General features: G+C 35.4%; 4 protein-coding genes across 4 annotated transcripts; all 4 read left to right on the top strand.

Annotated features, from left to right (window-relative positions):
- Positions 1 to 18177: 18177 nt before the first annotated feature.
- On the top strand, positions 18178 to 25301 carry LOC128549270 (vitelline membrane outer layer protein 1-like). Its single transcript, XM_053525827.1, has 3 exons — positions 18178 to 18392; positions 23847 to 24056; positions 25041 to 25301. The coding sequence occupies exons 1-3, from the start codon at positions 18198 to 18200 to the stop codon at positions 25299 to 25301; spliced, it is 666 nt and encodes a 221-aa protein (XP_053381802.1). The 5' UTR covers positions 18178 to 18197.
- A 1311-nt stretch (positions 25302 to 26612) lies between these two features.
- On the top strand, positions 26613 to 28709 carry LOC123541175 (vitelline membrane outer layer protein 1-like). The gene is made up of 3 exons (XM_045326579.2): positions 26613 to 26857; positions 27418 to 27627; positions 28429 to 28709. Exons 1-3 carry the CDS (start codon positions 26663 to 26665, stop codon positions 28687 to 28689), a joined length of 666 nt encoding a protein of 221 aa, XP_045182514.2. The 5' UTR covers positions 26613 to 26662; the 3' UTR covers positions 28690 to 28709.
- Positions 28710 to 53967: 25258 nt separating this feature from the next.
- Positions 53968 to 58832, top strand: LOC123540028 (vitelline membrane outer layer protein 1-like). Its single transcript, XM_053525826.1, has 3 exons — positions 53968 to 54180; positions 57386 to 57595; positions 58572 to 58832. The coding sequence occupies exons 1-3, from the start codon at positions 53986 to 53988 to the stop codon at positions 58830 to 58832; spliced, it is 666 nt and encodes a 221-aa protein (XP_053381801.1). The 5' UTR covers positions 53968 to 53985.
- An 877-nt stretch (positions 58833 to 59709) lies between these two features.
- LOC128549838 (vitelline membrane outer layer protein 1-like) lies at positions 59710 to 62871 on the top strand. Its single transcript, XM_053527511.1, has 3 exons — positions 59710 to 59948; positions 61313 to 61522; positions 62591 to 62871. Exons 1-3 carry the CDS (start codon positions 59754 to 59756, stop codon positions 62849 to 62851), a joined length of 666 nt encoding a protein of 221 aa, XP_053383486.1. The 5' UTR covers positions 59710 to 59753; the 3' UTR covers positions 62852 to 62871.
- The last annotated feature ends 9218 nt before the right edge of the window (positions 62872 to 72089 follow it).

Here is a 72089-nt window from a genome sequence, read left to right as displayed (position 1 = left end):
CAGACTCAAGCTGTTGTTCAATATCTTCATTCTTATTGGAGTCATGAAACACTCTAGTGACAGCTCCAGCTTCCTCAGATGTGCCCATTTTCGCTATCCAGCATCTAAATAGTCGAGTGCACTGTCTTCTGTGACAGCTCTTGTTAAACAGCTTGATCTTTGTGGCAGAGTAATTGGAATAGTCAAACCAGTGGTAAAGAACACCAGTCCTGTGAACAGGAACCACCTGAGAACAGTAGCCACCTGTGAACAGTGACCAAGTGTAAATAGTGACCATGTGTGAACAGAGACCACCTGTGAACAGAGAGCATTAGCTTTATTTCAGATTCAAAAACTTCTGCAACTTGTATCTTAACCCGTGAATGTTGGAACACTTGCAAAAAAATAAGATGAACTGACTCTTCAAATGATGGCGTTTTAAGTCTTTTGCATTCACCTTTTAATTAAATATTGGCAAAAATTAGTATTTTTCTTCAGCCCATGGTTATTTTTGATTAAAATAGAAAAATTCAAAAAAACCCCCAATTTTAAATTTTTTAGCCACCAGAACTGGGTCATGGGGGGCAAAAACAAGTCACCCGGTGAAATCAAGGAAAAAGCTTGTGAACACCAAGTTGGCCCAATCTCATGAATTTGGTCAGTGTTGTTGTGATGATTTTAGAAAATTTAACTCAATTTTTATGAAACTTGGGTAAAAATTTTTTCTTGATAATTTTAGGAAGTTTAATTGGTCATTGGGGGCAAAAACTAGGCTTATGGCAAATCAAAGGAAAATTTGTGAACACTTAAAGGAACAGCTTGACTCAATTTTAGAAATTTTGACGAAGTTTTGTCTGGTTATTCTATTTAAAATTCGAAAACTGGTCATGTGGGGCCCCAAAAACTGGGTCTGGGCCAAAATCAATTTGGTGAGCATATAGGGAAATTTACCCCCTTGTTAAATGTTGGGTTAAAAATTTCTGCGGGGTAAACTGTTTAGGAGGCTACCTGAAAAAGATTTGACAGTTTTATTTTGTATTTTCAAAATTGTTTACCAATGGTTGGGTGTTTGTTTTATAAAAATTTAAGGGTTAAATGAATTCCTAAAAACGTTTTGGTATGGCTGTCACTTTAATTTGCTTACTTGCTTTGATAAAAATGCATAAATTATACGAAATTTATATAAAAAAAACGGGACGTAAAAGTTGTTTAAAAAATTGAAACACCGTTAAAAAACATACAATTTTAGAATATACCAAGCAAATTCCCGTTTTACCGACTTTTTTTGGGGAAGATCAGCTATATCACTCACCCCGGCATACGTCCGCCTGGTTAAAATTTTGCATCAGTACATACAGTTTTATTAAAAGGATTAATTTTAAACTATTTTTTTCTTCTTCAGTGTCTTAGCAACCTCCTGGGGAAATTCCGCATGCAAAATTTTCTATCTGCAGAAAAAAATGAGTACTAATTGAAATTCACATGTCCTTAGGGTTTTTAAAAATGTTTATGGATCAAGTCCCCTTTGGGTTTTTTATTTAGCCCCCCTTTTGCTTAAAACTTTTTAAAAATTTTAAAATTTGGATATTATTTTCCTGTTTTTCTTGGACAGTTTTCGAATAGTTGAGCATTGGCTGTCGTCAGACCTTTTAAAACATTACTGTTAGGGGTCAATTCATGTAAACCTACTTGCTACTCCCCCTTTTTGGTATATTCCAAAAAAAGTCACCAAAATGCTCTCCATGCACTTTAACCATTATATTTCATGTTTTGTTTGCGTATTCCCAAAACAGCAGATTTTTTTATTTAAATGAAAAGCTTAACCACAAACCCTTTTTTGTCTGATAATGCTTTACTGTTTGTTTCCCCCGAGACGGATACTTAAAAAATTTTTAAAAAAGTTTTCCCCCCTTTAAATAAAAATGCATTTGTAGAAAAAATGAAAAAAAAAGTTTACCAAGTATGTTAAGTATTAAACATTCGTACAATGTTACAACAATGCGCCATACACTCGCGTAGGCGGTGCCACTGACCTAACCGCCAACCCGCTCTCTTTCACAAACACATGGCGAGCTATCATTCTACCAACAGGCACCAAGCCTTGCGACTGTCCAGAAATCTCGGCCAAAATCACATATACATGCAGATCCTTACTAAGTCAACGCGTATTCAATTTCAATGTAAAATATAATAATAATATAAGTAATCATGACAGTGGGTTTCAGTGTAGAATAATATAATGTTTTTTTCTGGCTGTTAAATTTTCATTATAAACAATTGCTTTCTTTGCCCTATATTTGATGACATTCGAACCTTTCATCTCCGAAACATGGACTTTATACCGTATGCAGACTTTGTATTAATCAAACAAATTATTATAAAAAGCGCACTTATAATATATTAGAATTTCTGAGATAAAAACTGAGGCATCGTGAGTAAAAGAATGTGTTAGAGGAGACGAAATGTGACGAGTATATGTTTGTTGTGTGTGGGCTGTCATTTGCGTTAAACAACTGTTTATCTTCCCGGCGTGAGATTCGCGAGTGGTGGTTGTCCCGGGGTGCGCTCCCACCATTAGAACCCACTTCTAAGTCTGAACGGAACTCACATGCCTATAATGGATGTAATGGTATTTTAGACGATAATAAAAATATAAGGCGATCCCTAATCAAAGAATGATTCAAATATAATCAAATGAAGCATCATTAAAAATTGACAGGGAGGAAGTGCCAAGTTTAAAGAATATAAATGTTACTGCAATTATTCGTCATGTTACTAACATTTAATTAGGGGGGGAGGACGCGCGCAGACTGATACTCCCAAATTTTCTAACAATCTAAAACACACCTCTGCGCCTCTCTTAAGCAGCAAACTCTATTACATCTATATTTTAAGTGAATTCCATTATCCGAAAGCGCGATCCAGAAGTATTTTGGCGCCACATGAATCACAACTCGCCTCACTTCTGATCTAAATAGGTTCCTTGAAAAATATAACACACACACAGAATAACCAAAGTATAAGGAGGGATAAATATTGATCAGCCGCCATCACAGTACTACAAAGATTGCCTAGTAGCCTTCTAATAAGACTGAGCTCTTATTTGAGTGATCGACTCTTGTGTCCAAATATCGTTGTTCGTTCAGTTCGCCACCCCCGCGTCAACAGTTTGAGCTTGTTAACAGCTGGTAAGGTGCACAGATTTGTGCTCCCACAATCATAATAGAAACATTGCTCAGAAATGTTTACCCTAAATAAAATGTGCTTGGTCGAACGAGTCTCGATATTGGCGGTCAATCCCTGCTGCTTAAAAAACAGGTGACGCATCCAAATCAAAGGATAAACTTGTTAACGTCTAAAGTAGAAGGTCACAAGATTAGGACCACAAACTTAATGAAACTTGGTCAGAAATGTTAACCCTCAATAAAATATGGACAAGCCGACATTGGGTCATCTGGGTACAAAACACAAGTCGCCAGGTCAAACCATAGGAAAAGCTTTGTTAACACTGCTAGGATTTCACAGTTTTGCCGCACCTTGACTGAAACTTGTTAGAATGTTTACCTATTTATACCTATAAATAAGTCTTAGATCCGAGATCGATATTTGGTTCTAACATGGGATCAAAAACTAGTCACACTTGGTCAGACATCAAAGGCTAAGAAGCTTGATAACCATACTGTATGAGGTCACATATTAAAAGGGACAGTATCTTCCATGAACTTGGTCAAGTAATGATCATTATCTTGATGATCTTTAGATCCAGTTTGAACTTGGTCATCGAAAACTATTTTTTAGGTCAGAATGTATAACCTTCTAGATCGAATTATCATTAGAGAATACCAGTATTGCAATCTGGGTATGTAGGAAATTAATAAGCTCGGTCCAGCCTAGGAGATCAAATCAAAACGAAAAAGCTAGTAACTAAGTTCACATTTATCGACCAGATCTTAAACCAAGAACAACTCATAAGGGCCACATTTATGACATTACTATTTCATGAAAGCTTAGACAGATACTTAGTCCCAGAACTTAGTGCGTAGCGAATACAAGCGATCCTTCTTGCCCATCTTGTTTTTAGTTGCACTTCTTTTTTATCTTCTTCCGACAGATACAACCTTTGGTCCGTAGGTAACGAGATTGTTAGAGGGGTGGGATGCGGAGGCGCTCTACCCTCAGTCCCATCAATTTTAGCATGGCAGCAACACGGTCCTATCGTCTTAAAGCACTTATTTTGAGACCAGCCCGGCGTAAAATTAACGAGTTCGTGAGGAGTGTTCATGGGTATGTTGTGCGTTGAGGGGCCTCCTAACCCCCACGCCACCGTCCACAATATAAAAATGCATCTAACAGTCTAGCTAACTCGAACAAATGACATAGGTAATGTCGTGAGCAAGACCTAAAAAGAGAAAGGCATTAAATAAAAAGTAATGCGTTAGAAAAAAAAGAGAGCAATTCAATAGCTAGAGTAATAAAATTAAGAATGGTGTAACAAAGAAGAGTAGTGCAGTCCTGATATAAGTCGATAGAACGACTACTAACTAAAGTGGGAACGACTTAGCTGTGTTGTGGGAACGCCTTTCTTTCTCGTACCCACGACAAAGGAAAATCCTCTCACAATACATACAGCTAACTCGTTTACCAAAGACAATAGCTTTCTCGTCCCCAACGAGTTAGAATCAGCCAGTCAAATTGTTTGTTTATATTATAATTATACGACGTAAGTCAGCCAGTTCAATATTGTAATGTTAGTATTATTATATTCGCGCGTGCCTGATGCAACTTCGATGGCTGAGAAACAAACTTGGCACCACTGTTGGTCACCTAGATATTGCTGGTAAGTTTCTCTATCTATATCCTCTGCGGTCAATAACGATGTATAAATTCATCACAGCACCGCCATCTTGAATGCAGTTTGCCTAGGTCCGAAACTTGTACTGAGTATCACGCCTATGCTGGAACTCTTTTATTGACATCTGATCGTTCATATACGAATATCCATAATCATCTACCACCCGGCTTTCTGCCAGATGAATAGAGGGCAAATAACGCTTTCGTTCCATAAGAATCACAAGCGATCGGAGATACTTTGAAAAGAGATGCATTACAGTTATAATCAATGGACTTGGGGAAAACGGCAGGAGGCGCTTCAGGATAGGTGCATGAGTATAAAAGAGAGAGGTCGTTTTTAAATCGTCCGGCTAAAGTTAATCCAAGTTCAGTTTTAGATGTCGTCATTTAACGTGCGTAGTGGTTTGGGGACTCCCTACTGAGTGATGACAAGCACCATTCTGGCGGGGATGCATTTGGCCGCCAAATAGCACTGTAGTGGTCACATATTTCGGCTGGACTTTTGTCGCCTTCGATTTCAATTTGCCCGAACATTACACTGGTAGCGGTTGGAACGCCAGATCGGCTAGTTACTGAACCGATCCCGTAAGGGCTTGCTTTGGTAATCCGACGGCAGACAGGCCACTCCATAAACCCCCTGAACGCTGCATGTAGGCGGCCACATACTCCGGCTGCTTTTGTGTCGTCTTTGATGTCATATCACACTGTACCACAACACAAATCACCTAACGTACATAAAAGCAACCATAAAGAATAGAGATTAGGAGGACGATCTGGAGCTTGAGCCTTCACAGCTGCATATATGGTATACTACTATTCGTACAATGGTCATGAGGAGATAAGTCGTGTAACATTATGAGTGTGGTGTCTGGGCGGAGCGGGGTTAAATGTGATGGCGTAGCTGCTGCGATAGAGCATCAGTGACTGATATGTTTAGGGTTTATAACGGGTCATAAGACTTGTTAGAAGGTATAGACTTACACGGGGGTAAAGGTTAGCCATTTTCGACATCCCGCCGTTCGCTATAACTCGAGGAGTATCTCAGGGAAACGCACTCCTTTCGTCCGATGGATCAAACATTCCCCACCGCTACACAGAGGTGAAAAGAAGAGTAAAATCTAAAAGAGATTTAGCTGGAATACGCGGCCATCAGTACCATAGCGTTAAACGGCATATGGCAGCGTTTCGAGGATGAAACAACAGAAATGTGGCAAATGTTTGATATATATCGTCAAGGATGTAAACTTTAATTAATCCATAATAACGTGCTGGAACATCGAAACGACTATATCATCAAACATGTGATATTTATTATGTGCAGTGAAATAGATCGTAAATAATATAATCATCACTTATCTAGCTGCGTACCCCACGTGATGATAATTCCACTTCGCATACTAAACCAAAACAATGATTTTTATTCAATTTGGGATATATATTATTTCTTAAGAACTTTATTCATGATCTGAGCCGTGCCATGGGAAAACCAACATAGTGTGTTTGCGACCAGCTGGATCCTGACCAGCCTGCGCATCCGCACAGTCTGCTCAGGATCCATGCTGTTTCGCTATGGTTTCTCTAATTTCCATTAGGTTTGAAAGCGAACAGCATGGATCCTGACCAACTGCGCGGATGCGCAGGCTGGTCTGGATCCATCACTATGTTGTTTTCTGATGGCACGGCTCAATAATCATTAAATATTATTTGAATCATACCATAAGTAATTGGTTGCTTTTATCCGAAAGATTCATCTATATCATTTATGCCCCGTTTTATGACATCAGTCATTGAGTTTTAAATAGGATTGTTAGTGGGCAAGTATTGAACCACGGTATCCTTCGGGTCAAGTTTTCAGGATCACTTAAATCCATTAAATACTAGACTGGGAAGTTTACACCGTTAATCGGATCCCATCGATTACAATGTAAAACCGTTTTCAGTTTGCAAAACTGGTAATCGCTCTCAACAATAAACACCACCAGTCGTATTTTATCTCTATAACTTTTCTTTGACCAGCCACATAGATCCACAGTATAATTTCCTACTAAAACACATCAAGAGAAATGTATAATCAATAGTTTCGAATTTGCATGACGTGATATTTAAAATAAAATATACATAAAATGACTAATTACTTGTCACACTGCTTGCAACGATAGTTTCAGAAGTTTTCTCGTAATGAGTCAGCTACTGGAAGTACCTTGAAACGGTCCGGCAGAGTCCAATATGCTCACCGATTAACCGGTTCGATTCGATTTCAAACAAATGATTAACCGGTTCAAAATTTAGAAATCACCTAGCCCTATTAAAATAACAGAGCAGGGGTTAAACATTCGTTTTGATTTATGAGTCTAACGAGAAAAGCTTTTATGAAGATTAAAATTTCGTTTATATCTATAACAATACTCATAGGAAGAGGACAGAACGACGTCAACTGCTTTTCAGAGTGGGACGCCCTACCTTGTGTCAGAATCTATAAGATAATCGAAATTGACTAAAATTCATCAACATTATTTATTCTAGCAATATTAAAAGTGGTGTTCTTGTCATATTTCAGGAGTGCTTTAACGGCGAGAAAAAACGTGTAATGATAGAGGAGATTCTCGCGCTCACTTGCTGTTTAAACACATTTTTTATATGTGCGTATCCGTGCAAAAGCCTAAACGTATTACGGCCCAAAAACGGATGAAATCAACTAGGTATTTCCTAGCATTTCACGGAAATTTAATGACGTTGAGTTACACTGTTTCATTGCATTTTTGAAGTTTCCCGCGACCATGAGAAAGCCAACAAAGTGGCTTTGTCGACCATTAATGGATCCAGACCGACTGTGCACTGCGTATCCAGCAGCCTGGTCATGATTCAATACTGTTCGCTTTCATTAGAGAACTGTTAAGGAACAACATGATCCTGACCAGACTGCGCGGATGCGCAGCTAGTCTGATTAAGAATATCCCTAGCTGGTCGCACAGCTACATGTTGTTTTTTTCATTGGCGGCTACAATTTTTTTTTTCGCGTTTTATGCTAGATTCTAACACTACCTGCAAATAACCTACATACGTGTATGAGCAAAATTTATCTCCGGTTATTCTGCAATATCCCACTCGCGTGCAATGACGTCGTCCGATCAGGTTCGTAGCGCGGTCGTAAAAAGTTAGTTACCATTTTTTACTAACACTGTTTATACTAGTATGTCGTGTTTGAATCGTAATAATAAGTTCCCAAGTGTGATTATTAAAGAATAACCCGAGTTTTTTTCGTTCTTATGCGAAACAATATAATTCTTACGCATAAGAACTCAAAACTACTCAGTATTCTACGATAAACCACGTTGGGAACTTATTATTTCTTAAATAACGAAGCGCGTGTTCATTTCGTGTTATAACATTTTCCATTACCTGTCATAAACGACTTGATATGTCTGCTTACATATTGCTTCCTAAGATCTCTTCGCAGATTTTTTATTGGAAATTAGACAATGATTGACAACAAAAGCGATATCATGCGATCACCTTTAAAAAAAAATAAAAAAAAAATAGGTAATATATGAAAAAGAAATGGAGGGAAAATGAGAATATTTCTGATTTATTCTCGTTTTTCCGTTCGACACAAATCCACATTTCTTAAGTAACGCTGTCAAATTGGCCAGTAAAGGCACTTTTTGGCGACATATTCCAGTTTCTCCAAGGTTTTTAGGCATATCCCTGTTTTAGTTGGAAGCTGACACTAACGAATTAATATAATTTTAAAAGACCTTTAAAGTCTATCCCGTGATATCAATTTTCACGAATGATCTATGACGTACCTTAAGATTTTGACGTATAAAGGCGTCAGACCTAACATATAGCGTAACGAAGTGTTTAGCAAACAAAATGTCCGTTTTTCGCGTATAGCCTTTTAACACGTCGAGAAGTTTGTTTAAAAATTAATCATAAATCGAAAATATTTTTACTTGCGTTTGGATAACAAAAACTTGCGTCCACCGATTTCGATTTTTTCCAGTAAGACCAATTTGATTTCCCCACCCCGAGCTTAACGCAAAGTTATTTGGTGGAATTTTTTTAAAGTTTTGCTGAATGTTTCCGAACGATTTCAGAAAACGATACTACTAAACATGCTGTCGACATTTTATCGAAAAACATACATTATATGAAAAAATAAACTGAAATACAACATTAACATTTTCTAATTCGAAGTATACAAAAAAAGATGTCCCAGGCAATAGTCTTGAGCTGCGAACTTTCGGTATTAATTAAATCATAATTATTACAATTGGTTTCTGTCAAAAAGCGCAGCACAAAAATCTTTCTATTAGCTTTATTTGTAACGATATAATGTGTGATAAAAATGGAATACAACCATTTCAAAAACTATCTAAAGCACAGCGGCGAGACTGTATATACATGTACGATATCAAGTAAAGCATTATAACTGACACCATAATTGTCCAGATTGGTTGCTATATGCATGAAAAGTAAACGCGGAATATCAACAACTTGAACTTTTACACTATCGCGCTTGACCATCGAAGTGCCACCATTGCACTTTCGCACATAACCATCGCAGTGTCAACCAATGCACAGTCGCGCTTCGCCACCGCACTGCCACGCTTCGTTATCGATGATCACGCTTCACCACGAGTGTCACCATCTATCTGTTGCTCGTCGCCACACACTGCCGCGCTTCACAATCGTAGTGTCACCATCGTATTGTTCGCTCCCCATCTTTTCTCTGTTTATCGACTTAATTTAAATTTTGTATTGTGTAGTATTGTCTACTCTTTCATGAATAAAATAATCAGAACGTTTTCTTTCCGGTAACGGGTATTATATATCATGAAACCACCAGAACAGATTGAATTTAAATAAAATCACCCGGCTTCGTTTTTAAACAGATGTCAGCAAGGCACTGATTTAAATAAAATCCGCCTGTATTGTGACCACCTCAAATTTTTTATGAGATTTAAAAATGAATATCAACGAGGGCGTTGTACAAAACAAACATTACTGACCGAGTGGTACATAAAAGCAAATTCAAATAAGTATTCAAAATTATAATAATGCGTATGGCACGCTTCAGCTCTTTCATACTTCAAATGTTCCGAAGTTTACCATCTACCAACTGATAAATATATGACGAATGACTGACTATGCTGTATAGCACATTCTCTAATCAGCCCCCTGTGTCTATTTTTTAAGCACGACCTTATAAAACCCAGGTTATAGTTAAAGGATTCGGACAAACATGAGAGAGAGAGAGAGAGAGTGTGAGGTTCTTTATATAGACTCAATGAATTGTGTGATCCTGTTATATGTTTATACACATTATTTTTTTCTCTTTAAGACTGTAAATGTATTCAGACATGTCCTAGAACTCTGTAGATGAATTACAGAAACTCTTTACTTTGCACCGACGTTATTATTACCATGGCAGTAAAACGTGTTTCACACCAAATTAAAATTATCTTATTCATGTTGAAATATAGATTGACTATACTGAGGGCTAATACATTAGTTATCAGGAATAATAATTCAGAAAACTTAAGCAATTAAATCACACATTGTTCTGTATTATCAATGATGAAAGTAAACACAAAAAAAAATATGACACCGATAGGAAATTAAAACATCTTTATTGAAGCATTTGATTGAAATCTATATCAATAAAAAAGTACATATACATTGTATATCAAATATATGATGTAATCTGTCAATATTGAAACATTTTTCTTTTGTTTTGGGGTAGCAAGAGTGGGGAGGTCATTAACAACTGTTTACTTTGTTAAGAAAATTTATGTTTTGTTTAAACTTAAACTTGATCATATTTGACCAACCAGTTGGACCAATCAGATGTTGTGAGTTCGATCTCGGTGACAATTTGACTATAGAGAATATATCTTAAATAAATTTTGTTTCTCGATCCAGATTTTGTGGGAAGTTGTATTACAGTAAAACATTGCTTCAGTTTAACCCTTTATCTTGCTAAATTTTCTATAATGCCATTGTCCATTTTTCAATTTGACAGTACCCTTTACTGTAAAAAGGGGTGCCTGCCAAAAATGAATTTGCTAAATTAATTTGCAAACAATGCAGATATCTTGAACAATTGAGAGCGATGTGCAGGCTGATCATTATTACACTGTCGCAAAGGCAGAATCTAATCGTGTCCAGCATGAGAAGGGCTAATAGACTCACGATACATAATCTAGGTAGGACTAAAATGATAATAATGCCACATCAAACAATAAAGAAAAAAAGAAAACAAGTAGAATTTGTCAGAACAAATGTTACAAATTTAAATACATAACAGAAATGAAACAATATTTTTTCTGCGTGTTTTACAATCATTCAAGATTATATAAATAATACTGATGATTATCATGTGTAAAACTCTCTTAATTCAGATATAATTCATCAAATTCCTCCTTTATCTTTTGTCATTTTCCGTCCTAAACAAAAACAGTGATTGTTACAAAATACAATCCATTTATTTTAATTAACAAACATCATCTAATAACATCGTGGAAAATAATAGTATAAAATTTGTCCAGCACCAATATTGCTAAGACCATTTTATGAGCATTTTCTTTTTCTAATAAGAATATGGCTAAAAGTCTCATAATTATGTATACATGATCAATTATTACATGTACATTTCATTTATGAGTCAATATTTAAAAAAGATATGAACCAAATGCACCAAATATTCAACCATCTTAGTGCATATGCATTTTAGTGCTTTGAATAGAAACACATTTTGCAACACTGGCCAAGTACATAATTTACTGTGAGATAAGAATGTACAAATGCTACTGTCCGAAAATCTCTGAGCCATAAATGTTTGTTACTAATAATAGGGATGACCGCATAAGTGTGACGTAGTGATACCTGTAATCTGAAAACGTGCTAACATATGCCATGTCTGCTTAATGATGGATATAAAATTACATATAATGTCTGCCTTATGATGGATATGTACATACATATATATTATATATAAGTAATGTCTGCTGAATTCGTATTTTGTAGGTACAAAAAATTAGGCAGACAAAGAATTTTATATATTTTTCGTTTCTCAGTTTTTCAAGACGCGGCTTTTACTATTCAATTTTAAAAGGGTTTTCATTATAAATGTGTAAAACAGACCTCGAAATCTCAAAAAATACAATATATATACAATGTCTGCCTAATGCTGCTTTTTAACCTACGGTCTGCCTAATGAGGAAAGCAGGGTTATATATATATATATATATATATATAATTTTCCAATTAAACAGCATGGTGACGACACAGCAGCCAACTATGTGAAGTTCAAATGTAGAGATTTTGCTGATTTAACCTACTCGAGCGAACTGTCAATTCCACCCGGACATGGCTTGTATGGGTATATGGGAAGCTGGAGCGAAAGTTGTCCTGCCAATTCCGCAATCTGCGGGTTGAGAACTAGGATCGAAAGTCCCCAAGGAAGTGGAGATGATACAGCCCTCAATGATGTCATGTTTTATTGTTGTAAAGAGAATCCAGATGCTGGAAAGTAAAGAAGCAATACATTGACCCGAATTTAGTTCTAATCTACTCCTGTTAAAGCATACGATTTCCATACAATCAGGTCGGGGGTTCAAATCCGGGTCGATACGTATAAGAGTGCAGCTTGATGGTGGAGGAAGACCCCAGATGCCCCTCCGTGCAATATTTCGTCACGAGCGGGCACCTGGGTAGAACCACCGATCTTCCGTACGCCAGCTGGATGGCCTCCTCCCATGAAGAATTCAACGTCCCGAATGGGGCTCGAACCCACATCGGTGAGGGACAGGTAGTTTAAAGTCAGTGACCTAAACCACTCGGTCATAGAGGCCTCCGACCATAATAAGATTTAAACAAATTGAGTTTAACAGAAATTAGCCAGTTTTTTCGAATAGATTAGATAGCTCCTAAACTGAGGTTACTGTAACTCATGCCAATATAGATGTGTTCTTTGTGTTTAGACATATCTTCATTTAGAGTATTTGTCTTCGTGAGACTTAAAAATGAAGAATACGAGCACATTTGTTTTCAATGACATTGCAGTGGAATTTTTCACACACACACACAAAAAAAACATGCCATTTTCTGCATTTTGCCCATAAAAGTATTCAGTATTATGAGACACTGCCCAAACCACCCATAAAGAAATTATGCGCGGATATCACTAGTATATATTCATCATTTCTTCCAACTAATTACTTCTTGAGATGTTCTAATGAAATAAAGGTCACAAATCATGATTAACTCATTATCAATATTTTAAACAAGCCTTAGAGTAACTCCCGTAAAGCATAAAGTTTGATTGTTTTTTATACACTGTTCCATGTTCTAGTGAAACATGTTGCAATTAAAAATAACTTTTTTTGTATTGTTTGGGACTGGGATATAACCCTCTCAGGGGGTCGAACTTGTTTTGGTGCGTTGAAATTTTAAGCGAGAGCAAAAGGTTAGTTAAGACAAAATGGCTGACATCAGTACGTACACAAGATATAAGGTCAGTATTTAAAAAAAAATGTTACTTCAACATCATTGCGGTTATTTAAACTATGCATTGAGTGGACGAATGTTTCAGCTGTGTAGTGTCGTTTCTACAAGGAAGAACTATGTCGTATATTATATAAATATTGCATTCCTGAGAGGGTGATATGAAAAATGTTCACCGCGAGATATATGAATATTGACCGAGGCGCCAGCCGAGGTCTATATTCATATTTCGAGGGGTGAACATTTTTCATATCACCCTCTCAGGAATGCAATATTTATTTTATCATACCGAAAACGTATAGGGGTCAAAGCTTTTACTGGAAAATCAACATAATAATGTATTTAACATTAAAAAATAATTACTAACCAAATAAGGAAGACAGAATTAAAGAGTCTTTACTTGTAAGCACTCATAATTTGTTGCGACTTTGCTTTGTAATAAGACCTTTTTGATAGATTCAGTCGAGACGTTTACATTTCGCTGACTCCTATAATTATTCTAATATTTCAACATTGCGTCAATCAGTAGCATTCGAAAAACGGCGATAACTTTCTGTTTTCTAAATGAAACATTATAAGTGTGAGCACTCATTTTCTTAGCTAGATCATTTCCAAACTTATTGTGGTAGTTTCGATTCAATATTTGATGAAAAATTGTTTTCAAATATTTTGCACGTAGCATAAAAAAGAAAATTCGGCCGTGTTCGCACATGCAAGAGCATCAGAAAAGGGTAATTTAATCCTAACGTATAATTATATAAGTGCCTCGTCTGAAAATTTATCAACTCCGTCTTTTAATCAATGCCAAAGTATCAATCTCTCAACGGGTGATATGAAAAAATAATATCACATGCGCAGAAAAACAAAATAACGCTGTTGAGCATGTGATATGAAAATATGGATCATATCACCTGCGCAGAAATTGAAAATAACGAGTTTGCGCATGTGATATAAAAACACTGGGGAATATGATAAATTATTCAAGTTAAACTAATGGGAAATTTGCATTGGACATTTATGTGAGGTATAATAAAAAAAGTTATTGAGTGTAAACTGACAACTTTCGCTCTCTCGCCAACGAAATGTTTATCAAAACATCCATCAATTTGGATCTGTATTGGTCAGGTTATCTTTGCTTTTTATATAATACTTACCTGGAAGCGTGTGACCTTATTTCATTAGTCATAGATGCATTAAGTAGCCGCATCGCCAAACAAATGTGGTGTAAAAGGCAAAAATGTTGGTTAAACTAAATGTACGCTCAAAATGCTTGGTTTTAGATTAATTGTGTACATATATTTTGCACTACCGGGGTTATTTTACGTACTGAGAATATATATTTGTTGAGACTTAGAGGAATTCAAAACAAATATTGGAAGTTGAATGATGCCACAGTCAATATATATTGCGTCAGCTTCAATTATGTTCCTTTGTTACGTGCATTCAATTCTGTTTTAGTTTTGCCTTTTACTTTATTTGTAATTTATTTTGTATGTGTTTTTTTTCAGTTCTAATATACCACGTTACAAGGAAAAGTCTAGACTCACGCTATACTTAAAATGTCAGCGGAAGCTAAAGGACTTATCATCTTCAACTTCAAAAACTTCTCCATTGAAACCAACAATGCGTCGCATTGAATTTATTAAACTTGTTGAAAAAACTGATAAAATGCACGACAGAGTCTCGCATTTTATCATTTTATTTAACTCTTTAAAAATTCAATATGAAAAGACACTCATGTAATATCCTCTATATAATTAAATGTAAATTAAATGCAGAAATGGTATATTGTTAAAAAAACTGTCACTTTTTAGTGTGAGTGCACACTTTTCCTTTGTTTTGCTATATAGATTTTAGAGTGTCTACTATTTTAGACCTTATTCATAACATCGTTAATACATATAAACTATATAAACACTATGTATTGATTATCCATATTTTCGGATATGTAATTTGAGTCTAGTATACCTTTAAAGGTAGATAATAATATTTCCAAAACCAACTGTCCTTTAAGGAAAAATTTGAACCCAAATACAAATGACAAAGCGATTAAGGCCTTATAATTCTATACGAATTGATAACATTAAATTTACCAACAATTTTTACCATTTGTGTTATCAATTTTAAGATAAGCGAGTAATCATATATATTAAAATTTCAAAATGCACACCACCAAAAAATACCGTTTTAGTTTGAAAAGCCCGCCGAGTGTGTGGACATAAAATATACAGAAGAGATATGATTGCAGTCTGATTAGTATATAATTATATAAATATATGCAACAGTTTGGCGGACTGATAACCTAACCAGTGTTCTTGGATTCCCAATTTCACGAAAAAACTTAAGTAATTACTTAGTTAAGTCTGTTATTTTAAAATTGTGTTATTGCTTAAGTTATTGTCATTTAATGCTGATTTTTTTCTATGACAATGTATTTATTGCTAAATTATACTATGGTTAGTAGTATTTGTTTGCAGTATTTATTTCAGTCACACAAATATGATATTTCTACTTAAGCACGCTATAACGAACTTATGTGTTTGCTTAAGTATATTTCTCATTTCTGTACTTCGTTTTTTTGTGTGTGTAAAATTCAGAGTTATTGTGTTTTGATCTATGAAATAGTCATATAATTATGGTTCTTATATAGATGAAAAGTCAACATTGAAGACGCTTAAAGGGCAAAAACAAGCATTTGAAATAACAGACTTAGCTAAGCAATTACTTAAGTGTTTTCGTGAAATTGGAGCCTGGTACATACTTTTCTCTGCACGTAACTTGTTAACATCTCCGCATGGATCAGAGGTGGAGGACGAATGAGTTCAGACACCATGTCTTTTTTATCATATATATATATAATACATATATAACTAAGCTTTTTCTTGAGAAGTACGGGAGCTAGATATAAAATTTAGTTGGTTTTCTTTTATAAATTCTGCATCAGTATTTAAAACGGTAAACGATATTACCAGATATGTATTGAAATGTAAATTATTTGCTTGTTATTCCTACAGCTTATTCACACTTTATTTGCCTCAACAAACCATATTTTAGACGTACAGTTATGTTATGGAACCAATAAACCTACTTACATGCTTAGTTAAAACTGATGATATTTTGTAGTTACATTCAATATGGTTTGTTGTGTTTCATTTTTGTTTAAAGATTTAAAATACCTTTCACGAATGCTTATAAATACCAGTTATAGGTATAATAGTGGCTATTTGTTAATCGGCAGTCCCTTGACAGTTTACAGAATAAACTATAGAAGTTATCGTTCTCTTTATCATGTTATAAAAAGGGATTTTTTTTACAGAATTTCATTATGTACTTTTCAATAACATTAACATTATACGTTGTGACCTGGTACTACTTCTGACAATGAGACTTACAACATTCTCTCCCAATATTTTCTACAAAAACTTAATATATACCATTAAAAATCTGACACGCGTGCCTCGATGTACATCTTAACTGAAAACGGTCTACCATAACCAAAATGGTTCCCACGCTGGTTCCGTGATAATTAGACCTAAAGCGTCTGGGTATGAAAATGTACGAAATATATTCATACACGGTCAAATTGTGCAGAGCATAAACTGGTGCCAATTGACTTACTGCTGGTAGCGAGAATATGAAATATTAGAGGTCAGAGTAACATGATTCTGCATGAAATACTTCTTTTTATATTCAGTGGACCGAAAACTAGTAAAATGTATTGATATAATTTTGTTTTTGCTTTTTTACCTGAAAGGAAGAAAAAAAACCCCAACATTTGTCAGTTTTAAAGGGACTAACCCACACATTTTAGGCGAGAAACAATTTCTCTCAAAAATCCATATAAAGTGAGTACTTTGAGAGTGACTAGTGGTACAAACTTTGACATAAGATCTCTACGAGATACCCTTATAAATAACCAAAAAATATTGTGCCGTTGAAACGCTTTTGAAATAATGCAGAAAATTTACATTCTTCTTGCATTGTTACCAATATCTTACTTTTCATTTTCACCCACTCTATCATTTTTCAGTATCATATATACATTCTATGCCAAACTTAGTGAAAAAGAAAGTGTTGAAAATTTTCACCCAAACTGAGGGCGAGTAATTTTAAACAGATAATTATTATGCCGTCAAGTGATTATTTCGCAGTCTCTAGGTGCTTATCTATTTAGTTTCACCAAAGGACACAGTGTAGGTATGAAGGTATTAAATGCCTCCGCTACTATTTTCTATATAAAATTAACAACTTATAACATATTTTTATCAAGATTTCTAGCCTTTCACTTCCTGCGAGACTACCCTTGTCTTGAAGGTCTGTCTTTAGGCAATCAAAATATACCCAAAAAATATGGGGTTGACCATAATGCAGTGAAACCATGGTCACGTGACTGAAACACGTGATTAAAACGCTAATATTACGTAGGTAGACGTCAGGAAATACCTACTTTCACTTTCATTTTAGAAGGCAGCTTCAAATCAACTTTTGAAGCATATAACGTAGCTTAAAATCATCTGCGGACATTCTTTTTTACAATCAAGCATCAATAAAGCTTATATCTGGCATGAAAATGGCCTTTACTAGGCGGGAAAATTGCACTATATATTGATATGGACTACATTCGAGTGGACCACGGAGGCATATCCGGCTAATTGCCCCCTTCATGCCTATAAAAGTTTAGTCCGAGAAAAGAATGGTGTCACATATTCGGAAACATAAGGAAATAGTGACTCAACGGTCGGTTCTTTTAGTGTTAGCCTGATAGGTCAAACATGAGATAAGGCCATGTACTAGTAAGTATATAACCATTATACCTATATGTAGAGTTATATCATTGTCAATCACCTTGTCCAGCAAAGATGGACACGTCGACATTTGTGCTCTTGTTTCTTTTTCTGACACAATTATTGCCAGGAAATGCTTTGATTTTAGTGAACAATGCCCCAAGACGTGTAAATAAAGTTCTGAAGGCTTCTAATGGCGCGCCATGGGGCGGCTGGGGTTCGCCCCAGTTTTGTGCGGAAGGAACTTATGCCATAGGATATGCAATCAAGGTATTTGTTTTAGTAATTGTTTCTTTAACCCTTATCTTGCCCATCTTTCAATTTGGATGGTACCATTTACTGTTAAAAGGGATGCTTACCAAACAGGTACTGTCTGAATAGCGAACAGTGCAGATCTTTATCAGACTGCACGGAAATGCAGACTGATCATGATCTACACTGGTCACAAAGGCACAAAAAATCGTGTCCAGTATGCTAAGGATTACTTAAACGCATTTTAGACTTCAGGCGGTTGTTGAATTAATCAATGAATGAAGTAAGAAGGGACTGATGTTTCGTGACATTGGGACTTTATGGAGAAACATCAGTATAAAATATCACCAGTAAAATATTAACAATGGATAGGTGTTATCTATTTATTATCAGTCATAATGATTGTTGTCGGATTAGAATCTAGCTGTTATTATCACTGTTAAAAGGGATGCTTACCAAACAGGTACTGTCTGAATAGCGAACAGTGCAGATCTTTATCAGACTGCACGGAAATGCAGACTGATCATGATCTACACTGGTCACAAAGGCACAAAAAATCGTGTCCAGTATGCTAAGGATTACTTAAACGCATTTTAGACTTCAGGCGGTTGTTGAATTAATCAATGAATGAAGTAAGAAGGGACTGATGTTTCGTGACATTGGGACTTTATGGAGAAACATCAGTATAAAATATCACCAGTAAAATATTAACAATGGATAGGTGTTATCTATTTATTATCAGTCATAATGATTGTTGTCGGATTAGAATCTAGCTGTTATTATCACCTATAGGGTTATTATGACAGAAGGTTTATCTGCAATGTTATATTCGGCTGGAGCGGATTTTGGCAGGCCTTGATCTCACAAGCTATGTTTAAGTTAGATAATACATAAAAGTGTGTTACCGGCTGGTATCATCATGCGCGGGGGAATCTCAGGGACGTAATTTGGGTAGCAAACGAGCCTCGTAGAGGCGAGTTTGCTATCAAATTACGTTCCCTGAGATTCTCCCAAGCATGATGATACTAGCCGGTAACACACGCGTATGTATTGTCTAACTGATTTATTGCATGATTAAAAACAGTAAACTGAACAGATTTTTTAAATATCTTAAATTTAAAATATTTAAAAATATTTCCCCTCTTGAGCCTCCCTTAGAAACATTTCATGGTAAACCCCAACTACCATATAAAAGCCAGAAGATGGCGCTGGGTAGGTTTTTATATAAATTATGCATGCTTCACATCAGGTCCCTTTTTCAAATTTTTTAATAAACTATTGAAAAAAAAGTTATAAAAAAGTGCATAAATACGCATTGAAACATTCTTTAACAATTGGTGTAATTGTTTTTCAAAACAAAAAGTTGTGAAATAGAGTTTCAAAAATAATTTAAACTAACTGCTAAAAATTTGAATTTGCCGCGGGGTTGGGGGGTGGGGGCGCTAACGAGGTCATGAACCCTGGAGAAATAGGGAATGTAAACAAACCCGACGTGGCTAATTTTATCAACAAATGTTTCATGTATCGATGAAATTAATACCTAGAGCATATTGTAAAGCTTTGCCAGAAACGTAATTTGAATTTTTAAACTGAATAGAATATCATAATCATTTTTGCAGTTATATTTTTATGTTATTTAAAAACTCAAGTTTTAAATCAAGATGTAGAGAACTAACCTACAGAAATACAGTAATAAATTATTTCAAATAGCTTATCATTTTCAATACCTTATCACAGCAACACTTGCTAATTTGTGTGTATTGTTCTACATACCAGACAGGGAAAACTGTGAGCGATACCTGTATGCAACGGAATTTAGAGCACGGCTAACCGTGGCGATACCACGCCATGTACCCGGATAATCTTAACTCTGTTCAGCGACCCTAACTCAGTGCCAACATGGCGGATGTAAAGCCGATACAACTTTGTTTTCTGTGTAATTACGATGTATAAAGGAACGTTTCTGTTGTAATATCTATCTCCATTGATCAAGTGTATATTTATTTCAAAATGCACCATGTTAAATATATCAACCCTTGTGTTTTCAGGTGGAAAAACGACGAACAAGGCAACTTTTTCAATGAAAACTTTTACAAAAAATCTTTAAAAATACTTCTATGCTTTTGATGCCTCGAGTATTTTGTTGTTTGAAAGCAAAGATATACTGCCTTATAGGCCCGTTTACACTATGTTGTTAACCCAGTACATGTTGGCACAATACATGTTCAAATGTACTGACAGCGAGAAAAGGGATAAAAACTTTGAGTTGATAAAAACGGAATTCAGTTTACATGAGGAATGGATAAAAACCTAACTTACACAAAATTGCGTGACGGATAAACACCTAACTGACTAGTATTCTATAGAAATGAATAAGTTGACATGTACATAGTGTGATTATTGTAAACATTACTTTATAAGCGGTATTGTCGGTTTAAGTTCCGTGGACAAGTGAAAAATGTAAGGATAAAAATCTTCATTAATTAATTTGTCATTAATTTTACAAGATGTTATATGTATGCCCACTACAATCAAATATTTTTTCATAATTTTAATATTATGCAAATAGCAATGTTTGGAAAAATCTGGATAAACCCTCAAAAATAACTCAGTATAAAAGTCAAAATTATTATATTATTTATATAAGAAATTATTTAATACCACCGATGTTCAAAGTTCTGTGGTCTCTCTCTCTCTCAATCTCTCTCTCTCTCTTTCTCTCTCTCCAGTCCCTCTCTCACACATACACACGCACGCACATGCGCACGCACACACACTAAAACACACACACACTGTTTCAGAAGAATTGTGTTTGTTTCAAATCTTGTATATCGTATAGTGTAAGAGATTTTTATAGAGGTGCTAATGGAATATTTTTGAAATTGTTTAAATGGGATTAGATTTATGATTAATTATTAAATTTGATATTTTTCAGACGGTAAATAGGGAAGAAACGTGTGTGTGTGTGGTGTGGTGTGGTGGGGTGGGGAGTGATGCATGGACTGACGGGGCAGGGGTGTGGGTATCCTTACCTTTGTCACTTGTCCACGGAACTTAAAAATCCACATGTCCATAGTCAAATTTCACTTGCTCTGATTTGTAATATCAAACCTTCATGAAAGCGAAAATAGACTGGAAATCGAGTTCTTTATTTAGGACAATGAAAAGAAAAGCATATCACAGTAACTGTGGTAAAAAAAAATAAGCTGTTGAAATATTTGCCTTTTAACGTTTATAAAAGTCTGAATCGCGTAAGCAGTGTCCGGGATCTTTTGAGGTCATGCCCGAAACACTGCCCACGCAATGGTGCAAAGCCAGGTGAATTCATAGAAAGACTCTTAAAACGTTCCGACTTGTTTTAATCATACTTGCGATCTCTGTGTGCTTTTGATTTTAATTTGGCTGACTACTGGCTCAAATATTACCTTTGACAGTGACTTATTGTCTCAGCAGTTGGGATTCTACTTACAAACTTGTCATAATACTTTTTTTAAAGTTGTTTACGTTTCTGATGTCTTTAAATGTCCCTTTAGTTCTCTGTGTGTAACCCTTGTTTTCCTTTTTTAGTTTTAGTTACAGAATGCTATAATGCTGATGATGCAAATATTTTTCTTCAGCTACTTTAAGTAGTTCTTATGTTCCCTTTAGCATGTATATGATTTCTTCTTTTATGTTTTTTTAAATGCATGTTGTAAAATGTGACTCTTCTTATTTTTTGTGTAGTGTCAGTTAATTTTTCTATGTTGCTTTAAATGTGCTAAATCAGTATGTGGTAAATTACTTTTTCCTTTTATTTGCTAGTACCTATGTGCTATTTTGTTTTAATGCGCTGTATATGATAATTTGTGATTTGTTTCTTATCTACTTAGAGCCAGATGCTTTATTTGCTTTAATGTGCTTTAACATATTTGCACTTTATTATAGCTGATTTACTTAGGTCGAGCTTATTTGCATGTGTTTGCCGGAAAATAGCTTTAAGCTAGTGTTATATGTTTATACTTATCCGACGTTAAATAAATCTTCTTGTATCTAAATCTTCTCTGATATTTTATCATAGTCACCGAGTTACAGTGTGCGCGAGACCTAGTCAAAGAACCCATTATCTTTATCACCTCCATACACTTGAAGCAACACAAAATCTAAATGATATTTTATGTTTTCTCTTTTTATACCTGAAAAAGTATGCTTGTCCGCGGACACACAGAATGAAAAATGCATTTGTCCGCCGGCAAAAAAACAACAACACGAGTCGGATAAATTGGACATAGGAATCCCACATCCCTGCAGGAGTGGGTAGATCAAAGAACTTCGAGCATCAACATTCCATAAAAAAGCACAGACAAACAGCCGTTTTCGTTTGGTTAGATGTTTATCCATTCTAAGTTCGTATTTATCCAGCACTGTTTCCTATACCAGTTAGGAATTATCCGCAAATTTAAACCCACCTCATAATCAATACAATTTTAAGCTATAAAAATCAATTTCAAACTTTGATACTGTTAAACATTGTCAAAGAGATATTTATGGAACTAATACATTTAATAAGTAAGGTCTTACTGCAATTTTTGGTACATTAAAACAGTTAGAAACACAAAACATGTTCATTTTGAAGACTTTTTTGAGTACAGTTTAATGCATTCCAGCCACATAATGTGACATTTCGATTGAAATATTTAGTACACAAACATGTTATCAGTACAGGATATTATAACTATCAAAAGTTTTACGCTAACATTGCATACTCACATAAAAACATGAAAAAAGACAAAGAAATTAACTACATGCATCGTCTTTATGTCAGCCATGTTGGCACTGAGTTTGGGTCGCTGAACAGAGTTAGGATTATCCGTGTACATGGCGTGGCTACCAGAATTTAGAAAACACAAAACTTCAAAGGAAAATGCCGCAGTCATGCAATAATGTTATGATATCCTTTGTACTGTATACATATACATGTACCTTTTTCTAGTGTTGTATCATCCAGAATTTCGTCATTTCTGACGTCATTTTTGAACTAACCACTAAAGCATATATTTTTCCGTATCCGACGGGAGTTGAATACAGGATTTTGTAGTCGTTAGTGAAACACATGCTGTATTTCAGACAGAAAATGCGTAGGTATATCATAAAAATGTGTAGTTTGGATTTACATTAACTCCCATGCTTATGTCTTTGAAATTCCCTTAATCCGTTGCATTATAAGAGACGCGCCATGAGAAAACCAACATAGTGCGTTTGCGACCAGCATGGATCCTGACCAGCCTGCGCATCCGCGCATTCTGGTCAGGATCCATGGATGCTGTTCGCTAACGGTTTTTTTCTAAATGCAAAAGGCTTTGAATGCGAACAGCATGGATCCTGACAAGACTGCGCGGATGCGCAGGCTGGTCTGGATCCATGCTGGTCGCAAACACTGTGTTGGTTTTCTCATGGCGCGGCTCAATTATGTCTTGTCAATCTATTATACCACAGGTAGAACCAGGTCAAGGGAGCGGAGACGATACTGCGTTAAATTCCATTCAACTTGACTGTAAAGGTCTTGATGCGGTACGTTCTGGCGGGAAAATTACTTCTCGAGAAGGACCGTTTGGTCATTGGCATAACGAGGTCACGTGTCCAACTCGAAACGGTGCACCAACATTTCTGACAGAATTTGTTCTACAAGTTGAACCTGACCAAAAGGTACGCACTCAAACGAACATAAATTTATGTGCCCTGCTATTAGTAATGGCGGCGGGGTGGTTGGATTTGGTGCGGGGGTATATAGATTTTCCACTTATCCGCGTGAGCATTTTGCGCGTCAGTGCATATGTATATTTGTGTATCCAGTCGACAATTTTCTCTTGTATATGACTACTTTATATATCATTCTGATAATTTGGCATAAACATTTCCCGTGCAAGAATTAGATCAAATCAAATCAAGATTTCACTGTTATACTTGTTAGGTGGATAATCAGATTTCTGTCAACTAATTGCTTTGTATAAAACTTAATCAACTGATCATTTACACTTATGTTTGTTCACCGAGTTCTTAAAAAACTCCAGATTTTCACTGAAAATATTTTAAAACCTGCTAGCCCAACTAAGATAGCGTCACTTTGGCATAAGTATAAATTAAATCAACCTATTTCGCCTACGGATGATAATATGAATATAATGCACTATTGCATTAAAGTTGTGAAAGATTTGCATTGATAAGTACATATTTTGCCAAAATAAAGTAGAAATGCAAGTTTATAAAATTTTTATTACCTCCCTTTGTCTATCTCGGTTGCACGGCCAAAACAGATTTACGCAGCTAAACTCTATTTTAAAACTTGCCTTTTATTTTAGGTTGTTGAAATATCCCAATATTTATCAAATGCAAATGTAAAAGTAGGCATTGTATTGAAATAAAAAGAAATGTACCACCCTTTTAATACTTTTATATTAATGGGAGGTAATTACAAATTTCACCAAAAGTAATAAGATATACATTTCCGACAGGGATTTCACTCAGTGCAATGTGTTTTTGTTCCTTAAATAAATATCTAACAGAATGCATGAAAACTGAAAAAAATGCTATAAAATGTTGGTAAATTGTGATTGTTATTACCTTGGTATTTTATTTATTTGAAGAGCGTATTTTGAAATCACATTATATATTTTGTTTGATCAAAAACAGAGCGGTGATGACACAGCGGCCAACTACGTGAAATTCCTCTGTAGGGATTTTGCTGCTTTAACTTACCCAAGGGAACTGGCAATTCCACCAGGGCATGGATTATATGGTCGTATGGGAAGTTGGAGCGGTAGTTGTCCCGCCAATTCCGCCATCTGTGGGTTGAGGACTGCAGTTGAAGGGGATCAAGGAAGTGGAGACGATACTGCTCTCAACAACGTCACGTTTTATTGTTGCGAAGAAAACCCTGAAGCCGGAAAATAAACAAATGATTAATTAACTCTCCCTTAAATTTATTTCCTCCATTTTTGCATGACGATTTCATATTTTTGTAAAACGTACTTTAGACGTCAGTCGTAGTACTATCATCCTAATGCTGTGCGCTAAGCGAGGAGACTACTTGTATTAAATCCGAAACATATCTGCATTGTACGTGCAAGTATAAAATTGCACGTGCAGGTACACGTTTATACCTGCAGGTACATTTCGGATTTGTATCTGAAAGAATATTTTTGTACCTGTTGTTAAAAAAATCAGAGATGTATACAGTTTTACACCTTTTTCCAAGCAACTAAATTGTAAATGAATGAAAAATGTTCTGCTTGCTTCGCTCGTACATAATTGATATTTTTTAGTTATGCAACGGGTTACAAAACTGATGTTCTTTTCGCTTCTCCCGCGTGTCTTCATTTTTTATAACGTATACCACAGCGGTGATATTTCGATGAAAGCTTAAAAAAAACATACATAATGTTTTTGCTGCGTAATAACCCTGGCAACAAATGATTATTTCTGTTCACGTTATATTATAACTATTCAGCAGGAGGGATATTCCTACGCAAAATAAGCTAAAAGTATGACAATCTGACTAAAGTACTTGATCTTCTAAACGAAGATCTGAGAACGACCCATTCACATTCGTCTTCTGTATATTTTGGATTTCCAGTATTGCTATTTTTATTTTATCCAATCAGACGACTTGTTCGAATGTCAAAGAGTAAGAAAAATGTGCAGACATCCTAGGGCTCGAACCCGGGACCCCTCGCTTACAAAGCAAGTGGCCTACCAACTGAGCTAGCCGGCTATCTGATATATTACGACATAAGAATTGTAAATATCAAAAGTCAAGGCTACAGGTAGATTTGCAAGATGTTGTAAGTTAGGCTCTGATTGGCTAGCGAAAGGGTCGTCAGAACGAGGCTATGAATAGGTCGTTCTCAGATCATATGCGTAGCGTAATATGAGACGTACTTCAGTCAGATTGAAAGTATGAGATTTTCGTGTAGCTCCGCTCGCTTGGCTGCATTTAGTATTATTCATACTTCAAGGATTGGACAGAGCAAAATAGTCATGTTAACGTCTTTGTATATATAACTTTTAAAGTAGCAAAAAATCACGCTCCATAATGCACATTGAAAGGCTCTTAAATGGCGCAATAATGTTAGAAAGAAATTGCAATGAAAGTGAGGGAAATGCTCAATAGAGCAACTTATATTGATAACAAATTAAGACCACATTTTATTGTGTAATGTATGGAACAGGACAAAAATAGCAAGTACAGGGCATCTTATCTAAAGTGTGATAAGAGTAAATTCTTCTTATGAATAGCCTTTAACGACAACGGAATGTTCAGGCAGAACTTTTGTTTTTTGTTCACATTTCTGTCCTATTTGAGCATAGGATATTCCTTTGTTTTATTGTCCACAGCACCACGACGTGTTGTAAAAGTTTTGAAAGTGTCGAATGGAGCATGGTGGGGACAATGGGGGCCACCTCAATTTTGTGCCGAGGGAACTTACGCAGTCGGATATGCAATGAAGGTAAGTGCACTTTAATGCGAATTAATCGACACAGACAGGTTTACATTTAGGACAAATTAAGGATCAGACATGCGACGGAGCCTATTTAGGTGACATTTTCTTTGATAAATTACCAGATTACGTAGAGAAAACGTTCATTGAGTTTTGATAAGCAGTCCGCTTTTATTTATCAGTTGCTCTTATATAATGTCAAAGAACGTGGTATGGCAAGGTTAATTTTAAATGCCTTTAAATAAAAATAATTGAGCCGTACCATAAGAAAACCAACATAGTGCATTTGCAACCAGCATGGATCCAGACCAACCTGCGCATCCGCGCAGTCTAGTCAGGATCTAACTGTTCACTAACGGTTTCTCTAATTGCAATAGGGTTTGAAAGCGAGAAATATGGATCCTGACCAGACTGCGCGGATGCGCAGGCTTGTCTGGATCCATGCTGGTCGCAAATACACTATGTTGGTTTTCTCATAGTGCGGCTCAAATATTATGTTAGGTACTATCCTTTTTATGGCTGACGGCATATTATGAGTGTTGAATATCGGCGAAAGCTTATTTTTTCAGATTGAAGGAGGTCAAGGACGTGGAGATGATACGTCATTAAATGCAATCTCGCTTTTCTGTATGGGACTTGATGACGTGCGTTTCGGCGGAAAGATCACCTCAATTCAAGGAATATGGGGACATTGGCACAGCAATGTATCATGTCATAAGGTTGAGGGAACACCTACCTTTCTTACAGCATTTGATCTGCAAGTTGAGCGGGATTTAGGTGTACGTACTGAATACTATATTTCAAACTGTGTAAACGTTCTTTAGAAATGACAATTGCATTTTACCTTTTTTTTCTCGGACTTTATATAAAAGCAACAAATTCCTTTTTATTTTTGATGATCTTCGCCTGCCTAGCAAGTCATTATAATAAAGAAACGAGAATAAAGTCTTTTTGATTGTCGTAATTATTGTTTGACAGAAATATGTTATCTTGACTTGAAATTTTATTTGCTAGAAAGAGTCTGAACCTTGAGAAGAAAGATCAATACGCTTCGCATTTGTAAGGACTATTTGTTTACTGCTGAACGTGTATTGCAGAGACATAAGACGAGGAAGACACTTTTTTAACTGTTTTTTCTACACCTACTTTAGCTTTGTATTGTAAGGAACGAAAATATTTGTTCAATACTTATTTTTATAGAACCGATCAAATTCATATTCATCTTATTTTCAAACGTCTGAATTTGCTCTTAAAATAGGGTGGTAATGACACAGGGGCCAATTACGTAAAGTTTAAATGTCTTGATTTTCCTCTCAAAACAGGATGGTGACGACACAGGGGCCAATTACGTAAAGTTTAAATGTCTTGATTTTTCCTCTCAAAACAGGGTGGCGATGACACAGGGGCCAATTACGTAAAGCTTAAATGTCTTGATTTTCCTCTCAAAACAGGGTTGCGATGACACAGGGGCCAATTACGTAAAGCTTATATGTCTTGATTTACCTCTCAAAACAGTATGGTGACGACACAGGGGCCAATTACGTAAAGTTTAAATGTCTTGATTTTTCCTCTCAAAACAGGGTGGTGATGACACAGGGGCAAATTACGTAAAGTTTAAATGCAGGGATTTTGCTGCAGCAACAACACCCTATGAACTCGCAGCGCCACCTGGACATGGATTATATGGTCGTACAGGAAGCTGGAGCGATACTTGTCCACAAAATTCTGCAATCTGTGGCTTGAGGACCAGGGTAGAGAGGCCGTTAGACCACGGTGACGATACTGCCCTCGACAATGTGGAGTTCTATTGTTGTGAAGAGAATATGGAAGCTGGAAAATAAAATCTTACTTTATTAAGTCATTTAGATTGTTTAAGTCCTGCCAATGTAGTTTTACTTGTCTCAGCATAACAAATTTTGAAGAAAGGTCTAGAGAAGACGTGACATCCACATTTAACACTTTGATACACGCAATGTAAGCCATCAACAATAAATATAATGGCAAAGGCCAATGTAAACTATACGCATCTAACATAATGATATAGGGCAATGTAAGTCGTCAACATTTAAGGTATGACCAATGTAATAGTATACCTCCTTTTGAAAAGTATTCAATTCCTACAATAAACCTACTTTGACTTAAAAAAATCAGGGGGCATAGGTTCACTAGGTTCAATCCCCACTGGGACCAAAATTTTTACCTTATAATCCTTTTTCCTAGTAATTTTTTACTTCTTTCAAGACGTATTCACACTGGTTATTCGGATACCTACTCGTGTGAGCGATACCGCCCTCGTGTGATTTATGTACATGTTGGTGAACAGGAAATTCACACCTTTAACAGGTTATTATTCCGTATTTAACTGAAGATTTGAAAAGTTTTAGTATCGAATGTGTAAGATCATACCTTAACTATATCCATGTCAAATATCTATCTAATATAATCTGAATAACTGTGAAAAAATACGTTTTTTACTGCGAAAATGAAGATATTTTAAGGCGATGGTATATATTTTCACGATTGATGGTATTATTTCGGATTATATGAGGAAATTTTTGTTAGGAAAATGAAAAGCAGTCATTCTATGTGTTAGCCGTTACTTTCATTTCACAAAACCTGGATTCACAGTAAAATTAGATCGATTTTTTCGGAGACAGTGTGTAGAAAAAAAGATACCTCTGACGATGTATCATGGTTCCATCCTCGTTGTTTCTGTCAATCGAGCGGATACCGTCCTCGTTTATGAAATGAGCATTACATTGAGGCAGACCCATTTTCTAATTTAGCGATAACATGCAATGACCAGCCAAGATAAAGATAAAACTTTGGTCTTTTATGCCCTCCAGCTACTGGAAGCAGCCCATCCGGAGAAAAACTTCTCACATCGCTTCAAATTCGCTATCAACTTAGTATCAAGATCCATCTACATACACACATTCTTATGTGTATTTTCAATTTAATATTGCTTCCGTACATGTTGTCTTGTTATTTAAGTTGTTGCGGGGTATAAAATGTTCATAGCAAAAACAAAATTAAATTTGTTCAGAAATTCTATGATTTTTGTCAAATATTTATTGCGATCGACCCATGTTTCTAAGCTTCGTTTTGAGGAATAAAGCCATTAATTCGGTCGAAAATGTGCTTCGTCAAGAGTAGTCGAAAGAAGCCAGTAGTAAACAGATTCTTATTTCTCCATGTTTTGTTTTTCGAAAATTCGTATGGAACAAGTGCTTTAATCACACATTTTACTGCAAGAATACATCATGCACTCGTGCACAGGGCCGGATCCAGAAATTTTTGACGGGGTGTGTGGGGTGGGGGGCACCAGTCTTGAACGAAGACATCACTGCCGAGGTGCGACACTGCAAAGTATTGGAGGGGGTGCCTTTGCCCATGTTAGACGTTAGGCAGGGGTTCCGGGGTCAGGGGGCGGGTCAGGGGGACTCCTGGAAATATTTGAAATACAGGCAGAAAATGGTGTCCTCTGGCGTATTTTAGGTCTAAATTTTGTATTGGAGGGGTACGATACTTCCCTCTTGACTGGGGGTCAGGGGGCTCTCCCCTGGAAAATTTTGAAATACAGGTATGAAATGGTGGCCTCTGGTATATTTCTGGGTCTAAATTTTGAGAAATAATTATTCCTTTGCCAAAATAGTGGGGTGCATCTTTGATGAGTATGTCACTTCTCAGCCAACTGGGGAGGCACGGGCCCCCTCTGCCGGGCCCTGGATCCGGGATTGATGCATGAAATGAGATGGTTTATGTTTATAGGCCTACACTCCACACTGCAAGTTTTGCGGATTTTGCCATAACTCCATCCTGAAAATACTAGTCAACAAAGACATGCTAAGTTTCATATTGTTACAAATGTACCAAATAAGAAACTGATGCCTTGCATAGGTAAAATATTTCGGCGAATGTCATCGACGTCTGCATTATGTCAACTTCGTTAAAATGTATTATTATCTTTTCTTCAACTAAAACAGTATTCTGCAAAATGTTTCTTACTCCTTTTAAATTATTTTGCAGTTTGCCATCGTGATCTTGCGCTTAGCGCTTCATGCATCTCTTTCACTGGCGAGCTGTGAAGCCATCGTGATTTCGCGCTGTGAACACTTTGTGTATTGTGAAGCGTGAAGTGCGAAATCACGATGGGGAAGCTAAACGTCACGGTGGTGAAGCGAAAAATTTCGAGAAAAAAAAAAAAAAAAAAAAAAAAAGCACTCCATTTCGTGCTTTGTCATTTTGATCTCGCGCTTCGGGTATCGCCTTCCCATGACACAAAAGCGTGAAAGACGAAGCGCGAGATCAACGGCGAAGTGCGAAACTATAAAAATTTCAGGCGTTAACATTAGCAGTGGGAAGATTTCGTACCAACAATAATGAATCATAAAAGAAGTATTTAAACGTAGCGGGATTGTTGCTATAATATTATCTAAACGACATCTAAAACCAAGTATTACACTGAAATCTTGTTTTGATGATTTTTAAAAATGTTGTTTAAGGTCTTTCGAAATATTATACATATAATTTAGTTACGTAATACGCACTGAAAATATTAAATCACCAATTATATAGAAAGAGCATATTTATCTCACTGTGAACTGGTTGTCAAATACTGTAATATCGTATGACTTGTGCCGGTGTAAATAGCGTAAGATTGAATGGATTTCTATTGAATTTTATTTTCTATGGAATAATAGTTGATAATTTCATACACGTGAAGCTATTATATCTTTTTTTTTATTTATATACCGTTACAATAGTTTCGCGCTCAGCTCAAGATAAAGTAAATATTATGCGAGACAAATTACGTCTGCAGTGTTATACAAAAAGTCATATTCAACAGCTTTTAGCCTTGAAAATGTATTTTTTTCCGATTTCTCAACCAACATTTTATTAATTGTTAACACTGTATTATAATTTTGTTATAGAAATTTCCTCCTAGACAGCGTATGATTGTAATATTTCACATGGTCAGGATTATTACAAAATAAGCAATCAGATAGTAGGATTATGAGATAAATTGCAAAACAGTACCTAAATTGTTATAAAACTACAAAGACAATTGGTGAATTTCAATGCACGTTAAATCAACTAATCATATAAATCAGTTTGCTATACAAATAATGTCTATAAGAAACAGGCTCGCTTTATTTTTATTACAAACTCTGGTTATAACGAAAACGCACTTGCTTGTCCCGATGAGTTCGCTAAAACTGGAGTTTACTGTACTTCAAACACAATATGAAGTAAGCAATGATAGTGTATGAAGCCATCTCCGTTGCATGACACTAGCCAATTAATTGTGTATGGTTGCCAGATTTTCACTACGAAGCTGCGTATTTGCGTAAAGGTAGCTACGCGCTTGATTAAGATAGGTAAAGAGGACATGAAGTTTAGTAGGTTTGCAGGTTTGTCGAACAATTCAAGCATCGAGGAATTTGCTTATCATCAAAATCAGAGCTAAAAGGATGGGAAATGAAAAAAAAAAAAAAAAAAAAAAAAAACGACGAGAAATTTTTGTGAACTGGGTCCACCCTATGCTTGCTCTGGCTAACATTTTGTACATCATTTCAAAGTTATTACAGTTCGTCTGATACTTAAACTTTAACAAAATATCATCTTACCTGTCTTATCGTCTGTCGTTAATTCTGTATTGCAAATGGTGATTATGAATCTAAGGGGAGTAAGTTAAAGTATATACAAACCAATCTGCTCTTATATTGTGCCTTTGTATTGTGCCTTTGTATATTACAAGAAAGCGTTTGATTCTGTCGATCGTATGTGTTTATGGATGGAATTGCTTCAGCATAACATTGATGAATATCTTTGAATGATTTAGTCTCACGTATGCCTATTTTTTTCAGGACTAGTGGAATTATCAAACAATGTAAAGGACCTGCTAAATGATGATATTTCAGAAATGTTTTCAAGTTATTTTTGTTACTTTATGCAGACGATACAGTGTTATTTGCAGAATCTGAAAATGATTTACAAACTGCATTAAATGTTATGTCATAATATTGTTATATTTGGAAACTTACAGTTCATTCCAATAAAACTGAGGTTGTTATTTTTTTTACGTGTAAAAATGTGAAATAAGGCTGCATTTTATGATAATAATGCGGCACTTGAAGTAGTAGATGACTTCAGTTATCTAGGAATTTAATTTAACAACAATGGTTACTTCAATAAAACTAAAATGTATTTGGTTGACCAAGCTAGAAAAAATATGTATGCTCTGTTGAAAAAATGTAGGAAGTTGCAGCTTAGTATTGATTTACAGTTACGTTTATTTGAGTCTGTGGTTCAACCAACATTATTGTATGGCTCAGAGGTATTGGGTTGTGGTGATGTTAGCATTGTTAAAAGTTTTTAACTTAATTTTTTTTTAAAAATGTACTGAAGGTTAAAAAAGTCAACACCTAATGTCTTGGTTTTTTTTTTTGGCGAGCTTGGTGTAGAGATGTTATAATTAGAAATAGAATATTGAACTACTGGTGTACAATTATTAATGGTAAACAAAAAAAGACAAACTGTATACTTTACAGGTTCATGTAGAGACTCCATCAGAAAATGTAAATTATTGTTCTTGGATTTCATATGTAAAAGAACTTTTAGAACAACTTGGATTTGCTGAATACTCGGTATTTTTACCAATATTGTACAACAGAGGTTGAAGGCCAGTTTATTCGATCTTGGAATAAAAAAAAGCTTTGCAAATTTCCAGAAAATGTTTGTGTTACAGAATATTTATAACAACCTTTGAGTTTGAAAATTATTTTAAAGTTTCACCAACAAATCTCGCAATATCCATGTGTCATTTCCGATGTAGGAACAATTTGTTACAAGTTGAAAGAGGGATATTTTTGAATATTGAGCTCAAGAACAGGACTTGTTAGCTGTGTTATAATACATCTTTAGGAGATGAATTTCATTACATTATAGAATGTCCGTACTTAAATTTAGACAGAATAAAATATATACCAAATGACTTTCAACAGTCAAATGTAATGTCATTTCAACGTTTACTTCATAGTAATGATAGTACTCTTCTTTTTAAGTTAGCATTGTTTGTACAGAAAATACTTCAAATTTTTTGGGAGGAATAGGTTTTTGTCACTGGCAGTTATTTGCTGGCCAGTTAAAACACTGGTTAATTCTAAATGTACACCGTCTTTTAACTTTGAGCTTACAAAATATTTGTATCAGATCTATTATGACCGTAAAACTACTGTTTTATTTTATGTAGGCCCTTTAAGTGTTTGTTTTGTTAAATTTGTTGTTATTATAATACTGATGCCCATATGGGTTCAGTTATAAATAAAATCTTGAAATCTCACAGATACCCTCCCTTGACTTAACGTTTACAACCGCTGTGAGGAGTGTGTGAACAAACATTAATTAAAAAGAGATTGGATCTGATAACCAGACTTCCATATCTGCTTCTTTTTCTTCAGTTAGTCACCTGTAAGACACTTATACAGTAGTGTATATTGTATGCACTTGTAAATAAGTCGCATAATTAGCACGAACTTAATGGAGGGTGCACTTATAATTACAAGATACGATAAAAGGCAGATTTATGAAGCCGCAGCCTCTCCCTATACGAATACATGCCCAGAGCATGCAGAGACAGGGTCCGATTTCCCTTTCAGGAAGAAAAAGAAGGTCTTAACATAAGCACTTTTGCACGGTGCGACGACAAGTTTGGTCGCTTTCATAATGAAACTGAAGGAGAAAAAGAAACACTCCAAGTAGGCAAGATGACAAAACGTGTAGAATAGAGGGTGGGGGTGAGGGAAGATTTGATATTGGTGAAATACTGCTAACTCACGTCTTTACATTTTTAAAGTTAACATTCTAATCAAATAGATCTACTAAAGGTCGGGTTTCACATTTCCAGTTCTTATTTCCAGATCCTCAAAGCGATTACCTTTAACTGCATTCATTTAAGTGTACCGTATTGCGGAAGTAATCGCTGCGGGGAGTTTTATAAATGTTCATTGACATAACGAGGACGGTACCCATGTGCAAACGGGTAGGTATCATTGTTTATTTTCATCCATCGTCAGAGGTATCATCAAAAACAACGACAGGATGCATATAATTGAAATTTTATCAACAAAAATAATTTGCAGGTACACGATCCATTCGTTTTGTAGGTGAGTATGCATAGTTTGACCAAGGAGAGTGGCAAATTCAGTTATCTAAACTTCGAACAAAGAAAAATACGTCTCAAAACGTCAAATTACATGAATTTCGTTACATTTCTTTAAATTTTGTAGTCATATCAATATTATTGAGGACTGATATTTTCACCAGTGCGAATTAATGCATTTCCTCGGACGATTCTGTCTTTAAAATGTTCAACATGCTTAAATATGTGCCATACGTTGGCATTGTTTTTATATACCCTATACAACCTACATGTATATAAATCACACGAGGGCGGTATCGCTCACTCGAGTAGGTACCCGAATAACCAGTGTGGTATTATTGATTTATTGTACAAAACTGAAAAGTTTTCATTTGATAAGTGATTTCTTGATGTTCAAAGTGATTTTACTCCTGAAACAGAAGGAGGCACAGTTAGACATCTTTAAAAATACTGAGTTACATGCGGTAAAAGTTCTCTATTTCGCCTTTACTCTAGATTACATATTGTGGAAGAAATGTAGGTAAGTTTTACTTCTGCCCCAAGGTTATTTAAGAAATAATAAGTTCCCAAGTGGGAGAAGGAGACAGAGAAGTATCGCGTTGAAAAGTTGTTCTTCGTCTCAATTTTTAATTAACATCGCCCCGGTAGCCTAGAGGTAGAGCGTCCGCTTTGAGTGCGGTAGGTCGTGGGTTCGATCCCCGGCCGCGTCATACCAAAGACGTAAAAAATGGGACTAGCAGCTTCCTCGCTTGGCGCTCAGCATTAAGTGGATAGTGCTAGGACTGGTCAGCCCGGTATCAGTATAATGTGACTGGGTGGTGTATCATGCCACGTGTCTATGGCGTGATATTCTAGTGAGGCAGCACTATAAAGTTGAGCATTGTGCTCACTGCTACAAGTAGACACCGTCGATTATGACTGAAACCACACACACACACACACACACACACACACACACACACACACACACACCCCACACACACAAAACAACCCACGGAGAAGAACACAACATGGTTCAAAGTATCGAAACAAATTCGAGGGAGTTGTATAACATGCGGTTCTTTGTTCTTCATTTCCTTACAAAAATCGACAGCGAACACAGCAGAGTTTAGATGCTTCGTCGAATATGTACAATACCGGTGTTGGTTGTTCTTTGTCTTTTTTTTCCCAGACTACATCATGTTCTTCTCCGCCGATTGTAAAAAAAAAAGACGAACAACCAACATGGGTATTGTACATCTCCCCATGATGATTTTTCGACGAAGCATCTAATCTCTGCTGTGTTCTCTGTCGGTTTTAGTAAGGAAACGAAGAATAATCAATGTTATACAATTCCCTCGTTTTTATCTTGATACTCTGAACTAAGTTGTGTTCTTCTCCATAGGTTGTAAAATTAAAAATAATACTTTCAACGCGATACTACTTTGTGTCTCCTTCTCACACAATGAATAAGGGAAATAGAAGAACAGACATATACGGTTATATAGAGAAAACTGAATAGTATTCCGGGGGTGAACTACGGCTTTCCATACCCAAGTGTAGTTTATCGTAGAATAACCCGTGTTTTGAGTTCTTATGCGTAAGAATATATCACGAAGGCCGTAGGCCTGAGTGATATATAATGTTTCGCATAAGAACGAAAAACTCCGGTTATTCTACGATAAATCACACTTGGGAACTTATTATATAAAAAGAAGCATGGACAAAGAAATGTCCTGTGTTTCCCTTCTAAAAGAAATGTATATATTAAATAAGTTATGACGAGTTAAAGAAATCGGATACAAACAACAGACACAAATTGCTTGACAGTGTCCAAATTGATCACTGTACTCTATCCGCTTAATATGTATGTATGTATGTATGTATGTATGTGAACACTATCCGCTTAATATGTATGTATGTATGTATGTATGTATGTATGTATGTATGTATGTGAACACGTCTCCAAATAAAAACCAGTACATCGTATACTAAGCCGTTAAATACATACAGCAAAATCTGTAAGATATCAAAAATTTGCTTGACAGCGTCAAAAACGGTCATTGCAGTATTTGTGGTGAAGTTTACAATAACTGTTCCCGAACATCGCCGCAAAATTTTTATACTGCGCCAAACATCGACGTTTTTCGTGCATAATGTTATACTTCAGGGTACTGTGACCTACTTTACTCATTGGGACTTTAAGCTAAACTGTAATTTTATTATAAGGTTTCAGACTACTTTAAGTAATTATTTATCTAGTTTGATCTTGAAACTGTTGATTTAGCCCAGCCTCACCTACTTGATTAATTTATAAAAGTAGTAATTTTTGTTAAATCACTGGAAACAGCTGACTTCCTGGTTTTGCAGACATACTGTTGTTGTTGTACTTGCAATGCACTGTGGGTAGTTGCTTAGCAACTGCTGCCTGGAGACTTTGTTTACTCTACTGTAGACAGAAATGTCATTTAACTTTAAAGCAAATATGCTTCCTAGAAACTCCCTTAAAAGGAAATTTGAGGTTATAATCTTTTAGATTATTCATTTTTCTTTCTTTTCATACTAATTTTATTTATGATCTTTAATGTTTTAATAGAAATATTGGCTTTAGTTTCCTTACAGTCTAAGTTCACAGCTTCCACAAACCCCACAGTTTTTAGTGTGAAGCTGGGTTCACATTTATTTGTGTGGAGTTCACATATCCTCACATTTTTGTGTGTGCACTTCCACAACTATTTTTGTGAAGTCTGGGAGGTATAAATACCCCATTCTGCCTGTTTTCAGGGTTCACAATCTTAAATCTCTGGCCTTGAGTGGCTGTTATAGTCAGATAATTTTAAAGAAATATTTAAAGAAGTCTAGCAAATTTTATACAAAGATAGTCATACTTGGTGTGTTTTTTTACCTGCAGTATTTTAATATTTTAACTTTTGATAAGCATTTTTGAACTCTTAGCTGAATAAAACTGCTATTTTCATTGGATCAACTTTAAATTTTAACTGTTGCTCTGAGTTGTGTATTAGAAGCTTACTGACAGTTATCAAAATTATCAGAGGCCGGGCTTGATTATTATCTTTAATGAATAATAGACCTTATAAGTAAAAATACCATATTATCACACTATTCTTGGGAACTGTGAATTATTTACAGAATTATTGTGCGAGTTTTATTAAATGATGATTGTTGCTGAACATGAACTGTTTCTGTTGAAATTCTTACTTCAATAAACTATAGTTTAACTGTCAAAGGAGTTGATAATTTCTGTAGCTGTGCAAGAAAACCGGCCAGCCTATTAGTACCTCCAGTTGTTTAACATACTTATAGAAGAATTGTCTATATAAGTTTCCCAAAGGGCTTACACTTCAGCCATAGTGCAACACTTATAATCAGGCTACAACTATCTGCCAATTGCATCATACCGAGTCAGCATAATCATAGAAATAGATTCCATCAATTGAAGTTTACATAGAAACTACATCGGCCATAGCGTAACAATATGGTGTATTTCGAACTTAAAAATCTTCACTAAAACACCGATTTAGATATAAAGATTTGGAAGGATGACAGAGAAAAGGTTGATAAATATAGTCCATAAAGATATTGCTTTGTTTTGCAATATTTTCAAAGAAATGTGGCTATAAACGTTACAATTGCTGAAATTGGCGTAAAGTTTAAGATTTAACTTCGCCGTTTTTGCTTAAAATGACATCTTTTCAGGATTTTAAATCGGCTTTGGAAACTTCATTCATTACGTGATAAGACTAGTAAGGTCATTTTACTGGTTATTGTTTTTATATACCGAAATAAGAAGAATACTAACACCACTAAAGTTTTCAAATCAATGTATCGATCCTGCACCGAACAGCACATTTTGGTTGACAAGGGTGATCTGATTTCATTTTTTTGAAAATCTTATATCTTGACAAGTTTTCTTGGACGACGGTTGCTTTACGGATACACAAATTAATATAGATTGTCAAGCACTAATTTTGCTTTCTTGAGTTTGGCTCATTCTTCCATTAGGTGGTTTAGTTAATATCTTTTAAGAAAAAAAATACAAGAGAACTATCATTCAGGCCGATCAATATTCTTAAGAATATTGTCATACATTTCTCACTGTACCGTCCTGTTACAATGACAAATAACCTAAGCACAAAAAAGTTCGCAATCAAAGAATCTCAGTCTTGCGAAATTCTTTGTGCAGTATGTGAGTAAATGTTGTGCTGCAGATGCCCCTGTTGCATTCTGCATGCCATTTCTTGGTCGTACCATCGGTTAGCGTTATATACGAAGGCTTTTCGCCGTGACAGAGTCTACTAAATATTCTTATTTAAACTACGGCTTCATCTTCAGACAAAACCAACATAATGTCTTGTAACGACTTCGGTTTACCGCTTGGTGGCAAAATCTTTGAACTCATCAGAACAGTATGATAGGACCTGGTGTATAATCCTGACGAGCGACTTTTTGTTATAAATTTGTTGACTCATGACAACCTAAGTGTCATCGAGTCCCATTTTGTCCCAACAACATGAACCGCTATCCTTGCAAATACCGTCACGTTCACAAGGGGCACAAGAAGTTGAAATACTCTATCCGACGTCTGTTCTGATTCTTGTTTCAGATTCTTTTCCAAATCCGCAAAAATGCAACTTCAGTGTGACGGTTGTAAAATATCATTGTCTAAGGATTAGCACAAAAGCATATCTAAGAACTGGTATAAGTTCGCTATCCACATCTTCACATCGTCTCAATTTATAAATTTACATGCATGAAAGGTTTTGCATAACCTATAGAACTAGACCGGTTTGATGGATATAGTTAGCACTAACTTGTTATTGTTTGGCGGGCAAAATAACTGACAGGGAAGAAAGTGGGATTCAATGGCTTTATATGAGCCTTTTACCCTACTAAATTTCTAAAATGGACTAGTCCATCATTGAATTTGGGCAATACCATTTATTATTCAAAGGGGTGTTTACTGAAAATTTACTGACTTAATAGCATATAGAGCAGACCACCATCAGCGCAGATGTGCATACTGATCATGGTCTGCACTGGTCGCAAAGGCAGAATTACTTGCCACCAGCCTGCTTAAGGTTAGAAAGTTTGTCCCGCCTTCTTCCCTGTCTGTAAAATGAATAACTGTTGTACCATTCGCTTTCTGACTGCTGCATACAATTGTGTTTCCTTTGGTAATACTGTGTAGTAAAGGACAAAACAATACAACCAACATCAATGACAAATTTCATATCTTTTTTTTGGGGGCATGCAAAGACAATATCTTATTCTCCTTAATGATTAATTGAACCTATGTTTGGCGAATATTGGCGTGAATCCTCAATAAAGCAGCAGACTGTATAGTTCTTTATCTTCTATTGTTTTAAGCAAACATAGCTTCAGTTAAAATCAGCACAAACTATTTGTTAATATGTTCGGCAAAATTAAGCAGCAAAACTTGTTTAAAACAGCACAGAATAACAGCAAATCCTTTCAGCAACATTCCATACTTCTACTCTTATACATATTCACAAGCATTTAAATTACTATTTCATGTTAGTACTTTATTGGCGCCATAAAATAACACAATAGTACATTTTTAGCAAAACAGCGAAAAATCGGGTCCCGAAAAACATGGTGACCCTTCTCTCATAACGATAGTTTGGCCGAAGCTGATTGCCATATGGGAGTGGTATGGGTAGGGCACAGGCCAGCCCCTGACAATGACACTCCTCCCGCCCAAAAGCATCCTTATAATGAAACATGCTGTCGTATAACGAATCACTCGGTTGTTTTGAAAAGCTGTTTTTTCTGTTAATCTAAAACTAATTGTCGTGATGCCACTGATGTCGTACAAATTGAATTGTTGTCACGTACAGCAGGCTACATTAACAGTTGCTAATTGATTTGCTGTTTTTCATTAATTTAGTACACATATATTCACGAAGCTTCTCCTCATGTGCCTTTATTTTAGTCCTATTTTTGCAGAAGCGTGCTTAATAATCAGAATGGGACTGGCAGTTGACTGTATAACCTTTATACGATAAAAATAACCCTTTTATATATTTAAACATCACCACGACCACAAATTAAGAATGAATTAGCAAACTTAAAGTTCTCTTTAAAGTTAAATCATATCTACATCGCCTACCATTCTCCGAGTTTTGATATCCGGTACACTGCTTGTAAAAATGCAAAAAAATATGATGACACTCACCTTTGTTGATGTTCTTTTATCGAGACGTGCACTACCTCGGAAGTTGCGACAGAGCAGTTTACCGTATACCTCTTAAAGAGGTAGCTCTGCATTTTACCAGGCGTGTATATAAGAGTATTTGGGATTTCATAAATTTTTTGTTGAGAAAAAATATGATACAAGGTTTCCTTCATTGTGTCTATGTACATCATATTTGGGTTTGTGAATCTGTACAGTATGGCAGCTAAGCTATATATCAGAAAGCGACAATTAGAGCAACAGCCTAAATGATTACATCAATTTCATTCATTTTTGAATTTTTAAGACCATTGGTTTTCATCACATACATGTTCTAATATAAACCAACTAGTCCAGAACAAGTAGGGGAGACTTTAAAGAAGGTTTAATGTGATATTCTTTTCCTCGATGTGAAGTAATTCCGTCTTTGGTTTTGGATAAGTATGACTGTGACTAGTGATGAGAATCGGACAGCTGAAGCAGAATCGATTAATCTGTCCGATTCTGATCTCTCTCCGATTCGATTAATCGAAAGAATCGGAACCGAAAGATCAATACAGACTTTTGTAATGTGGCAATATGGTAGTAACAGCAGACCTTTCTCAAGACTTTCAGATTATTGTACGACTACTTTTATTACTTTTTATGAAGAATTCTATGACATAGCTGCTGCACTGTACAGCCTTTAGCAACTGTTGGGCAATTATGGCCCAGTTGTTCGAATCTTTAACCGGCTGTTAACCTATCTGCTGGTTAGATCTTGATTCAAAATATTTGTCTTGATGGGATTTTTTTTATTTCACTATAAGGCAGTCCTTAACTCAAAGATTTGTTTTTCAAATTCTTCTAAAATGTTGACATATAGCCTTAAAAGTTAACCAACCGATAGCTTAACCGTCTGTTCAAAGGTTCGAACAAATAAGTCCAAATTGCAATCTGGGAGGAACTATTGGACCAAATGCAAAAGTAACTAGAATTCATCTTTTCTCTATGACTCAATGCCTGGGATTCAAGTCATGCTAGATGCACTGCCAAATTTGACATAGAATATATGCTGGGGACATTGCTGGCAGATGTGGAATTAGTTTATCATCTTTTTAAAAGTAAATCCACTATTTTGTATTGAAGGAATAATAAAAACATGTCAAATAAAATCTGAGAATTATTTCCAATTAGAAAAAAGTGGGTGGGGTACCTTCGTTAATGTACGCTTTAAAGCATATTTTGCAAACAGCTCTAGTAATATCAAAGTTTTCATTAAAAGGAGCCAACACCCGGCATTCAAGCTTTATGTAGAACCCAAAACATTTCAAAGCGTCTGCTTTTTTACTGCAAGGGCAACAAAATTTTTATTATTGTTACGATCATGACAGCTGGCCAGACAGCGTTCTCCATTTTAAAGAGCAGATATTTTAAAATACTAACCGAAATATTATAAAAGAGCAAAATTATTTAAGCTAAACAGCGAGAAGTATCTGAAAAAGTCATGAAAGCGGGATTTTGATTTTTTAACAAAATCAGCGACTAGAATCGATTCTTTTTGGTCAGAATCGAGTCCAAATATATCTCGTATTGTACAGTACAATGTTAAATAACCTTTTTATTCTATATCTATTTTATCTTAGTTTAAATTAAAAATGTTTCACTGAATATTGTATTCCTGCCTTTTCTGTATTTTCCCAGCTTGGTATGAGTACAAATATATATTATACAGAACAATGTTAGATCCTAAATAACCTTTTTATTTTATTCTATATTTATTTCACTTCATACGTAATATACGTAATTCATTTAATGTTGTTTTTCTGCGTATTAGTATTTGGCGATTTGGGTGGTTATAATACTTGGCTGAGATATTATGCCCACAAACATTGTCAGCAAGTTTGGTGAAGATCCGATGAAAACTGAATTAGAGAGCGGACATGCTTTGGATGCCGACCACGGGTGTTCACATAATACGCCGAGATATTATGCCCACACACATTGGAATTGAATACTCTTCAAAAAGGAGATACTCTATTACGGGTCCAATACCTTAAATAAATTATATGGTGCAACCTTCCTACAGCAGCCATTTGGCGATTTGGGTGGTTATAATACTTGGCTGAGATATTATGCCCACACACATTGCCAGCAAGTTTGGTGAAGATCGGATGAAAACTGTTGGATTTAGACAGCGGACAAGGCTAAATTTGCAGTTTTCCTATATGGGTTGTCTAGAGGTCTGGTTACCAGACCCCTAGCCACTGCCATTCAAAATTTTCTCAACCTGTGAAAAAATGATTTTTCTAATCAATAAGATTTTCTTCCAACTATATCTGTATAAATCTAGATCTATGTAATTTCTATTTGGGAATATCCTGATTTCAAGATGATAATCAAACTCTGTACATAGAATGCCTACTTCATACGATTTACATTCGGAACATTTTCACGCGTTTCGAGCTTTATCGTATGTTTAACATGGGACTGTTGAACCGTCCAAATACAGAAATACAGGATTTTTTGTACGCACGTGCGTCCAAATACAGAAAATACAGGATTTTTGTACGCACGTGCGCGACTAGATAGATAAAATAGATATACAATAAATAATTATAATATTTTAACCAAAACTGCATAGTTATTAGCATTTAGAGCAGACTCTTTGCTCTTAAATTTGTAAAAAGCTTTTTATTTCTTTACAACGATGTATGCTACCAATAGTCTTAACTGTTTTAAATCTTACCTTGCTAATTTTTTATAATGAACTTGTCCATCTTCCCATTTGAACAGTACCATTAATTGTTAAAAGGGGTGCTTACCAAAAAAAAAAAAAAAAAAAAAAATCAAAAAGTCAGTGGCTAAACCACCACAGGGGTCTTTCATTTATACGATGGGCGGATTTGCTTACTTACATCATGGAGGTAATATAGAGACCTCTATATTACCTCCATGCTTACATTAACTTATTCATTTTGTTTGTTTTGTTGCCATAGAAAAGAAACCTGCCCATTTGCTATCACTAGGATACGCTTTTTACGTCAACTGACGGATGGCTATAAGATAAATTACTTACAGAATGGGTGTTATTGTCGCAAAGATGTGGCTGATAATCAAACGCCACTTCTTAATCCTGACAATTCTTTTAGTACAGCCATATAGCTGCACTAATATCAAAGCGGATGTGCATTTTTGCGGATTTGAACAAACATGCTCTGGAAACAGAACTGACGTTCAACTGAGGAGATATTCTTGCTGCCGGCCTTGTGAATGTGCAGATGTGTGCTTAGAGAAAGGCACATGTTGTCCTGAAAAAATTGGACTGAAAAAATCTGCTGATGTCGTACAGCAACAATGTTTACACGCAGCGTATAGGCCAGAAGGACTCCAGAAAGATGGTCCAGCCTACTACACCCGAACTCGTTGCCCAGAGGATTTCGAAAGATTTAGCCATCAAGGAAAAGTGCGAAAGCGTCAAAACCGGAGTCGTTAGAAGATATCATGCTCGTATCTTTGAAGACGGGTCAGTTATCTATAAGAATAAATTTTGTGGACTTTGCCATGGAGAAAACAGAACAAAAGCTTGGGAAATGGTAGTACCAGAGTCTATTACCCAAAAATGTTACCAACTATCACGCATAGAGAATATGACGGCAGACACCGTAGAGGAACGCATACTCACACATTGCTCAATAAACTTTAAACGACCAAGTAACGTTGACTTGCAGAGTGTGAAATGCTTTGACGAAAAGGAGACTATCAACCGGTGCAACCAAACAGGAAATTGGGATGCTTTTGACGACAATTTGGAGAATCTTTGCTTGAATGCAGGTAAGTGAAAACTGACAATATTGGCTTTAATTAATGCTCCTTTCAAGTTTGAAGTGTCAGATTTGTTGTACAAAAGCTATTTATTTGAAGCAAATGCTACCAGCTAGTACAAGTGATCGGAAGAATTCCATTCTTTTCCGTTCAAACTATTTTTATTTTTTTTTTTTAGAAATTACTGGAATAAAATAAAATTCATACCATATTAACTTAGTTCAGTTCCTACTACATCCGACATAACAACTTGCATGTAGGTGCGTAAAATATGGAGTACATTATAACATAACTGATAAATTGCCTTTCATAGAAACTTATATTGTTAAAATTTGCCTCTTTGGAACACCGATAAGTTGATACATGTTAAACATGTACAATGCATTCTCCATGCCCGAGTGCGACGTCGGATTGTTTTGCGAGATCTGGTGCAGCCGTTCTGCGCATGCCAGGAAGTGATTATCAATTGGAGCGCACGGCAAAAAAACCCCCAAAAAAACACAAAACAACAACAACAACAACACAAATTTGTGCATGTCCTCACGTATTTAGCGTATAATATGTATAATATACTGGCTATAGGTTAGGGTTAGTATCACCACGGTTACAAAATATATACGTTTAAAATACTTTTCGTTCAAATTGCTTGAATCCGGTATATACCGGAGTCTGTAATATACCAAGGCGCACCAGATCTGTTTTTAGTCACAGCCATTGTTTTGTAAACTCAGGTGAATAGATGATGATAATAATAATAATAATAATAATAATAATGATATTGATATGACATTTTACGTAATACATGGATTCCTCGTATAAACAAACATTAAAATTCGACAAATCTGTGTCTAACGATTACATAAGTAACGTCGAAATTAAGCTCTGATAAAAGTATTCAGAGTTCTGTTCATCGACTGATTCTCTATAGGTATAAAACAAAAATGCAATAAAAGGCTTTCCATGTGAAAATGATGTGAAAACATTTACTTAATCTTAACAGCTCCTCGGAATAATTTTAACGTCAAATCGAAGACAACTCTGCGCGTTTAAAACCGGAACTGATGGCGCAACACCGTTTGTCCGGATATCATATTAGTATACAAACCCAAATATGGTAAAAGGAAACGTAACACATACCTACATGATAGGCCAATCCGTGTTTAATTGATAAAACCGACAACTTTCACCTCACAAAGATTAATGCAAGAACAGAAATATTGACACTACATTTTTATATTACGTTTTGCTCCCGTATTCTTAAACCTTACCATGCTAAATTTCTATAATGAACTTGTCCATCTTTCAGTTTGGACAGTACCATTAACTCTTAAAAGGGAAAACCAAAATGATACTGACTGAATGGCGAATAGTTCAGATCATGATCAGACTGCAATGGTCGCCAAGGTTGGACCAATCGTTTCCAGCATGATAAGGGTTAAACAACCACTGCATGAAAGTAATATATAAAGTGACAAAGCTTAACAGTATAAATATATTGTAAACCTACACTTTATATTTTATATTTTAAAGTTTGCCTATTGGCCTTATCTGTATAAAAAATGTTATGACCCTTCTCTTTGAAAACATTCGGATGCACTGTGGATATACAGCAGTTAAAATAATGTGTACTTCTAACAATTTTTCATTTCAGAATGGAGGACTATAGGGTAGTAACTGTTTTGAAGACATTTGCGCGTATAGAAAACGAAAAGTGAAATTTATTTTCAATGAAACGTCTCATAGCTCTTTGTCTACATAAATATTCCTTTAAAATATGTATAAAGATGTAGAGGGCGTTTGCTTACAGGTCATATCAATCCATATATTTGCTGACTTTGTTATTTTCTGTGATAAAGATTTATTGCATTTGATTTAGAGACTTACCCTAAGCTCTCTATACACAAGGGGAAACAATCTGTATAGAGTGAAATTGTTGAGTGAACACCGTTTGACAATCATAATCCTGTCCATGTTATTCCAGTGCAATAGAAAAGTAAGCTATCTATGATACCTGCTATACATGATAACACAGTCATGCATGTAACAGTCCAGAAATTTTAGATATTTTCCCAGAGATCATTCTCTTTCCAGCAATAGCTTTCTCAACAAAATTTTCCTTGTGAAATTCTGTGGGTTTTGACATTTAAAAAAGACAAATTTCACAACAAAAATGTCACACATTCCCCCAGGACCTTAAATGATTTTGTTCTTTACATATTTTCAAAGCGCTGATCTTTACAATAATTGCTACTAACTATGCATGATTTTTTCATGCCTAGCTATGCATGAGATACTACAATCGACATTGTATTAAGAGATCACCCAAGGGACTGCTAAGAAGTGGTCTTTTAATGGAATGGTCTCTTAATGAATTTCAGTCAGATGAAAAGGAAAGTTATTTTCTAACTGTTAATGTGACTGTATTTATTATGAACATACATGTATGGTTTCAAAATCTGTTAAAACATCGTGAAAACTTTTCCAAGTCCACAAACCGTGAAAATTATGGCTAGATTGTTTGTCAGTTTGACTGATACAAAGGTTAATTGCCTTCAGTCACGTGCCAAACGTACTCGCTAATTACACACATGAAGAAATGCTCATTAGAATTTTGGTACCCGGTCGCTTAATAGATACTTTTGTCGAATATTTTATCTGTCGGGACTACCTTTATGTGGTCGCTAGTCATTTAACAAAAAAGTCGTTTAATGGAGTGAATTTATATACTGAAAACGTTCGCGAGGGATTTTGACCGGTCGTTTAATACAAAACTCTCTGAATAGAGGTGGTCGCAAGTACTGAAACTGAAACTGTTTTATTTGATTAAACGCCTATTTTTACGCAAAACATATTCAATGGCGTTTTACAAATACATAAAAATACGACAAAAAACTAAGATATTTAATGACATATAACATATATGAGCATGAATATCATTGTGAATAAACTATTTAGTAAGCATTAAAAAAAGATCAGGCATCAGATAAGATTAATAAAATATTAGAATATTAAGAAACAGTAAGACAGCTGTTTGTTATTAAGTAAGAATAAGTGGGTTATTGCGACATGTCCAGAAGTTATTACAAACAACTGTATTTTGTATTTGTTATAACATAGTTCATATTCGAATGTGTTTACACGATAAAATCATCCAGTTCACGTTACTTCAGTCTCCTAAAAAATACAGTCACAGTCTCTAAAAGAGTGCAAAGTAATTTCCAAAATAATGAGTTTTCAACTTCTTTTTGAAAACATGTTTTGTGTCTGAGTTCCTTATTTCGAGAGACAATTCATTCCAGAGTTTAGGTCCAACAGTACTAAAACTTCTGTCGCTGAACGTTTTGCGCTTGTTGAAAGGAACAACGAAACACCCAGTAACGGAATTTGATGTCGACTGTATGTACGTAGCCACCTAAGCCTTCAACAAAGTTTTAGCGGAGTTGTCTCCATTTTTTTCCAGATATTTTACCAAGGATCATTTTTTTTCAGCTCAAGTAACTCTTTTTCAGAAAATGATATCTAAAATATTTCTTTTCAGACTGCGTACTTTGATGCAGTTAGCTACATATATATTTAAAATAGATAGTGCCTACTTGAAGTCTGTATTTTTAGTTACAATGCCTATTTGATTAAATTGAATTTACTTAGTTTCTATTAAAAAAATAAACACATTTGAACTTGTGTCACAGCTGCAGGTTTTTCTCGGTAGACTCATCTCGTGGAAAAATTGAACATGCTTATTCCATATTCACAAAGAGAGTAATACTCTCTAAATAATCCAGACTTTACTTTTACGTGGTTTATAGTCTGATATACCACGGTTCAGAGCTCAAATGCACAGGAATTAAACCACGAGTGTGTAAGCCTTGGTAAGTAAAACGATAAAAGACAATAAAACACAAATAAGGTCTTGCTTATATTCATTCCTATAGCTTCCTTGAAATAATATGACAAAAAATATGCTGACTTTCTTTCATCAGAATTTTACTGATCCGGATGTTAATGTGGCAAGTTGACGTCATATACATGATGCAACCAGGTTCTCTCACAGCTCCATGGGTAACCGTTATTTATAGCAAAATTTATAACGCTCTTTGTTGCACCTACAAACAAAGGAGCCATGCTAGACTAACCAAACGTCGTTCTGCAAGATTGTCAGTCATAATGTATGAATTTACATAATTTTTAATATATAATTTTCCAATTAAACAGCATGGTGACGACACAGCAGCCAACTATGTGAAGTTCAAATGTAGAGATTTTGCTGATTTAACCTACTCGAGCGAACTGTCAATTCCACCCGGACATGGCTTGTATGGGTATATGGGAAGCTGGAGCGAAAGTTGTCCTGCCAATTCCGCAATCTGCGGGTTGAGAACTAGGATCGAAAGTCCCCAAGGAAGTGGAGATGATACAGCCCTCAATGATGTCATGTTTTATTGTTGTAAAGAGAATCCAGATGCTGGAAAATAAAGAAGCAAGACATTGACCCGAATTTAGCTCTAACCTACTCTTGTCTAAGGATACGATTTCCACACAATCAGGTCGTGGGTTCAAATCCGTGTCGATACGTATAAGAGTCCAGCTTGATGGTGGGGGAAGACCCCAGATGCCCCTCCGTGCATTATTTCATCACTAGCGGGCACCTGGGTAGAACCACCGATCTTCTGTACGCCAGCTGGATGGCCTCCACACATGAAGAATTCAACGTCCCGAGTGGGGCTCAACCCACATCGGTTAGGGGCAAGTGATTTAAAGTCAGTGACCTTAACCACTCGGTCATGGAGGCCCCCGACCATAATAAGTTTTGAACAAATTGAGTTTAACAGAAATGAGCCAGTTTTGCGAATACATTAGATAGCTCCTAAACTGAGGTCACTGTAACTCATGCCACGTTATCAATACAGATGTGTTATTTGTGTTTAGACATATCTTCGTTTAGAGTATTTGTCTTCGTGGCACTTAGAAATGAAGAATACGAGAGCTTTTTTTTCAATGGCATTGTAGTTGAAGTTTTCACACATAAAACATACCATTTTCTGCATATTGACCATAGAAATATTATATAGTATTATGAGACACTGTCCAACCATCCGTAAAAAGTTATGCACAGATATTATCTCATTATCAATATTGAAAACAAGCCTTGCAACTAGCAGTAACTCCCGTAAAGCTTAAAGCCCTGCTCCGCGGCTATTCAAATTCTATTGCATGTATGCAACCTATGATTACAATGGGTAATAGTTAACGGCCATGCGTCACACTTTAGCTGGCAAAAACACAGGTATTTTATATAGAATTTTATATAAAATAGACTCTTTTTTTGACAGGCGTCACTGTTCATAGTCAGGATTTTCATGCTTTTTCAGTGACAATCTAAAATTAAAAGGTAGGACTGGAGCAGGGCTTTAAATTTTGATTGCTTTTTATATACTTTTCCATGCTCTAGTGAAACGTGTCACAATAATTATTGAAAATGACAGTCACTTTTTTGTATTGTTTGGGAATGGGATATAACCCACTGGCGTTGCACATATAAGAGTACGAGGACTTCGTATAAAACTAATTTGAAGACATATGTAAAGAATCAGTGATTAGGTTCCTTCGGGCATAGAATACTTTATAAAATACACTAAAAGATTTGGGTCTATAGGATTACCCTTAGTTGTAAGCCTAGTTAAAACTGATGATATTTTGTATGGTTTGTTGTGTTTCATTTGTTTAGAGACACGAATGCTTATCCATACCAGTTATAGGTATAACAGTGTCTATTTATTGTAACGTAATGGCCTCTAAAATCCACATGACACCAGTGCTACCAGACTTGTAAAACCTGTGGTAGAACTTTCACACACATATATAAGATCGAAGACACAACAGTTCATTTCTGATGTTTATTTAATTTCAGGTAGTTAAAGAAAGTCTTTTAATACAAGTAATTTTATTGTCTCAGTGTCCATCTTTCAAATAATATTTAGCTACTGTAAAATGTTAAGAACTAATTATGTTTGAGTTGTCTTTCATGAAATCTACATATTTGGAAGGTAACCTAACGAGGCATAATGGTATTTTTGACTTAGGTTGGCAGAACCACGGTTGGTGGCTCTGCCGCCTCGCCTCCCCTGAATGTCTAGTACATAGACCTTTTATATGCACCGGTTGATTACCAAATTAAGATGTAGTTTTCCCGGTGTTATGTCTTAACCTGCCCAGAGCTACGATAACTTGTCAGTTTCATATTTCAACAATTTTAAAAGGTCAAGAGTTTCCGGTGAAAGCCTTTAACTAATTTTGAATGAATATATACTATACAAGACATTGAATAATTTAGTCTTTTAAAACAATAGCCTAGCACCCTTTTTTGAAATTACATTACAAATTCCTTCATTTGATTTGTAATGTAACAGGTTTGAAAGGTTCGGAATATTGTATATTATATAAATCATTGTTCAATATGTTACGGAGAAAGATGATAAACTGTAATACTTGAATCTAAATAGAAAATATTTTAAGTTTGCTGAATTATCAAACCTGACACAAAACATGTAGCCCAAGGGTTAAACAGGTATACTTAGTTGTTTATACCATTTATTTCCGGGATCAAAGTTAAATATGTTTAAGGAAAAGGCACGACGAATTGCGTGATTTTACATAGCGGCTAGACTGCTTAATTAAATATATATGCTGAAATATAATTATCGGGAGTTAGATTGAGAGTTAGAGAGAAAGATGGGTTAAAAATGCTAGATTGATAAGGTCACCTTTACTTAATAATATCTAGCTAAAATGTTATGTTTAAAATATTAAAGACTGTTGCTATGATAAATAAAACTGGTTAAAAGGTTATGTTTGTTGTATTGAATGGCCACGCTACGTTACATTATTAATCGGCAATGTCCTGTAAGAGTCCCTTGACAGTTTACAGAATAAACTATAGAAGTTATCGTTCTCTTTATCATGTTATAAAAAGGGGCTTTGTACAGGATTTCATTATTTGTTTTTCAATAACATTAACATTATTTGTTGTACTACTTCTGACAATGAGACTGAGTTTTGCTTCTTCAATTACAACATTCGCTCTCATTATTTTCTACAAAAACTTAATATGAGCCGTGCCATGAGAAAACCAACATAGTGGCTTTGCGACCAGCATGAATCCAGACCAGCCTGCGCATCCGCAGAGTCTGGTCAGGATCAATACTGTTCGCTAACCGTTTCTCTAATTACAATAGGCTTTAAAAACGAAACAGGATGGATCCTGACCAGACTGCGCGGATGCGCAGGCTGGTCTGATCCATTCTGGTCGCAAAGCCACTATGTTGGTTTTCTCATGGTGCGGCTCATATAATAACTCAAAATTAAAGTATTTAAAAACTGACACGCGTGCCTCGATGTCCATCTTAAAGACACTGATTCTGGTATGCCTGGTATGTGGCCTATGGAGATGATAAGGTCTGCGTATTGGTGATAAGGGCCAATACACAAGTCAGGACCATTGGTAGACTTGCTTCTGTTTATCATAATAAGCTACTGTATAGCTACTGTGCAGTAAATAAATTGCAGGTGATATTTCCCACCTTTATAGCAAATCAGTTCTCATCTTTAAAACGAGAAAGCTTGATTGAATTAGGGCTAAATAAACAAAGTGATAAGATACAACAGTGTTTTATCATATTTTTAATAAAGTAAGTTTTTTAACAATTACATCTCATTATTGCTGTTTTTTATTATCAAAAATATAAAAAATGCATTCAGGCACATAGCTTTTAGAAGTAATAAATTATTGTGTATTTGGACAATGATATATCTTTATTGCTGTATTTTATTATACATAAAAGAAAGTTAACATTATTTAGACAACACAATAGGAATTAAGCATTTTTAATATATAACATCCTACTGTCTATATACCTTCTTTATCTATTAAAAATGCAACTGAACGCTTCTTTAATTTCTAATAAAATCCAGCAATTATCATTCTTTTGTTTTTTCGTTTTTATTTTGTTACTTTTGATAAAAAGATCATAATCATTGAATAAACAAACTTGTAATTTCTCTTATTAAGTTTTGAATAATTATTTTATAGTGAGAAATGCTTTGCTATAAGAGTTATAATTTAATTGGCCAGGACATTACTCAACATGACAGAGCAATCAAAATTAGTATCTTATCAATAAAAATAATTTTGTGTACATGCTGAAAAAAGACTAAAAAAACAACAGCATTTCAATTAATAAAATGCAAAACACAGGAAATAACCAATTTACCTGTAGGCAATAAAATTTATGATCCTCTGACAATAATTAGGCTACATGTCAAGTCTACAGGGGTTTTATGGACCCTTATCAGACTGGACCAGACAGGATCTTGTATATTGGGGATTAAAAAGTCTGGTATTTGGGAGGGGGGGGGGGGGGGGGGGGGGGGTGTCACTTATATAGGAGATTTTCTTTGCCTTTAACTGAAAACTGCTTACCATAATCAAAAAGGTTCCCCACGCGTGTTCCATGCTTGTTTCTATAGTATAATTAGCCAGACTTAGTGAAAAAGAAAGTGTTGAAAATTACACCAAAACTGAGGGCGAGTAATTTTAAACAGATAATATTATGCCGTCAAACGATTATTTCGAAGTCTCTAGGAGTAACCATTTGCAAGCTTATTTATTCAGTTTCACCGAAGGACACAGTGTACGAAAATTCTAGTCCGAGAAAAGAATGGTGACACACATTAGGAAACAAAAGGAAATATTTTAATAATGACCCAGCAGTCGGTTCTTTTGGTGTTAGCATGACTGGTCAAACATGAGATAAGGCCATTCGATTTATAGACTCGTCTGCTGATTAGGGAAATCAGCATTATTTACCTTGCATAATTTAGGTAAGAACCACTATCGTACTGATTAACTCTACCTAGATAACGGACCATTCCATTATTAAAAGTACCATAAGTCAATGTTGATCAGCTTGTCCCACAAAGATGGACACGTCGACATTTGCGCTCTTGTTTCTTTTTCTGACCCAATTATTGCCAGGAAATGCTTTGATTTTAGTGAACAATGCCCCAAGACGTGTGATTAAAGTTCTGAAGGCCTCTAATGGCGCGCCATGGGGTGGCTGGGGTCCGCCCCAGTTTTGTGCGGAGGGAACTTATGCCATAGGATATGCGATCAAGGTATTTGTTTTTGTGGCCTACTTGTTTCCTTAATTAAACGCATTTTAGACTTCAGGCGGTTGTTGAATTAATCATTGAATGAAGTAAGAAGGGACTGATGTTTCGTGACATTGGGACTTTATGGAGAAACACCAGTAAAAAATAACACCAGTGAAATATTAACAATGGATGTGTGTTGTTTATGTTATAGATAGAGTTCATGAAGTGAATTCTTCATGAAAAAAGAACCGATAGGGAGGGAAACGAAGAATTCTCTTCATGGACTCTATCTGAGCTATTGTTATGATATCCTTTGTATTGTATACATATACCTATTTGTAGTGTTGTATCATCAGCCATTATCGCATAGTGCGGCAGTTTTCCTTTGATCTTTGCAGTATGTTAAACATGGTAACACACATTAATACTACAAAATCTGTGCTGATATTTTACAAAACTGTTCCGATATATATCGCAACACTTTTTCTCTATCGAGGTCCTATCGAGGGAGTATAATTTTTTCCTTTCAAAGAAAAGATGATTTTAGCTCCAATTTACAGTTCACAGAGAAAGAATTATCACAAACACCTACATTTATAAAGTAAAAGAATAAATAAACTAGAATGTTTAAAAAATTCGATAGTTATCGCCAAATTCAGAAATACATGAAATATATGAAATTCTGAGATTTCTCAAATGTTTCTTTTTCTTTGATTTTTTTTTTACAAACAAAACAACAAGTTTTACAATATGTTTGGCCAATGAAATGCAAAGATTTAAAAACAATGCAGAAATCTGTTGGATACTTTTATCTGGGGAACACATTTTCTAAAACAGAAGTTTTAGTGTTTCAGTCAGCGAGGCGCAGAAAGGGAATCAAAAGAGTAAAAATAATAATAAACAAATTTAAATGAAAATAATATATAAATTTTAATGATAAAACTATGCGATAAAACAGTTATAATATGTAATGCTCGTGTGTTACGAGGATATATCAGAGCTAGGGGTACATCTCGGTATTTTTCTCTGCACATATCTGTCTCGGCCGGTAGGCCGAGACAGATATGTGCAGAGAAAAATACCGAGATGTACCCCTAGCTCTGATATATACGGAATTCCGTTAGGGCCATCGCCTTTGTATGTGTTGATCTGAAACGCGATACTCGATAGTACGATGATGAAAACGCGAAATCACGAAACTACGATAACGAAAACGCGACAACACGATGATGATAACGCGATACTACGATAACGAAAACGCGATAATACGATAGTACGATGATGATAATGCGATATACTATCGCGTTTTCACCATCGTACTGTCGCGTTTTCACCATCGTACTGTCGTATTATCGCGTTTTCGTTATCGTAGTATCGAGATTTCGCAATATCATTATCGTACTATCGCGTTATCACCATCGTACTGTCGCGTTATCACCATCGTACTGTCGCATTATCATCATCGTACTGTCGCGTTAGCACCATCGTATTGTCGCGTTATCACCATCGTACTGTCGCGTTATCATTATCGCACCATCGCCTTCCGTTGCGCATGTGCATGCTAAAAATGAGAAGATTAGAAGTTATACTTTTAGAACTACAGCTCCTGCTCTAGCGATAGGGTGATATGCAGATTCGAACGCGGGTGCTAGTGTGTGAAAATCTTGATTTGTATTGATGATCCTCCTATAGCTACAGCTGCTAGTTAGTCAAAAGCAAAAAATAATTAACATTTTTCCATGCTTTTTTAGCTTTCGTCAATTTAAGAGTCATTTACAGAAAATGAATTTAGGGAGACAAAGCGTGTTGGATGTTGAACAGGTTCAGAATGCTGTGCAGATATAATTTTACTGCATTTCTCATTCCTGTAAAATCATAAATAAAATGTCTGAGTAAGGGGGCGTTAACTCACTTTTGGTTGTAAACTGCTTTACTTTTTATTTTATTTTTGCAGAAAATTGCCAGACTTTGATGAATTAAAAGAAACTATGTGCCATGAAAACTGCAAACAATATTCTTCGAATATTTGCGATGCTCCGATTTCAGTGTTGTTATGCGTCTTACGGAATTCAACATCAATGACCTGAGCTTTACAAGACATGCATTTGCTTTTCAGTGTTGAAATATAAACCATCATATTTGTGAAAATATTCATCATCATATGTCAGACCAAAATAAAAACAAACAAAAAACGCCCTGATCATGGTACAATATAACATTCTTTTTTTTTCTTGTTATCATATACTATATAGAAAACTCAAACCGATTGACCTGCAGAGTTTTTGCCTAAGTACATATTTGGTTTTAGCTGAAAAAACTTTTTACAACCCATTAGCAAGCAATAGAAATCATTTTTAATTTCAACAGAGCTTAAATAACAAGATAAATAGAAACCAGAACACTGGAGAGGAAATTCTTCTGTGCGCATGGGCACCGCCGGAAGGCGACAGTACGATGATGATAACGCGATAGTACGATGGTGATAACGCGACAGTACGATGGTGATAACGCGACAGTACGATGATGATAATGCGACAGTACGATGATGATAACGCGACAGTACGATGGTGATAACGCGATAGTACGATAATGATATTGCGAAATCACGATACTACAATAGCGAAAATGCGATAATACGATAGTACGATGGTGAAAACGCGACAGTACGATGATGAAAACGCGATAGTGTATCGCATTATCATCATCGTACTATCGTACTATCGCGTTTTCGTTATCGTAGTATCGCGTTATCATCATCGTGCTGTCGCGTTTTCGTTATCGTGGTTTCGTGATTTCGCGTTTTCATCATCGTACTATCGAGTATCGCGTTTCAGATCAATACATTCAAAGGCGATGGCCCTAACGGAATTCCGTAGATATATCCTCGTAACACACTCTCACACATACTATAACTATCACGAATTGCTATGATTAAAAAGACTGAAAACTCATTTGAAACGGTTAACTTTTTGACACCATTATTTCGTCATTTCTGACGTCATATTTGAAGTAACCACTAAAGCATATATTTCCGTATCCGATGGGAGTTGAATACAGGATTTTGTATTCGTTAGTGAAACCACATGCTAAATTTCAGACAGAAAATGCGTAGGTAGATCTATATTATCTAATAAAATTGTGTAGTTTGGAATTACATTAACTCGCATGCTTATATCTTTGAAGTCCGTTGAATTAAGGTATGTCTTGTTAATCAATTATATCACAGGTAGAACCAGGTCAAGGGAGCGGAGACGATACCGCGTTAAATTCCATTCAACTTGACTGTAAAGGTCTTGATGCGGTACGTTCTGGCGGGAAAATTACTTCTCGAGAAGGACCGTTTGGTCATTGGCATAACGAGGTCACGTGTCCAACTCGAAACGGTGCACCAACATTTCTGACAGAATTTGTTCTACAAGTTGAACCTGACCAAAAGGTATGCACTCAGACGAACATAAATTTATGTGCCCTGCTATTAGTAATGGCGGCGGGGTGGTTGGATTTGGTGCGGGGGTATATAGTTTTTCACTTATCCGCGTGAGCATTTTGCGCGTCAGTGCGTGTGTATATTTGTGTATCCAGTCGACAATTTTCTCTTGCCTATGACTACTTTATACATCATTCAGATAATTTGGCATAAACATTTCCCGTGCAAGAATTAGATCAAATCAAATCAAGATTTCACTGTTATACTTGTTAGGTGGATAATCAGATTTCTGTCAACTAATTGCTTTGTATAAAACTTAATCAACTGATCATTTACACTTATGTTTGTTCACCGAGTTCTTAAAAAACTCCAGATTTTCACTGAAAATATTTTAAAACCTGCTAGCCCAACTATGATAGCGTCACTTTGGCATAAGTATAAATTAAATCAACCTATTTTGCGATTATAATATGAATATAATGCACTATTGCATTAAAGTTGTGAAAGATTAGCATTGATAAGTACATATTTTGCCAAAATAAAGTAGAAATACAAGTTTATAAAAATGTTATTACCTCCCTTTGTCTATCTCAGTTGCACGACCAAAATAAATTTACGCAGCTAAACGCTATTTTAAAACTTGCCTTTTATTTTAGGTTGTTTAAATATCCCAATATTTATCAAATGCACATGTAAAAGTAGGCATTGTATTGAAATAAAAAGAAATGGACCACCTTTTTAATACATTTATATTAATGGGAGGTAATTACAAAATTCATCAAAAGTAATAAGATATACATTTCCAACAGGGATTTAACTCTGTGCAATGGGTTTTTGTTCCTTAAATAAATATCTAACAGATTGCATGAAAACTGAAAAAAAAATGCTATAAAATGTTGGTAAATTGTGATTGTTATTACCTTGGTATTTTATTTATTTGAAGAGCGTATTTTGAAATCACATTATTTCGTTTGATCAAAAACAGAGCGGTGATGACACAGCGGCCAACTATGTGAAATTCCACTGTAGGGATTTTGCTGCTTTAACTTACCAAAGGGAACTGGCAATTGCACCAGGGCATGGATTATATGGTCGTTTGGGAAGTTGGAGTGGTAGTTGTCCCGCCAATTCCGCCATCTGTGGGTTGAGGACAGCAGTTGAAGGGGATCAAGGAAGTGGTGACGATACTGCTCTCAACAATGTCATGTTTTATTGTTGCGAAGAAAACTCTGAAGCCGGAAAATAAACAAATAATTAATTAACTCTCCCTTAGATTTATTTCCTCCATTTTTACATGACGATTTCATATTTTTGTAAAATGTACTTTAGACGCCAGTCGTAGTACTATCATCCTAATGCTGTGCGCCAAGCGAGGAGGCTACTAGTACTAAATCCGAAACATATCTGCATTCTACGTGCAAGTATAAAATTGTACGTGCAGGTACATGTTTATACCGGCAGGTACATTTCGGATTTATATCTGCAAGTATATTTTTTGTACCTGTTGTTATACAAATCAGAAATGTATACATGTCTACATTATTTCCAAGCAACTAAATTGTAAATGGTTGAAAAATGTTCTGCTCGCTTCGCTCGCACATAATTAACATTTTTTATTTATACAACGGGTTACAAAACTTCTCCCGCGTGTCTTCATTTGTTATAACTGATACCACAGTGGCGATATTTCTATGAAAGCTTAAAAAACATACATATGTTTTTGCTGCGTAATAACCCTGGCAACAAATGATTATTTCTGTTCACGTTATTATATTATAACTATTCAGCAGGATGGATATTCCTATGCAAAATAAGCTAAAAGTATGAGATTTTCGTGTAGCTCCGCTCGCATGGCTGCATTTAGTATTATTCATACTCAAGGATAAACAGTCATGTTAACGTCTTTGTATATATAACTTTTAAAGTAGCAAAAATTCACGCTCCATAATGCACATTCAAAGGCTCTTATATGGCGCAAAAATGTTAGAAAGAAATTTCAATGAAAGTGAGGGAAATGCTCAATAGAGCAAATTATATTGATAACAATTTAAGACCACTTTTTATTGTGTAATGTATGGAACAGGACAAAAATAGCAAGTACAGGGCATCTTATCTAAAGTGTGATAAGAGTAAATTCTTCTTATGAATAACCTTTAACGACACCGGAATGTTCAGGCAGAACTTTTGTTTTTTGTTCACATTTCTGTCCTATTTGAGCATAGGATATTCCTTTGTTTTGTTGTCCACTGCACCACGACGTGTTGTAAAAGTTTTGAAAGTGTCGAATGGAGCATGGTGGGGAAATTGGGGGCCACCTCAATTTTGTGCCGAGGGAACGTACGCAGTCGGATATGCCATGAAGGTCAGTGCATCTTTATTGCCAATTAATCGACACAGAGATGTTTACATTTAGGATAAATTAAGGTATTAGGTCACTAATAGTAATGTTTACAAAATGGCCTTTGCTTGGTATATTCTGAAAGGTAACCGTGTTTTGCACTATTTTGCAAATTTTAAACAACTTTTACCGTGCCGTTTTTTATAAATTTTGAATAACTTACGGTATCTCCTCAAGCTCAAGTAGAGACAAATTTCAAAGTGATAGCCACTATTTAAAACGTTTGCAGATAACTCATTTTACCATTAATTTCAATAGAAGAAACATTAAACTATTGGTAACCAATTATAAAACACAAAATAAAAATGTTAATATCATTTTTTCTATGGTGTCTCAAGTAAAGAGATTTAATGAGACAGAATTCATACTTCAACATTGAAAAAATAAGGTCAAATGATGTGTTTCTGTTTTGAATTTTGCTTACTCCATTTAAAAATAACCTTAGAGAAGGCGTAAAACCTACCTAAATTTCTTCCACAATATATAATCTAAGAGTGAAAGCAAAATAGAGAACTTTCACCATGCGTAACTCAATATTTTTAAAGATGTGTAACTCTACCCCTTCTGTTTAAGTAGTAAATTCTCTTTGAACACCAAAAAATCGCTTATAAGATTCATCTTTTTCCATTTTTGTACAAAACATCAATAATAAGTCTTGAAAGAAGTAAAAACTTACAAGTAAAAAAGAAAAATAAAGAAAAAAAAATTTGGTCCCAGTAGGGCTTGAACCTACGCACCCCTAAGAATTAGAGTAAAAGTAGGTTTATGGTAGGAATTAAATACTCTTCAAAAAGGAGGTTCTCTATTAGTGATCTAATACCTTAAGGATCAGACATGCGACGGAGCCTATTTAGGTGACATTTTCTTTGATAAATTACCAGATTACGTAGAGAAAACGCTCATTGAATTTTGATAAGCAGTCCGCTTTTATTTATCAGTTGCTCTTATATAATGTCAAAGAACGTGGTATGGCAAGGTTAATTTTAAATGCCTTTAAATAAAAATAATTGAGCCGCACCATGAGAAAACCAACATAGTGCATTTGCGACCAGCATGGATCCAGACCAACCTGCGCATCCGCGCAGTCTAGTCAGGATCCATACTGTTCGCTAACGGTTTCTCTAATTGCAATTAGGGTTTGAAAGCGAAAAATATGGATCCTGACCAGACTGCGCGGATGCGCAGGCTTGTCTGGATCCATGCTGGTCGCAAAAACACTATGTTGGTTTTCTCATAGTGCGGATCAAATATAATGTTAGGTACTATCCCTTTTATGGTTGACGGCATATTGTGAGTGTTGAATATCGACGAAAAGCTTATTTTTTCAGATCGAAGGAGGTCAAGGAGGTGGAGATGATACGTCATTAAATGCAGTCTCGCTGTTCTGTATGGGACTTGATGACGTGCGTTTCGGTGGAAAGATCACCTCAATTCAAGGGATCTGGGGACATTGGCACAGCAATGTATCATGTCATAAGGTTGAGGGAACACCTACCTTTCTTACAGCATTTGATCTGCAAGTTGAACGGGATTTAGGTGTACGTATTGAATACTATATTTCAAAATGTGTAAACGTTCTTTAGAAATGACAATCGCGTTTTACATTTTTTCTCGGACTTTATACAAAAAGCAACAAATTCCTTTTTATTTTTGATGATCTCTGTCTGCCTAGCAAGTCATTATAATAAAGAAACGAGTATAAAGTCTTTTTGTTTGTCGTAAATACAGTGAAATCATTAATTTTCGTGGGGGACTAATTTTCGTGGATTTCGTTGTAGTGTCAATCCACGAAATTTAATCCCAACGAACAAATAAAATTCCCATTTGTTTTATGTTCAAAAGTTGAAATCCACGAATTCGTATCCCCACGAAATTGCCGTTTTGACCAAAACCACGAAATTTCATGCCCACGAAATTAAATGATTTTACAGTATTGTTTGACAGAAATATGTTATCTTGACTTGAAATTTTATTTGCTAGAAAGAGTCTGAACCTTGTAAGGAGAGATCAGTACGCTTCGCATTTGTAAGGACTATTTGTTTACTGCTGAACGTGTATTGCGGAGACATAAGACAAGGAAGACACTTTTTTAACTGTTTTTCTACAGCTACTTTAGCTTTGTATTGTAAGGAACGAAAATATTTGTTCAATACTTATTTTTATAGAACCGATCAAATTCATATTCATCTTATTTTCAAACGTTTGAATTTGCTCTCAAAACAGGGTGGTAATGACACAGGAGCCAATTACGTAAAGTTTACATGTCTTGATTTTCCTCTCAAAACAGGGTGGCGATGACACAGGGGCCAATTACGTAAAGTTTAAATGTCTTGATTTTCCTCTCAAAAAAGTATGGTGACGACACAGGGGCCAATTACGTAAAGCTTAAATGTCTTGATTTTCCTCTCAAAACAGGATGGTGACGACACAGGGGCCAATTACGTAAAGTTTAAATGTCTTGATTTTCCTCTCAAAACAGGATGGTGACGACACAGGGGCCAATTACGTAAAGCTTAAATGTCTTGATTTACCTCTCAAAACAGTATGGTGACGACACAGGTGTCAATTACGTAAAGTTTAAATGTCTTGATTTCCTCTCAAAACAGGGTGGTGATGACACAGGGGCAAATTACGTAAAGTTTAAATGCAGGGATTTTGCAGCAGCATCAACACCCTATGAACTCGCAGCGCCACCTGGGCATGGATTATATGGTCGTACAGGAAGCTGGAGCGATACTTGTCCACAAAATTCTGCAATCTGTGGCTTGAGGACCAGGGTAGAGAGGCCGTTAGACCACGGTGACGATACTGCCCTCGACAATGTGGAGTTCTATTGTTGTGAAGAGAATATGGAAGCTGGAAAATAAAATCTTACTTTATTAAATCATTTAGATTGTTTAAGTCCTGCCAATGTAGTTTTACTTGTCTCATCATAACAAATTTTGAAGAAAGATCTAGAGAAGACGTGACTTCCACAATTAACACATTGATACACGCAATGTAAGCCATCAACAATAAATATAATGACAAAGGCCAATGTAAACTATACACATCTAACATAATGATATAGGACAACGTAAGCCGTCAACATTTAAGGTATGACCAATGTAATTGTGTACCTCCTTTCGAAAAGTATTCAATTCCTACAATAAACCTACTTTGACTTAAAAAAATCAGGGGGCATAGGTTCAAGCCCCACTGGGACCTAAATTTTTACCTTATATTCCTTTTTTCTAGTAAGTTTTTACTTCTTTCAAGACGTATTATTGATTTATTGTACAAAAGTGAAAATTTTTCATTTGATAAGTGATTTCTTGATGTTCAAAGTGATTTTACATCTGAAACAGAAGGGGGCAAAGTTAGACATCTTTAAAAATACTGTGTTAGATGCGTAAAAGTTCTCTATTTTGCCTTTACTCTTAGATTACATATTGTGGAAGAAATGTAGGTAAGTTTTACTTCTGCCCGAAGGTTATTTAAGAAATAATAAGTTTCCAAGTGGGAGAAGGAGACAGAGAAGTATCGCGTTGAAAAGTTGTTCTTCGTCTCAATTTTTAATTAACACCGCCTCGGTAGCCTAGTGGTAGAGCGTCCGCTTCGAGCGCGGGAGGTCGTGAGTTCGATCGCCGGCCGCGTCATACCAAAGACGTAAAAATGGGACTAGCAGCTTCCTCGCTTGGCGCTCAGCATTAAGGGGATAGTGCTAGGACTGGTCAGCCCGGTGTCAGTATAATGTGACTGGGTGGGGTATCATGCCACGTGTCTACGGCGTGATATTCTAGTGAGGCAGCACTATAAAGTTGGGCATTGTGCTCACTGCTACAAGTAGACACCGTTGTTTATATGACTGAAAAATTGTTGAAAAAGACGTTAAACCCGAACACACACACACACACACGCGCACGCACGCTCACACACACACACACACACACACACATACATGTAAACGCTACCAATCGGGGATGTAAGTTATAAACCTACTAAGTGGGAACTTCTTTATTACTGTACCTACAGTTATCGTATTTCTATCAACTCTTATTCTTATCATCTTTAAATTATCCGAGGCTTTAGATTAAGGCTATCTTCAATAGTTAAGCAATGAGATTTTTCACATTCAAAACGGGGCATTTTGTGTTTAAACCAACTGAGGTGAGTGTATAATAAACCGGGTGTTTGTGTATAGACGAAATGTGGAATTGTGTGTTTCAACAAAACGGGGAATTAGTGTAAAGACTAAATGAAATACAAGTGTATAACTAAATTTGTGCGTGTGTATAGCTGAAACGAGGAACTAGCTATTAAAATAATGTATGCGGAATCACTTGTTGCATAACGTGTATATGAGTAAAGTCAATCGAGGAATTTGATGTGATTTGATAGTACCAGTTGCTATTTAATCGTGATTATTTTCAAAAAGAAAAAGTATTACAAAATGGTAAACAAATGACGTGCAGAGTAAGACATAAACCCATTACCCTCACGGATATTGTTTCACTACCTGCTTACGAATGAAGGCAAAATCTCTTAAATTTAAGACGAAACAATATAGAGTTATAGAGGTGATTAATATGAATAACATAGATCTGAGGCAAACACATGACCCTAAATCAGGAAGAAAAACAGTGACATAGCATTTATTTTTATTTGCACATTTCCCCTATAATAGGCTAGTGAAAACTTGAGTTTTTTTTTGAAAAAAAAACAAAACAAAACATTTACGGATACTTTCAAAGTAATATTTCAGGTTTTATTATGTAGAGGCAAGAACTCCGCAATGACACGCAGTTCCCGATTTGCATACAAATCGTTCTTTCCTGCCCGAGACAAATCGCATATAATATCAACAAAAAAATGAACAAACATCATTTCGAGTCATATATATTTGGTTAGCGATGGATTTTCATGTTTCTTTTTTGTTTGTAGAAAACAAGGTTGCTTTACACGCTGTCAGGTAATCTTTCAGATTTCTTGGAGGTTATGGGTTCGAATCCCACACTGGGAAAGACTTTTTTCCAGTTTTTTGACGCTTTTCCTTTTTGGAACTGACAATTATTTAATAGCAAACAATACTATCTAGAGTTCCAAATCACGAACATTTACAATATAGCATAACATCTTAAAGGTAGAAGCATGGAAACTGCTACATTTACCGCAGTATACTAGTATTTTCTACCAAAAGCAAACGTACATGGCTCTTTCAAACAGAGGACATGTTGTGCCTGAATGCTCGTGTAAAAATCATTCTGATCAAGGATGAGTGAAATGAAGGTATTTTAAATGCATTTGGTATTGTTGTTGTTTTAATATATACTTTCATATCCTAATGATTATATTACATTTATTTTTTCCGAAAAAAACGAGTATTTTAATGCTGTATATACCAGTAAAGCATATATATGCACTGTCAAAACTAAAGATAAATGCACTTGCACTCCTAATAATGCCGGGTTAGTGTGTCGGCGAAAAGGGAAATGTCTTGATCTGTGTTGGTCAGTTAAACTGTGTTGGTCAGTTACGTAAGTAAGTAAGTCAGTAAATTCTTAATTTATAGCGGTCCCATTTACCTAATCTATTCTTCTTTAGGGCCCTCTTTGGATTTGGATTAGAATGAAGAGTATTTTGATCATAGTAAACAGTTTAACAAAGCTGTAAGCATTGATAGTAATTTTACAAACATGTCTAAACATGATAAGCTGATATTCCTGTTTACTAATCTAAATATGATAAGATTGTCTGCCAAAACCTGCCTTAACATTTTACAGCGTCATATGTATTCTTTCTATGTAAATTTCTTATTGCATAGAATTAACATGGAAACCAGTGGCTTCAACTTAATATAAGTATTGTTTACCATTTGACTTCTGTAAGTGCTGGCGAATGTTTTCAATGTTAATTCTATGTTATCTTAAAAGTTTCTTACATGTGCTGTTTTAAGAGTACATTTGTAATTGTGTTGTGGTGCACTTACCACAGTCTCTTGTATCTATTTTATAAAATGCGGCTATATACTGTGCTTTAGGAATGCTTTTATTGTATATATTATGATTTGTACATATAGAAGAGACGGAAATAAACATAGTATATATATAGTAACAAATATTTAACAGAACAGAACAGAACAGAACAGAAGTTTATTCAGTAATTTGTACATACAGTACCTCATTACATGATATACATTGACATATAAGATATGATCATGTGGCAAAGTTGTTGAAAATTTAAACTTTAAATGGAGAACGGATCGTAACAAGCCGTAACGGGCAGGTCTTTTTACCCCAAGACACCCCAGAACCCCAAAACACAGCAACCACCATGACACCCAGCATCAAAATAATCACTTGTTTGATACTGTAATTAGGTAACTATATAACAATGATAACTCAAGGGGAACAACCCAAAACTACTTAACTGTAAATAAAGATGTAGCAGTTGTTTCCCTTTCAATTGTTGCGACAAACCCAAAAATGTAAACTGGGACGTCCCGGGGCAAAAAGACCCGCGAATCGTAACGGTCTTAAAATAAAGATGATGATGTTGCGAAGGAACACAAAAAACGTTACAATAACAACATCAGTGGTTACTATTCAATATTGATATAGTTACATAAACTATCTGGAAGAATGAACTATGTATAATTCACTATGACAAAATATAACTAGTTGTTAGTCCTGCTGGTATTAATGTTTCCATGCAGTTATAATTGTCAATGCTTTTATGCAATGTGGGATGAGCACAGATAATAATTTCGTATACAAAATATATGAAACAATCATAACAACACTACAAATAGAGCTGCTTTTAAGAAAAGGGAATGCCTCCCCCAACTGCCTAATCATCTAAATTGCAAGTTAAGCCTTTATATACATATCACTCACAACAATTAACGGGCCCAAACTCCGCTTTGGCTCATTATCGAACTTGTCAGAGGTCTTACAGTCAAACACATTTTGTACAAATTTGGCGAAGATCATGTTGGAAATGTTCAACTTGGAGTGCGGACAACAGCAAAAGAGCTGATTTTTCGGTAATTCAAGGGCCGTAACTCCAACTTGGCCCTTTATGGTCAAACACATTTTGTTCAAGTTTGGTGAAAATCGGATAAGAAATGTTTGGCTTAAATTGCGGACAATAGCAACAAGGCCGACTTTTCGGTAAATCAATGGCCGTTACTCCGAAGTAACTCCAATATGCCTGGACCGGTTTAGCTAATTATCGAACATGGCCGAGGTCTTATGGTCACACATTTTTTTTCAAGTTTAGTGAAGATCGATTGAGAAATGCTTGACTTAAAGTGCGGACAATCTTTGTGACAGACAGACACACACACACAGACCGGAGTAAATCAATATGTCTCCCACACCACTGTGTGGTGGGAGACATAATGAACATGTTGCCTTATTATCTAAGTAACATAGTATTCCTTTTATCGCTTGCCAATCTGATATATCTACATAACCCTAACTGAACAGATTTTTTAGTACACTGCAATAGTTCGACAAATTTATGCATATTTGGTCTTTCATAGTAGTACCTTTGTATACATTTGCTACGATATTCATTATAAAAGTTACATTTCAAGATAAAATGAAACTCGTCCTCAATATCGTGGACATTACAGAGTTGACAAGTTCTTTGATTTCTCTCCAATCTATCTCTACCATATCTTCCAGTTTCTATGCGCAAACTATGTGCAGATACCCTAATACGGGTTAAATATTGCCTAGTTTTTTTACAAACAATTTTTTCTAGATAACTTTCCATACCAAATACAGGTTTAATATACATATACAAAGTATTTAATACATTGTTGTTTGCAATATCAGAAAACCACTTTTGCTTAAAACAATCTATAGCCCTTTCTTTAAATGTTAGTAAAAACACATTTGACTGATAAGCAAGTGGGTTATTCCATATATCTGAAAAACCATATTCTTCAAGCAAACATTTTACTTTGGAAACCCAATTTTTAACACCTTTCTTACATTCATTTAAAGCATTGTCATACACTACATTTAGTAAAATATTGTTTGTATGCAATAATTTAAACCAGTACTTGATTATTTGAACATATCTATTTATGTATAAAGGGTATCTTCCCAATTCGCCATAAACTGCCGCATTACTGGTACTAAGTTTAACACCCAAAGTAGATTTACAGAATTTTAAGTGGATCCTTTCTAGATCCTTACTTTTGGTAAATCCCCAAACAGGACAAGCATAATTTAAAATAGACCCAACAAATGAGTCAAACAATTGCAATACAACATGTGGTGGTAATTCGTACTTATTTATATTATATGACAAAACATTCATAGCCTTTAAGGCTTTCCCACAGACGTACTGGTTATTAAGTACAAAAGAACCTGTATAGTTAGTACCCATATGTCACTCCAGGAGTATAATTCGCTAACAATTGATGAAAAAATGTCTGCTCTTTTTTCGGAGATGTGTACTAGTCGGGTCAAAATGGAGGACATTGATCATAAACTTGACAGTATTACACAGTTACAAGGCAAGGTCGATGTTATTGAAAGTCAGGTTTGCTATCATGCTGATCGTTTGAAATTCCTTGAATATAGGGCTTTACATCTCGAAACAAAAAGTCGTAAAAACAATTTGATATTTTATGGTTTTGACGAACAAAAGGGTGAAAATTGTAGAACCAGGATTGTTGACTTTTTAGCTGAAAATTTCGTTGAAGAGTGGCCTTTCCGTATAGAACGAGCTTACAGGCTTGGTCCTTACGACAGAAGAAGAACTAGGGCCATATTTGTAACTTTTGAAAATCATTCTGATGTTGAATGGATTCTTAGTAACGCGTATCTGCTTAGTGGTAGTGATAAAAGCATCAATAGGGACTATCCTCATGAAATTGCATGGGCGAGAAAGGAGCTATGGGCCACATATAAGTCGATCAGGAAAAAATACCCTGATAGCAAAACTATACTCGCTTATCCTGCAAAAATTGTGTGTGATGGTGAAGTAATTGTGGACAGATTTTCTGAATGGGACGCAGTTTTGAACCCCACATTTAAAACAGCTGATCAAGTAAATAATAAAGTAGTCCGTGATCAGACATCCCATACATTTAGCAACCACGTGACTACTAGCCAAGGCTACACGCGGAATGATACGTCGGATCAGCCAACCGCTTCAATGAACAATGCCACAGCGTCGTACGCGCAAGTTAGTAGTAAGAGCTCGACCAATCAAATTTGCAATCGTGACAATGTGCAGCAAAAACACGTGACTAGTAATGCCCAGTCACCTGTAAATTTACGGGAGCGGAGTGTTTCTAACTCAACTGTTCGTAATGGAGATACTCGCCGACGGACTGAATCTATGTCGCCACGCAGGGGGAGATCTAAATCTCCTCATCGTAATCGCCGACATGTAGCTCCGGTTCGTAAGGGTTCCAGCGGCAAATTACCAGACGACGCTTTCTCAAGACCATGGACAAACCCAAGTAATAGTGCAAACAACAATAAGAATTCAAGCTCGAACAATGACTCAAATAAATAGGTCCCAAGGGGGAATTCTTCCTCTCGAAACTCAAATTTGAACTTAAAATTGTGTTCATTAAATGTGAACGGCTTAAAGAAAAGACTTGACTACCCAGAATTTATAGATTTCATAAATGAATATGACTTTGTAGGCGTTGTAGAAACGCACCTTGACGATACTGATTTAGTTGATATTGATAATTATGTATTTATTGCAAAAAACCGTACCCAAAAGTACAAACGCAAGAGCGGTGGTATAGGCTTGTATGTTAAAGAGAAGTATTCTAAATTTATTAAGGTTTTACCTAGTGATAATGATTATATATTATGGGTCTCTATTGATAAATGTCTTTCTCAGCTTCAGGAAGATTTGATTCTTGGGGTGATTTATTTACCCCCAGAAAATTCACGTTTTTTGAACGAATTTGACATTAACTTTTTTGAAAATGAAATTATCACGAAGTGTAGTCAAAACAAATTTGTTATGCTAGCTGGTGATGTAAATGCTAGGGTTGCAGAGCTTGCAGATCATATACCGTCTGATAATTTCCTAAATGACCTTTTTGATATTGATGATGACTCTGTTGCACACTTTGACCAATATTCTACTCTTGAGAAATATTCTGTGAGACTAGAACGTAAGTCTAAAGATAAGAAAACAAACCAAAATGGTATTTTATTAATAGACATGTGCAGAAATAACAATCTATTTCTTGTAAATGGCCGCTTTGACTCGGACCTTGAAGGCAATTTCACTTTTAGAGAAAAATCAGTTTTAGATTATCTTATTGTTACAGCAAATTGTTTCTCTTTTCTAAATTCCTTTGAAATATTAGAAACTGATCCGCTTTTATCAGATGGCCATAGTGCAGTATGTTGGTCGATAAACTATAATTCCAATATTAACCAAACTACATCAAATAATACAAAATACATGAAACCTCAGTGGAAAGAAGAGAAACGGAATACATTTTGCGATAATATTGATTGTAATCATGTAGAAGACATATTAACACTGCTGCAATCTGAGGTTGACCCAAATGTAAAAGTAGAACAAGTAACCTATGAAATAGGAAATCTATTTGCTAATGCATCAAAAGCAACTTTCCCGCCAAAACAATATTTTCGATTTTTTCCTCAAAATAAACCATGGTTTGGCCCACAGTGTCACAAAGCTAGAACAAATTACCATAATGCTAAACTAGAATACAGAAATCATAAGTGTAATGACAATAAATTGAGACTAAAAAATGCTAGTAAAGAGTATAAACGTATTATGCATTATTATATTAAAAAACATAAGCACGAAAATGCCAATAAATTAAGATTGATGCACCAAAGTAAACCAAAACAGTATTGGAAATTTCTAAATAATTTAAAACCGAAATCTAAAATAAATGAAACACCACCCCTAAAAGAATTCTACGATTACTTTAAAAATATAAATAGTAATCCACATACTAATGATGAAGATGATACTTTTTTGTCACATGATTTTGTACAACATTCTAACCAGTTTTTGGATAATCCCATAACTGATGACGAAATATTAAAATGTATAAGTAAATTAAATAACGGAAAAGCATGTAGCCAATCAGACAATATTCTTAACGAACATATTAAATCTACTAAACATATGCTACTACCTGTATATAACAGACTTTTTAACAGTATTTTAGATTCGGGCAAGATACCACAATCATGGCTTGAAGGTTATATAATTCCAGTCTATAAAAACAAAGGTAGCTCAACTGACCCCGGAAATTATAGACCGATAACTATTTTATCATGTTTAGGTAAATTATTCACTGCAGTGCTAAATTTTAGGCTAACTAAATATATTGAAAATATAGGTCTATTGAATGAGAACCAAGCTGGCTTTAGGGCTAATTACTCATGCTCTGATCATATTTTTACATTACATGCCTTAATTGAAATAATGAAAAAGAGAAAAGATAAGCTTTTTGTGGCATTCGTAGATTTTTCTCAGTGCTTTGATAAAATATGGAGATATGGTCTTTGGAGAAAATTAACATATAATTTGATTGATGGAAAGCTATTTAGAGTAGTGTTTAATATGTATCAAAACATCAAGTCTTGTGTAAAGCTCAATGGTACATCCGAATTCTTCACATCCGAAATTGGTGTAAGACAAGGTGAAAATCTTAGTCCAATTCTTTTTTCTCTTTATTTGAATGATCTCCAGACATATCTGGAGGAAAACGGTGCCGTAGGTATAGAGCTGGATGATATTTTCAATGATCAAACTTGGCTTAGACTGCTTATTTTACTCTACGCAGACGACACCATTTTAGTTTCAAATAACGCTGTAGATTTTCAAAATTGTCTTAACTGTTTTAATAATTATTGTAATCAGTGGAAACTTGTTGTGAATCCAAACAAAACAAAAATTATCATTTTTGGTGCCAGAAATGTTGCACGCTTTCAATTTTCATTAGGAAATAACGTTATCGAGAAAACCGATAAGTATCATTATCTTGGACTAACTTTCTCTGCATCAGGATCGTTTCTAAAAGCTCGACAACATGTGAGCCAACAGGCTGAAAAGGCCCTTTATCTCCTCTTTACTAAAACAAATAAT

This window comes from Mercenaria mercenaria, chromosome 16, assembly GCF_021730395.1.
Source record: "Mercenaria mercenaria strain notata chromosome 16, MADL_Memer_1, whole genome shotgun sequence".
Taxonomy (NCBI): domain Eukaryota; kingdom Metazoa; phylum Mollusca; class Bivalvia; order Venerida; family Veneridae; genus Mercenaria; species Mercenaria mercenaria.
This window is presented reverse-complemented; position numbering and strand designations above follow the sequence as displayed.

What these genes read in the sequence shown, in the direction of transcription:
- LOC123541175 (XM_045326579.2), top strand. Translation starts at nt 26,663, where the DNA reads ATGTTCAGGCAGAACTTTTGTTTTTTGTTCACATTTCTGTCCTATTTG. An exon ending in CAGTCGGATATGCAATGAAG is followed by an intron (nt 26,858 to 27,417) that starts GTAAGTGCACTT and finishes TTATTTTTTCAG; the next exon opens with ATTGAAGGAGGTCAAGGACG. An exon ending in AAGTTGAGCGGGATTTAGGT is followed by an intron (nt 27,628 to 28,428) that starts GTACGTACTGAA and finishes CTCTCAAAACAG; the next exon opens with GGTGGTGATGACACAGGGGC.
- LOC128549270 (XM_053525827.1), top strand. Translation starts at nt 18,198, where the DNA reads ATGGACACGTCGACATTTGTGCTCTTGTTTCTTTTTCTGACACAATTA. An exon ending in CCATAGGATATGCAATCAAG is followed by an intron (nt 18,393 to 23,846) that starts GTATTTGTTTTA and finishes ATTATACCACAG; the next exon opens with GTAGAACCAGGTCAAGGGAG. An exon ending in AAGTTGAACCTGACCAAAAG is followed by an intron (nt 24,057 to 25,040) that starts GTACGCACTCAA and finishes GATCAAAAACAG; the next exon opens with AGCGGTGATGACACAGCGGC.
- LOC123540028 (XM_053525826.1), top strand. Translation starts at nt 53,986, where the DNA reads ATGGACACGTCGACATTTGCGCTCTTGTTTCTTTTTCTGACCCAATTA. An exon ending in CCATAGGATATGCGATCAAG is followed by an intron (nt 54,181 to 57,385) that starts GTATTTGTTTTT and finishes ATTATATCACAG; the next exon opens with GTAGAACCAGGTCAAGGGAG. An exon ending in AAGTTGAACCTGACCAAAAG is followed by an intron (nt 57,596 to 58,571) that starts GTATGCACTCAG and finishes GATCAAAAACAG; the next exon opens with AGCGGTGATGACACAGCGGC.
- LOC128549838 (XM_053527511.1), top strand. Translation starts at nt 59,754, where the DNA reads ATGTTCAGGCAGAACTTTTGTTTTTTGTTCACATTTCTGTCCTATTTG. An exon ending in CAGTCGGATATGCCATGAAG is followed by an intron (nt 59,949 to 61,312) that starts GTCAGTGCATCT and finishes TTATTTTTTCAG; the next exon opens with ATCGAAGGAGGTCAAGGAGG. An exon ending in AAGTTGAACGGGATTTAGGT is followed by an intron (nt 61,523 to 62,590) that starts GTACGTATTGAA and finishes CTCTCAAAACAG; the next exon opens with GGTGGTGATGACACAGGGGC.